At 40.1% G+C, this 58,749-nt stretch overlaps 3 protein-coding genes across 7 annotated transcripts; 1 reads left to right on the top strand and 2 right to left on the bottom strand.

The window, feature by feature from the left end:
• The first annotated feature begins 11,258 nt into the window (after positions 1-11,258).
• On the top strand, positions 11,259-15,641 carry LOC121956794 (zinc finger protein Gfi-1b-like). Of its 4 annotated transcripts, none has more exons than XM_042505183.1 (6): positions 11,259-11,360; positions 11,457-11,611; positions 12,383-12,658; positions 13,676-13,845; positions 14,088-14,234; positions 14,954-15,641. In XM_042505183.1, exons 3-6 carry the CDS (start codon positions 12,391-12,393, stop codon positions 15,473-15,475), a joined length of 1,107 nt encoding a protein of 368 aa, XP_042361117.1. In that variant the 5' UTR covers positions 11,259-11,360; positions 11,457-11,611; positions 12,383-12,390; the 3' UTR covers positions 15,476-15,641. The 4 variants fall into 4 exon arrangements, with proteins under 4 accessions (XP_042361117.1, XP_042361120.1, XP_042361118.1 ...); XM_042505186.1 differs by lacking the exons at positions 11,259-11,360; positions 11,457-11,611 and adding an exon at positions 11,621-11,757 and having other exon boundaries at positions 14,954-15,119; positions 15,279-15,636; XM_042505184.1 differs by lacking the exons at positions 11,259-11,360; positions 11,457-11,611 and adding an exon at positions 11,621-11,856.
• A 2,425-nt stretch (positions 15,642-18,066) lies between these two features.
• engl (endoglin, like) lies at positions 18,067-32,334 on the bottom strand. Of its 2 annotated transcripts, none has more exons than XM_042504158.1 (17): positions 32,266-32,334; positions 30,734-30,852; positions 30,121-30,290; positions 28,828-28,965; positions 28,540-28,714; positions 27,712-27,883; positions 27,476-27,620; positions 26,228-26,420; positions 25,798-25,967; positions 24,614-24,769; positions 22,783-22,866; positions 22,058-22,297; positions 20,990-21,487; positions 20,566-20,710; positions 20,385-20,486; positions 20,158-20,270; positions 18,067-18,623 (listed from the first exon to the last, which is right to left on the bottom strand). In XM_042504158.1, exons 2-16 carry the CDS (start codon positions 30,804-30,806, stop codon positions 20,158-20,160), a joined length of 2,574 nt encoding a protein of 857 aa, XP_042360092.1. In that variant the 5' UTR covers positions 30,807-30,852; positions 32,266-32,334; the 3' UTR covers positions 18,067-18,623. The 2 variants fall into 2 exon arrangements, with proteins under 2 accessions (XP_042360092.1, XP_042360093.1); XM_042504159.1 differs by having other exon boundaries at positions 18,067-18,324.
• A 3,840-nt stretch (positions 32,335-36,174) lies between these two features.
• pkn1b (protein kinase N1b) lies at positions 36,175-58,004 on the bottom strand. Its single transcript, XM_042504725.1, is given in 23 exon segments — positions 36,175-37,237; positions 38,227-38,307; positions 38,519-38,626; positions 40,316-40,458; positions 40,671-40,747; positions 41,278-41,340; positions 41,502-41,678; positions 41,823-41,914; positions 42,474-42,546; positions 43,695-43,786; positions 45,442-45,532; positions 46,531-46,591; positions 46,594-46,671; positions 48,132-48,207; positions 48,615-48,758; positions 48,859-48,968; positions 50,040-50,234; positions 50,711-50,924; positions 51,827-51,972; positions 53,163-53,283; positions 53,379-53,524; positions 54,787-55,087; positions 57,689-58,004. Coding segments are annotated over 23 exon segments (2,883 nt in total). The 5' UTR covers positions 57,779-58,004; the 3' UTR covers positions 36,175-37,033.
• Between the last annotated feature and the right edge of the window lie 745 nt (positions 58,005-58,749).

Genomic DNA, 58,749 nt, shown 5'->3' with positions numbered 1-58,749 from the left:
TTTTTTTTTTTTCTTTTTTCTTCTTACTTTTTTTTTACAAATTTCGTACTAATTTTTGGGTCATTACTTCTTTTGTATCTCACTGCCTTCCTTTCATGTTTTGAACGAAATCAAGTCAAAATTGTGCAGGTTTTAAAGCATTAAGGAGGTATTTATTGATGTTTGAAGCAAATCAAACCACATGCAAAGATGAAAGAAGAAACAAGTTTGTATCCTAAACTTTCACTTGGATTTTTGCATATATGAATACTAAATGTTACATAGAAAAATCTGTTTTGAAACCAAGTTTTCAGAGGCTTTAAGCAAGACTTTGAAGTGAACGTGAAATCTGGTTTAATCGAATTTCCACAGACAAAATAAAAAATAAAAAAACATTACAAGATGTAGATCTTTTAGCCTTTACATCAAAATCAGCCAGGTGTTTAAAATCTTTTGCTCAAAGTTTGCACAGAATAGTTCAAACATCTGACAAAATTATAATTCTGGCTAAAAAATACAAATCATAAGTAAACAGTTAATGTTATTTTGGCAGGATTAACTTCCACCCACCTGATTAAAACACTTCTTGCTTCTGTCGCGCTCCTCTGATCAGCCCTCAGCCGCTTTACAGAAACTCTCAGTCCGGCGCTGTCTGGTTCTGCTGTGAAAAACTCCTGAAACTTACAACAAACTCCTCCTCGGCTGGACGACACACAGCTTTTCACCGGTTGCCATGGCAGCGGAGGATGTGTGGCTGAAAAATCTGATTCAGCACTAGAGGCCCGCTCGGGACCCAGCGAGGGATTCCTTCAGCCCTTAAAGGTCCAGTGTGTTGGATTTCGGGGGACATATTGGCGGAAACGGAACATCAGATATTATTATTAACCCTTTGAAACCTGAGCAAAATGGCTTGATTTCTTAAAAAAAAAAAGGCTGACAAATTAGCAAGAAATTAATAAAAAGTTCTTTAAAAAGCCTGAAAATTACATGTATAATTATATATGTACAAAAAAATAATAATAATAATAATAAACATAAAGACAAAAAAGATGATGACCCAAAAAGTGCTAAAAAACAAAACAAAACTCCATTAATATAGTTTTTCTTTATCTTTTTCTTTTTTCTGCCTGGAATATTTTTCCCGAGCATTTTAAAAATATTTTCCCAAACATAATAATTTCTTGCAGTTTGTGAACATTTCTTGTTTCATTTTTTTTTAAAGAAACCAAACCAATTTGAACAGGGTTTTAATTTCAAATACTTGTGAAAGGTATCTGAAAGCAGCACAAGCATGGTGAAGACAATGCGGGTTTCAAAAGCTGAATAACTATGTTTTCATTAGTTCTGTATCTGGTCTATAGGAAAAAGTTTTTTTTGACCCCACTGCATCACAAGATGGACCTGGATGTTATAAGTTCATGTTTGGCAGCTACAAAAATATGCTTCAAAGCCTGACCAATCAAGACTTGGAAAAGTTGCCTTAAAATTATAATAATCGTGTCACATAACTTAAAATATGTAATTACAATAGTAGTTTTTCCTTGGCGTTTTCTTTTTTCCCCTAGACATTTCAAATAATTTTCTAAATATGCCAATTTCTTGCAATTTGTGGAACATTTCTCACTAATGCCTTTTTCATCATGTTTCTGAAAGAAATCGCAGCAATTTGCTCATTGTCCCGAAGCAAATATACACTCGATGATATTTAGCTGAACTTGTCGGATAATTTGTTAATTTATCTTAAAGATAAACTTCTGTCAGTTACTTTAATAAACTGTGATGACATTAATTCAAAAATGAATATAACTATTGCTCTGACTTCTATTTAAGTGAGAGTTGCATCCCATGGAGAGAAGATTTGTGCAGCATTAACCAGCAGGGGCTGCTGCGGTCTCTGTGAGACAAACAGTGTTTGACTCCTCAGCTGTGAACCAGCTGATGTTTCAGCTCTCAGCGTCCCAGCATGCTCACTTGTTTAAGGATGGACGTGTGCTTCTGCAGAGGAACGAGGTTTATTCCCTTAAAGATTAAACGTTACAGAAGTCTGATGTTCAAGGAAAGTTACTGAAGTTCTCATTGTGTGTGTGTATGTGTGTGTGTAAAAACTCATGGGAGGGTCATACATGGAGCTCTGTGTGTGGTTTTCTTTGTATTTGGGCCAAGAAGAATCTGGAGCAAAGACTCAAACTGACAATGAACCACAACGTGATCTACTCCACACAGCTGGTGTGTGCATTTTTGTCGGTGTCTACACTGTGCATCTGTGAAAAAGAGAGTACGTGTGTGTGTGTGTGTGTGTGTGTGTGTGTGTGTGTGTGTGTGTGTGTGTGTGTGTGTGGTAGTACGGGGTCTTGGGGCAAACAAAGAATAGTGTTGCAGTGTTGTGGTAGTTGCAGCAGTGGTGTTAGTCAGTATGTGTGAGTGAGACTGTCATTTTCTGTTTCATATACAAAGCCAAACCAAACCCACTACACCGTATTCTGCTCCAGCTCATCATCCGCACTGAAACTTTGAGGATCTTGACAACTCTAAGTAAACGTGTGGTTAGGCTAAGGTGCAAAAATCACTTGGTTATGGTTAGAAAAAGATCGTTTTGTTTTTAAGTGTCACAAAAGTTGATGTAAAACCGGGGACAAGTCAGCAGAAAACATCCAGGTTCGGTGGGTCAAACACTGCAAGGAAACGCCGCAGTGAAAAACAGCCAGATTCGGTGTCTTGAGGCTGATACACACCAGAAGATTTTCAGACATAATGACAGATTTAAACAATTTCTAATGTTTCGATCGTCAGAACGCACTCACTAGATGATGCGGCCGGATCATGAGACCACACATGTGCCGTTTGTAGTTAACATCTCAAAGTGTCGATCCCACAGACTTGGGATCTCACCGAATCTCGCGTGACTTCACAGGAAAAACAAATACGGAGGAGGATTGCCATCGTCAGCTGGCTGCACTTGTGTGTGCCTTGTTTTGCAGCAAAAAAAAAAAACATTAAAAAAAGTTATGGATCAAGTCATGGCTGAGAAGACAGAGTGAACGGAGGTGGAGTTGTTTTTGAGCTGCACATGTACGCAGTATCCGTTGGTGATGCTTCACGGTCTCCTCGCTCTATCGGCTATTGTGGATTTCGGCTCAGTAGTCTGTCGGAGCCGACAATCGTAAATATCAAAAATGCTCGATATTTACGATTCAAGATCGCAGAGGCTCCGACACAGTCGCTTGCATTAAGATTACTTAGTTAACCCCTCACACTTAATGATTATTTGGGCAGATAATCAGTTCTGACCGGCCCTGAATTGGGAACGCCCCTCAAGATAAGATGCCAAATGCCTGATTCGCTCTGTACTGCCCCCTTCAGGGCTGACGTTTGTTTCCCCCATTAATGCACATGAGCGCACATGCTCAAAACGTTTTATGCTCAACTAAGCAAATCGCCTCCTGGCTCTATTATCAGAGACAGATCGGTTTACTTTCGTCAGAATTTTGCAAGAATATGAATAAATATAGGCCTAAAAATGTGTAAACATAGCTAACAAGGTAATATTTACCTAAAGTTATTTTAATCTGTTGTTGTGCACTGATGTTCGACCTTCTCACGAAAAAGTAACTGGAGTTGTTTTGTATCTCTTTCAGGGAAATATGGCCTTAAATTAGACAGCAGGGCTGCAGTGGGGCAGGCTCAGCATTACCAGAGGACGATATCCTATCAACACCCTCGCTGTCAGATATGCGCTGCAGAAAAGGCCTGCGGCTTCACACCTCTTCATTTGCAACACACACAAACCCACTGAGGGCCGTGCCCGTATGCAGGGATGTGCTGGGTGGGGTTGTGCTATGTGAAAGGACTCACACGTCCATGATGTAAAAAAAAAACAGAAAACATCAGAAGCCACAAACCTCACTGCACATCAAATGGCTACTATCAGCGCACACTTTGTGTCACTAAAACTGGTTTATGCAACACAATCTGTAAGATTTAGTGGAAATGTTAACTAAAACCTTAACTGAAAAGATGAAAATTGGTCAGGAACTGGTTAAGAAATTGATCTGAAGATGATTTTTTAAAAAAAAAAAAAAATTAAAATCAACAGCAAACATAAAACATAATGATATGATGATGATAACATGATGACGATCAGACATAAAATGTCAGAACATGTTACAGGATGAGGTCAGTAATCCTCCACTACATTTGGTCCTATTGTTTACCATTAAGCTGCATATTAACCCTTTAACACCCGGATCGATATCAGTTTTCTTGTGCTGCATTCACACACCTTTCACTAGCATTTAAATCTCCAAAACTCCAAAAAGAAAAAATGGTTTGATTTCTTTCAAAAAAAACAGGAAAAAACATAATGCAACTAGACTATACGTGTTCTGCAAACTGCCTAAAAAGTAGGTAAAAGGTGATCAGGAAATGATCTGAAAATTCACCGCAGGGAATTGTTAGATATTATCAAAACACAAGGGAAAATGTAAAAATGTGTGTGTGTGTGTGTGTGTGTGTTTTTTTTTTACTAATTTCTTGCATTTTTTTCCCCCCATATATTTTCAGATCATTTTCTTCTGGCTTTTTACTTATTTATTGCTAATGTTTTTTGCTTATTTTTCAAATAAATTTCTTGTAACTATTAACTAATTTGTTGCAAGTGTTTTTATTTATTTTCAGAGAATTTTCCCGTAACTTTTTTTTTTTTTTTTTTTTTTAATTCTTGCGATTAGTTTTTGCTTATTTTCAGATAATTTTCTTCTTTTCTTGCTTTTTTTTGCGATTTCTTGTTAAATTGCTTGTTGCCTTCATCCTATGTTTGGTTAGGTTTCAAAGGGTTAAACAAATGAACATGACATGTTAATTTGTAAGCTTTAGAGGTGGATTTTCTTACCTTTGGACAGAATCAGATAAGCTGTTCCCCTGTTTTCCAGTTTTCAGTCTTCTCTAAGCTAAGGTAAGCTAAGATAGGCTAAACTACGATAAGATAAGATAAAATAAGATAAGCTAGGCTAAGCTAAAATAAGATAAGATAAGCTAGGCTAAGCTAGATAAGATAAGCTAAGCTAAGGTAAGCTAAAACTAGGTTAGCTAAGCTAAGCTAAGATAAGATAAGATAAGCTAGATAAGATAAGAAGCTAAGGTTAGATAAGATAAGATAAGATAAGATAAGATAAGATTGATTTACATTGATAGAAACGTTAGTTTATAACATGAATTGCTGATTTGACATCATAAATGCATAAACATTGCAGGCAAAAGTCAATGTTTGGTTAACTCTCGTATTAAATATACATTTTTGATATTATATTAATGTTAACTGCTGGCTGTGTAGAGGGACCTAGATTAAATATATAATATTTTAAAATATAATGTATAATGTCAAATGTCAAATCAACCTTTTGTTTAAACGCTTCTAGTTTTAAAAAGCAGCCCATCTTCTTTGTAGCTTCCATGTTGTTCCCACTTTACGACCTCAAAGCTGAACACAACAAAGTCGCAAGAACGACTTCCCAACTCGGAAACTGCGGTCCTTCAGACATCACATGGATGCAGGTTCATTTATGCTAAAATAACTTTAAAACTACCTACAAAGCATCAGTTTTTTTGTCATTGCTGGGGCAGATTCTGACACATACAGTCGGTGATGATAAGTGCAAAAAAAAACAAAAAAAAAAAAAAAAACTGAACAAATCGAAAACAAAAAAAAAAAAAAAATAAAAATAAATAAATAAATACAATTTTATATATATATATATATATATATATATATATGTGTGTGTGTGGGTTGAGACGGTAGTGTGTGTGTGTATTTATATTTATATATAAAACACAATAAATAAAGGACAAATAATAAAAATATTAATAAAAAAACAAACTTAAACATCTGTTGCCTGTATTCACCAAGGTGAATATGACAGTACAGTATGCAAATCATGTAATGTATAGTCATATTAACTGTTTAGGCTTGTGGTTACACATTTGTCTTTCAGCGCTGCAGATGTGGGCAGCGGCTGCCTTGGGTACCGTGTCACCTTGGCGTTCTCACACCCCCTTACCTCTCTCTAACCCTGCGTTATGATACCAGTCTCAGAGAGGTGGCTGTGTGTGTCAGAGCGGGGATGCCCATCGTTTGACTGAATTTAACAAGATGACATCACTATCATTACCACCATCAATATCACTGTCATTCTCGGTGTTGTGGCTGTCACTGGAACATATTTATGCAACGCCACTGGGAAACTTTTCCTTATTTTGATGGAAAACACACCAGTGGGTTTTTAATCTGAATCTGTGAATCTGGCAGCTATTGATTGAAAAGAGTAGGAGGGTGCGATAAGACGTAACATTGAAAGAAAAAATACTTCAGAAAAACATGTATTTCCTGTTCAGTGGGAGGAACAGTGTCACTTTTGTGGCTTCACTCTTGAGCGTGACCCTGTGATATAGTGTGATATTGAGAGTGGGTGCAGTCCACAGTTCCCATGGCTCTAATAAATATAGATTTGTAGTTTATGCATCATGTACTGCAAACCAATTCCTCTTTTTTCTGTTACCACAGCCTCTCCCTTTTATATCATATAATCTACTTCTTTAAATTCTTACTCAATACATTAAGCACGATTACGAACATCAAACTCAAGACTTTTTAGATTTTCCAACAAGGAAACAAAAAAGTCCTGCACTGTCCGTAACCTTTGCTCCATCGCCAACCAAAGTGAGAGAAAGTTAAAAAGTCTGTGAGGAAATGAGTGTAAAACGGGTGGGTGGGGGCAAACTGGAGACAGCAAGATAGAGAAGCTGCTGGCCGTGAGAAAGTGGCACCAAGTGGCATCAAGTCCTCTGACTGAAACCACCGTGAGAGATAAACACCAAAGAGCCGGGACGGCGGCATGACCCCGAGGCTGCCTCGCAATCTGATGCTCCTCTTTCTCTGATCTTCTGGCGGCATTGATGATGTCATATAATGTACTACAAAACACCTACACTCTTCTCACAAGTGGTATTTTCAGAAAGTACATGAATGGGTACACAAATGGGTCTACCAATAATATCTGACACAAATACATTTCTGTTCTAATTACACAGTTGCATGCTTGTGTGTGTCGTCACTGCAATATTACTGTTACGTGTTTTATATCTAATACTTTTTAATGTTTGGACTATCAGTTATCTGCAAATCAGACTGAAAGTCAATATGCGATACAACTATTTGTCATTTTACAATGATGCAATGCTCTCTAAGAAGCATGTATGTTTGCATGCAGATGTGCATCCTCATCTGTTTTGGTTCCTTGACGTCTGAATGTAGAGATAAGTATGTATGGAGAGATATTTTAGATAATATTACACAAAAATAAATCAAATCATGCTTTATTCTGCTATTATGGATTTCAGTAGTTTAACTTCTTGCATCTTAGAGGCGCACTCCATGAATTCTTTATTTCACTTGATTTAGGGAGCTCTCTCCAGAGCCACAGAAGCATATCTGGATTTCTAAATGGGCCTATAGGGTGTCAGGGGGCCCCTGGGCCTTCCCTTAAAAAATCTCCAATGTCAAATTAACATTTAACGACCAGAAAGGGACACAAAATTATCACAAAGAGACATAATAAAACACAAGGAGACACAAAATGACCACAAAGAGACACATAACCACTTAAAGATGCATATCGATCATCTTCCGTGACTATCTTGTGCCTGTGCAGGAGAGATGCCGGGCCCTTTGGGGGCCTAAAGCCTCATAATCCAGCCATACACACAAGACATAATACATTTGTTTTCACGTACTTGGTAGAAATACTCATGATCATGACTCTCCATAGCTGCCCCCTCACTCCCCGCACATATTCACGCCTGCACCGACACATCCATATTTCAATCCCTCCTAAAAACGTTTTAAACAGGCTTTTAATGCGTGATTGTTCTTTTTTTTCTCTTTGTTGTCGGTTTGTTGCTGTTTATTCTGTGTGCGTATGTAATTCTGTTTATATTGCTTTTTACTTTTGTACAGCGTCTTTGAGTTCTTTTTAAAAGCGCTTTATAAATAAAATGTAATATTATTATGATTATTATGATGATGTGTAAACTCATTTTAAAGATAGATTATGTAATGGGCCAACAGGAACTATGGGAATTTTTCCTTTTTTTTAACATCTTTTGAAAACCGGATGTAATCACACGTTTATCCTTCTGCTACCTTTACCATAAGTTTCAGTATATAGGGGCACCACAGCACCACCACGTAGGCTTTGTTACATAAAAGAGTGTATCATCTGCATATTGATTGTTTTTATATATTTTTTTGCTTTTTGTTAAACGAGATATATCTAACTGTAGATTAAAGGCTCTGCAAGTGGTACACTGTAAGGAATACAGTGGAGCTTGTGAAGATTATATTAATCCATAACTCGTCAATCAGAATAGGAGGATAGGTTTAGCCTGCAAACAGAAATTTAAAATAAAATACAATTCTGCAGGGAGCACCACAGCTGTAGTAGATTTAAGCACGTAGATGATAGTAACAGTTGCTTTGACTGCAGTTTTTTTTAGAATATACCCTGCAGGCGACTCGTTTGTTACTTGTGGACGACAAGGTGCTCGGGGGTCTCCGGGTTTTTACTCACGTCTGGAGACATCCTCTAGTGGCCCATAGAGGAACTGCAGTTTGTGACTTCATTTTTTTTCTTTTCTTTTCTTTTCTTTTCTTTTCTTTTCATGTTGGAAACTCTTGTGAAGGGAGATGTTTGATGGAAGATTGACAGCTGACAGCTTTAATGCTTCTTGGCTGCAATGTTAAACATTTGTTGCGGTTTGGTCTTTCTTTCACATGACAACGGCGTTTACGGGGCCTGAAAATGCAAACTTTTAAAACCCAGTTTCCTTCTGTCGCTGTGTAAACTGGCGTGATCCTGTGAGAGCAGTGACGTCACGCCTGTACAGTGTTATCTCTTGTTTTTGTGGATCTGTGTACAAGAGGATCATTCTCACAATGTTATCATATAAATGCAGATTTTTTTTAAACACAAAAGAAAGACTTTTGCATCTTTAGCAGGGCCATTCTCATCTAAACATGGCCTTACTCTATGCTTAAAAAAGGACTTTTTAAATGTTACATTTTAAAACAAAAAGGAAATAAAGTAAATCATAAGAAGCATTTATTCTTAAATATTCAAAACATGAGGTTTGTCTTATCACACATATCCCACATTCCTCCCACATAATTACCATACAAAGTCAGGTGTAAAAACTCAGCACAGTAAGTGAACATCAGCAACAAAGCGATACGAAAATGAACTTTTGACAAAATTCGCAGTCCCTTCTTCCCCTCCTCCTACCAGAGTTTCAGGTTCCTAGAAAGGCAGCCATCAGGGGAACAAGAAGCCCCCGAACCCCCAAACACAAATGAGCCAGAAACCCACCGAACCCACCAGCCCGTCTCAGCTCTCTGCTCGACTCTCGCCTGCTCTCCCATCAGCCCCTGGGAGAAGGTTACGAGCCCCCCGCCACATCGACCACAGAGCTCTGACATGCCTCTCTTCATGCACATCAAAGCGAACTCAGCTCCATCTGACGCTGCCGACACCAGGAGTCAAATGAGGCGTTTGCAGAAATACATCCACATTGAGAAAGGCTTGGTTTCAGCTCATAAGCAGCCCGCGATGATTTGATTTCAATCTGAGGTCAGATTCGGCCTCTTTACTTACGATACGCATTTACAACACAAATTTTTATGAAAAAAAAGAAAGAAAACAGCTGTCTTTTAGTGGCTGCTGAAGCAAGGGCGTTTGTTTTTGTCTCGTAGGGAAATGGTGGCATTATTAGTCAGAACTCTTTTTTAGTAATTTGTATATTTGATGATTGTATTGAAATTCCCTCAAAGAAGTGTATTTTTCAGTGTTTATTAGATTTATTCACTCATGCACTCAAACGCTGACATGACCAGTTTCATATTATTAAAGCCGATCTATTTTCATGGCTGCCATTTGTCCAATCAGAAAACGTTTTGCGTTGTCCTGTATGACTTTCAGCGAGAGAAACGAGAAATGTGGAATCAGTGGGACTTTCTCTGTGTGACTTTGAAAGATGTATTTTTCCTAACAGGGTCCATATGATAATAAACTTCTTTTTCAGATTTTGAACGACTGAGGAAACAAAAAGAAACAGCTACAGCTGCATACTGTGCCATAACATGGTTATGTTACATTAAAGAGTGTGTCATCTGCATATTGACTGATTTTATGTTTTTTTGCTTTTTGTAAAACGAGATGTATTTAATTGTTGATGAAAGGCTCTGCAAGTGGTACAATGTATGGAATAAAGTGAAGATTGTGAAAATTGTATTAATCCATAATTTGAGGATCGGTTTAGCCTGCAAACACACATTTAAAATAAAATAAAATTCTGCAGTCAGTCGATCTGGCCTCACATCTGCTCGTTTTATACGAAGAGTAGAGATTTTCATTTCCATTGTGATTTTTGCATCATTTTCAGGTAACTCAGAGCAAGGTAAGATGTTTGTTAGTTTCTGATCTGCCTTAAACTATATCTCTGCCTGTGTCTTCAGTATGACGAGTTATTGTTTTTACAGCTCTATTTTCAACAATCATCCATTTTTCTCTTCCAATGAAGCTCCACTCAGATTGGTGCAGATTGTGGTGGGAGTAATCAATTTAAATAAAGTAACTTTTTATGGCTGGTTGATTTCCAGCGGTTTCTGAGGTTATGGTGCAGCGAAACTCAATTTCTGCCTACATTATTTCTACTTTTTTTCTGTTTGGGAGGATAAAGGTTCATAATTCTTCCACTCAATATCATCTTCCATTCTGATTTTGGTATTGAGACTGTTTTCAAAACCATGATTAAATACTGAAACTGTTTATTTGGGTGTGTAAAAAGTATTATTATTAATTAATACAATTACTAAATAATTCATTTGTACTTTTCTTGACAATGGATCCTCCTCACAAGCTCAGTTTTTGGACTTCTGTCTCACTAAAACCTGTGAAAAGCCCTGAACACAGCTTGTTGTCTGTTGTGGTAAACGTGTTCAGAGGTGATGCTTCATATCTTGTTAAGATGAAGGAGGAACTTTGCAAATGTTATTGACAAGCCACACGCAGCACGATGAAGGTCCACGTGTTCACACGAGAACGATGAGATATTCAAACTTTCCAAAGGATGCAGCTCTGTGTGTTTGTGAGTCCACCTACACAATCAGACATTATAGTGTAAAATCCAGCAGTGACACAGGGGAATGGTAAATAAAGTTTCATCTTGACTTTGGTGTCACGACACTTTTATTCACTCTGCGTCCTTAATGTAAAGCCAACAGTCGACCAGAACGTTAGACAAGCCAGATGTCTTTTTTTTTCAGAATAAAAGAGGTAAAAATGCAAAAGTAACTAAATAAAAAGGATATTTTGAAAAATTTTAAATTTGATTTCAATTTTCAACTTTTGGTGCATTTTTTCCTCCTCCAGTGCCTTCAGTCCCACAATCCTCAGCTGCCCTTTGAAATCAAATCAAATATCACAGTGTCATGTCATCAGTTGATGGGTGTGAGAAAAGAAAAGGGGACGTTGCCTCCAACGAAGACACAAGAAACACTCTCAACATTCAGCTGCGCAACACAGAGGTAAGATCTGCAATTCAGCTGGAATCTCACTGCGATAGCGTCAATGTTTTTTCCATTCATTCATTCTTTAGGAATTTTCTTATGCACATTTCACAGAGAAAAATCAATCGACTGTCACTTTGCAACTTCTTCTGTGCAACTTCAAGGTTGTTACTTTACAGAATTACACGATTAGGTTACTAAACAAATCCATTTTTAGTACAGAGGCTCAGACAAAAATCTCCATTAAGTTTTTCGGTAAAAAGGTTTGTAAAAATGACTTTACTCGTGTCTTTGGTTGTCTGTTTTATTTTTTCTTTCAGGCGTTCCTCTTTACCGTGTGATCTGACATCTTGTTGAAATCTATGAATACTTAAAAGCAGTTTTAAGAAGAAGTTTGCCACATGTCTTTTCATAAATTACCACATTTATTACTTGGCGAATGCACTTTGTTGACTTGTTTAATTATTTTGCAAATGTGATGAGAAAATTCCCAAATTCAAAATTATTCTGCTGTTGTTCCAAATATATAAATAGGCTACATTCAGCTTAAATATAAATACAAAAAGTGCACGACAGTGTCAGTTAGGTGACAACACCACAGCCGGGTTATCCTCAGCGAAAACCTTTGTGCAGGTGTCGGGCTGTTTTTGCTGAGGAAACCTCAAACTTTGGCATTGTAACTGAACAGCAGCAGGTGTGCGACATCTAAGTTTGTGTGAGGCGCTAAAAGTGGCATCGAGGAGCTGATTTTTCTGCAGGATTTTCATTTTACCTCGTTGTCTCCCTCAGACACAAATATGCCGCGCTCGTTCCTCGTCAGGAGTAAAAGGACTCATCTGCTGGGCCCATCTAAGGATTCATATCGGCAACATTTCCTGGACCAGTCAGACACCCAGCAGCCTGTGCAGCATGTGACGGGACAGAACAGGAGGGGTCCTAAAGACACTGTGAAGCCTTTGTCCCCCGTGTTCGGGGTCAAAGACCTGCTGACTGAAGTCTGCTCACCGTGGGGTGGGGTGGCAGTCCGGACTCACAGGGGCCCTACTGATGATCCTTGGCCCTCAGGTACCTAACACTTTCTATTTTTTGCAAAAATTTGTTTTTTTGCTCAAATTACAGTGCAACTGCAGCTCCAAAAAATGTGTCAGTTTTACATTTGTGCGTTTGAAAATATTATTTTCAATAGAAAAGGTACAAAGATACTTATCCAAAATCAAGAGAAGAAGCAAAAAAAAAAAAAAAAAAAAAAAAACCCCACCAACTATAAGGATACTATTCCTTAAATATATATACAGAAAGATGTAATAATACTAAACCTAAGTTACATTTGGAGGTACTAACATATGTGTATAAACTCAAAAATGGATCAGAAATGATCAGAGAGATTAGAAAGACAAGAAGAAGTTGTAAATCCTAAAAATAAAATAAGCCCTGTTCAAGGCACAAATATCATGCCATTATGCCGCTTTACCGATGTCAAATGTACGTTTGCAGATAACAAGATAACAATGTGATGTTTTGAAGGCGTGTTATGTGTGTGACACACTGTGGGGAAACTAAAATCAGTCAGCAGCAGTTAGCAGCTAACTCAAAGAAGAACAACAGCCGTAAAAGTCCGCAAATTGAGAAAATAGTGAGATCCAGAGAAAAATACAAGATCAGCCGGCATATTTTAGGGACGATAACTGAGTATTACTGACATGTTAGGCCTTTGTTATTGTTTAGAAAGTGCTTCCGACTTGCATGTAACGTGTCACATAAGAGGCTGTTATGTTAAATGTCGCACAAGCCACGCCTTTTTACTTCCACGATGCCGGCATGCTGTCTGAAATCACACACCGGAGCAGCTTTAAAGCACGGTTGTTTGGTTCTGTGTAAAAATGCAAAGGAGGCGCAAAGAAGAGATTATAACGTGATCTCTGTGTAAAAAGGGCTACAGATAGAAAATATGACCATTTAAAGTTCAATATCCCTCCCTTAGGCCAAATTTAAAAACATAACACCCTCCACAGTGATTAAAAAATTATTCTCCTGTAAAATAAACACTTTCCCATCATCATCTTTTTATTTTCTAAAAAAAAGCTCCTGTGGAGACCAGAAACGCTCCGATGCTGGTTTCACCTTGGACGGCAGACAGACACCAAATATCTGAGAGAGAGAGACAACTGGAGGGACTGGTCTTCTTGTTACTCAACCACACATCACACACTGACCTCAAATCCCCCGTCAGCGAGTGTCCGCTCTGTGACAAGGTAGGAGGCCTCTTATCTTCGTCCTCATCAGCTGTTATAACGAAGAGAGGAACCCAGAGTGAATAACATCAAAGTAACCATCATGACACAGAAGCTGGCTGCGTATCAGAGGGTGACAATGTATATTTTGACTTCATGTCAAAACATAGCTGGAGGACGTCAGACTTATTGATAAGATAACCGGCGACAGACCTGACAGTGGTGTCATTTTTCTCTTTTTTTTCACTTTTTTTCTCCCTCAGTCTCTTTCAGAAGTCTTAATGTCGGGAGGCGGCCTGCAGGCTCATCCATACAACTCTCTCTACGTCCCTTTGACACGATCACCCACCGCCACAGACATGTCCCACCTGCCCTTTGGCTTCAGAGCGATAAGCAGCTACAGAGGAAAGGTACAGCAAACACTAGCCGGCTTTCCATTAACCCTCAAACTGCGCAAACTAAAATTGTGAATATGACACATTAAATTTGAAAAAAACTCCCATTTAGCACAAAAAAAGTTTTTATGCTCACATGAGGTGGTATTTCAGGCGATTTGAAAAAGCCATATTTCGCAAAACTGTGATGTAAACACTTCTTTTGGCTTTTCTTGGTCACATGATGCTGTGTCTATGTGTTTGTCATTAGGAACTGGCTCCCTCATGATGCAGCAGGAGCTACAGGAGCTGTTATTGCATCACATTACTCTGAGAAAGTTGAGCAGATAATCAGGAAGTTTTGAATCACAATTCCTCTGTGAAATCGTGGACTATCAGCTTCCAGAAATCCCTCATACATGGTCACTCCCATGTATAAGGGGCTCTTCTTTCTATTATCGCGCACATAACACGCCTACAAGGCCTTTAGATTGGAAATAATGACGGCTCCGACTGCAATATATATAAACCTGCTAATGCCATCACCATGGTTACTGGGACGTTATTACCAGAGAAAAAGTCAAACATCATCACTCAGTGGAAACACAGTCATCTCACAATTGTGTTTTGTTGACATCTCGAAAACATATGTTCTGCACAAATCTGTAATGGAAACCGCCCAAAGAGACTTCTAAGTAAGTTCTATAGGAAACACTGATGCGTCTTCATGTCGTCATGAACATTTGTGTTTCCAGGAGCGTAGCTTTGGCTGCAAGGTGTGTGGGAAGGTGTTCAAGCGCTCATCCACTCTGTCCACACACCTCCTGATCCACTCGGACACGCGGCCGTACCCGTGCCAGTACTGCGGCAAAAGGTTCCACCAGAAGTCAGACATGAAGAAACACACCTTCATACACACAGGTGAGTGGACACAACCACGTGCCTCAACCGGGGGAAGAGTCTTTAAAAAACCTGGAGACTGCTTATGCACAGGGCCAAAATTTGATGTAACACCCCGGCTGCACACAACCAAAAATAAACTGCTCTGTGAGATGCTCTGCTGTGCACTTCCCCCCTCAGGTGAGAAACCACACGTGTGCAAAGTGTGCGGTAAAGGATTCAGCCAAAGCTCCAACCTCATCACGCACAGCCGAAAGCACAGCAGCTACCGGCCGTTCAGCTGCCCGCACTGTCAGCTCAGCTTCCAGCGCAGGGTGGACCTGCAGCGCCACCGACAGACGCAGTGCGGCTATGGAGACATGTTCACTCAAAACTGACACCACGAGGTGACGAAGGCACGGTGAACCTTGGTGACATTTGTGAATAATGCTTTTCTTAACTGTAAAAAAATGCATCAAGTAAATGCTTAAAAAATACAAAGTGAAAATTAATAAAACTTGATTGATTTTGTAAGAATGTTTTTTCATCCCGTCTTTGTGTTTTGGAATTTAACCCTTTGAAACGTGAGTAAATTGGCTTGATTTTGTTTAAAAACATGGTGACAAGGAACTTAACAAGAAATGGCCCCAAAATTAGCAAAGATTAGAAGAAAATTACCTGAAATTACCCCCCCCCCCCAAAAAAAAAGAGAAAATTAACAAGAAATGACTAATGAGTACCAGGAAAATTACCTAAAATAAGTTTAAAAGAAATTATTAATAAAAGTAATTTAAAAAATGATCTAATACCTCATTATATGATTGATAGTTTTTTGGACATTTTTTGATTATTTTTTTGATAGTATCCGATTATATTTTTAGGTCATTCTTTGTTACCTTTAACAGATTTTTTTTTAATTTTATGGTATATTTTGTGCAAAGTTGCTGATGATGTTTTACCTCTTGTTTGCAAAAATGATCAAACCAAATTTTTCCAGGTTTCAGAGGTTTTAAATGCTCATGAAAGGCGTCTAAATGCAGCACAAGAAAACTGATTTATTCAGGTGTTAAAGGTATAAAAAGTCCATTGTTTGTTTGTGTGATGAGCAGGAATCTAAGAAGCATCTTGACAAAAACAGTGTCGTTCACAAAATATAATTTGGTCTATTTTCCCAGGAGTTGCCAGGCAGCAGCATACTTAGAGGACCATCATCCAATCACTGTTTTCAGGAACTACTTTCCTCAGACAGTCCTGTGAATGTGACTGCGGTTTAAGTGTGTGATTTTCCCATTAGGCATCCTTAATACGCTGCAGCTGAGCTCACGACAGAGACGATGATGATGCTGCATTCACAGGATGTACTCCAACATGGACAAGAGGTCCGATCGGAAATTACTTTCTAAAAGTGAAAGTTAGAAAAAAAACATCCAAGTGATTTCTCAGCACCAACTCTGCAGCACATCCAGAGCTTGTTATGTCAAATACTCACATCTAAAGATGCATTTATTTACATTTTCATGTTAAAAATCGATTGAAAGTCTACAGAAAGGGTTATTCATGGTGATGAACCAAAAAGAACGAGCTCCCAATTCAACTGCAGCTCTGCAGAACATTTCGCCGTCTTTCAGGTGTAATAGTTGTGATTATTGTGGATGCAGCGTAACTCTCACAGCTCTCATTAGCTTTTTTTTCCTGTAAAAACAGCCAAACATTGTTTTGCATGAAAGCTCAAAACAAAAGAAGCAGGTTCACAACCTGCTCAGCACCAAACAGCAAACAGATACAAGGCGGGTTTCCATTACATTTTTGCACAAAAATGAAGCAATATTTTTTAAAAATGTCAATAAAACACAATTGCCAGATGACTGCATTTGAGCGATGTCATACATCTTTGTTCATTTGTTGCCTAAACTTAAGGAAACAAACCTAAAAACAGTTATTTTTGTTTTGCTTTTTAAAGCCTGTATGCACGTAACGCACAGAAACTGCACACTTCCTGTGACAACAGACGTTTATTTTCAAAAGACACAATGCATGCAACAGACTTAAATTGAGTCGCGATCACCGAACATCCAAAACTGATGCAGGAAGGCACCTAGAGCGTCACGTTTTGACATGTAGGGCCACTGACCGAGCTTCGGTATCGATGTTTTGGGAGTGAGAATGTGTTCACACTTTATATAACTTACTATACATTGTACGTTTAATTTGAAAATCACTGTATGCACCCAATGTGCAGAAACTGTGCATTTTCTATGAAAACTTAACACTTTGAAAAGGCACGATGCACGAAACAGCCATAAACTGAGATGACGTCTCTGAACGTCCAAAACTGACGCAGGAGGGAGGGGAGCCTACACTGTGACAAAGTTTCTTGCAAAATGAAGGCAAACTTCTGGCAGCTGTAGTTGTCAGCATCCTACCATTATTTTATTGTACCGTAACTTATTTGAACAGTATTGAATTAATTACAGCAGAATATGAGGTTTACAGTTAATAAGATTTACAGTGTTTTACTGTATTTTGAAAAAACAAAACTAAAAAACAGTACTTTTAGAATTTGGCTGTATTATTTTTACAGCGGTAATATTGTTTTCAAAAAGCAAAAAAAAAAAAAAACCTAACTTTTAAAAAAAAAAATTACATTGTTTTACTGTATTTTTTAAGTACATCACTGTTAGCATTTGGTCATATTTTTACAGCAGTAATTTTGCCTCTCAAAGGCATCGAGATTTACAGCGCTTTATTGTTTTTTGGAAAAAAAAGGTACATTGCTGTTCGAATTTGGCTGTATTTTTACAGCAGTTTTTCAGTGTGTCATGTTTTCATGTTTTCATGTGCAGGGCCACTGACAGTGCGTCAGTTTTGACACGTTGAGGGTGATAATATGTTGCTGTACATTTATATGTTTCACAGCACTGTACGCTGATTCACAACACAGTCCCTTTATTTGTTACATGTGATTTAAGAGGAAAACAGCAAGTCACCATGGATCTGAGCTTGTTTATTACATCTTATTTGACACATAAACACAAAAGAATTCACATCTGGATAAAGTTTCCAGCTGATTCACAGTTACAACACAAAGAGTGAAAATGACTGAAAAACAGACTCTTCAGTCAGGCGCAAAGTCACCTCTGAATCCATCTTTGACCTCGTGTTTTGTCTTTGAAGGTGCTGCTGCTGCTGCTGATGATGATGATGATGATGAGGTTTCTGTCTGAGTCACTCCGATCAGCTCTGGGTCCTGTTGAATCCAGATAAACATCTCTCCATGTGGCCGCACTCGCTGCCACTCGAGATGACTCGGTGCAGAACGGTTCGCGGCATCAGACAAACAAACGGTTCGCTTTGAATCAAACTTCTGACAACGCGGCGATGAGTAAGTGCTACTGAATTCACACGGTTTCAGCGCTCTGCTGCGCGGAGATGAACGCCGGAGGAGAAGTGCACGCGGCAGCTGTGCTCGCTCACACACACACACACACACGCGAGCTGTTAGAAACCTCTGTCCCAGTTCTTTCTTTCTCAGATTTGCAGGAAATCCTGAGAAACAGATAAAAGAATAAAACTGACAGACCCAGCTGGTATATCAGAGTTTGAATCTGCAGGTGCTCGACTAATGCTGATATATTTTCTAGAACTGGCGGTTCTTCAAACCACCGGGGTTTATTTTAAATACTCTGCTTTGACATTAGGAACACTGTGTGCCGCCCAGCTGGAGAAACGTACAGTTTTCACTCTGTGAGCTTGAAAATGTGTTTAATTGGAGCAACAGGGATTGTGGTGGATGAACTTCTGACTGGCTGATACGTTGATAAAAGGATGCATTTGTTTATGTAATGTGACTCAATGTGTGCTGTCATTTCAGTTTAACCATTAAGACTTTGAAGCAGCTGGACACAAACGCAGGAGACTTTTCGGCTGCAGAAAATTGAATAAATAACTTCTGATTCAAAGTTTGTGCAAAGCAAAGCTGATCACAGCAGAGCAATAAGCAAAGATTCAACAAAGAGCAAAACGAAAACCAGGACTCAATACAAACTCATCTGACGAGGAGATGAGGTGCAGGTGGAGAGCTGAGCAGAGACGCTCGGGTGCAGGTAATGAGGCGGGAGGACCGGCAGAGAGCTGATTGGCTGAGGAAAAACTCTGATACAGAGCAGGTGTGCGGGTGGGCAAAGGATTGAGGCAACACAGAAACCAAGGATTTTTAAAAATATAGCAAATAGAAACAAAATATAGAAATAAGAAACAAAAAATATATGCTCCCTAAAAATATTTATGATCAATTTGTTTTTTCATTCCTTCTAAAGGAATTAAAAACAATGTGATTTCCCCTGAGGGCCGTGTTCGTGCATATGGCATTCATGTTGGCAGGATTCTGGTATTTTTGTTTAATCTTGGAGTTTTCAGCTGAGCTCCTACATTAAGTCCAAAATAAATTGTTGAAATGAAATTACATTCATAATGTTAAGTGCAAAAAATGCTCCGCTGAATGCCATTCAAACTGCACTTTTTGATCCCACAGCCATCAAAGCATAAAACCACGCATAGTGTTATTTCTGGGTCTCATTCTGGGCTTTTGACCTGGAATTTGTCGTTTATTTTAATCAGTGTTGCTGCAAGTCATTGACGTATTCTTGGCTGTCATTAAAATAAATGTTCTTTGCATGTAGTACATTGAAATTATTCTTTTTTGTTTTCCATATAAAAACATTGAGGCATCATTACAAAAACCTGGCATTTAAAGGATTAAAATTCTGAAAATGTATATTTATGATTAGGACTGATTGATGTCCGTTTAAAACATTAAATCAGTGGAAGCAGAAAATAATATAAATGTATAATATTTGTTAAAGCTTGATTTTGAAAAGCGCGTTTTTTGTGTGCAGAGCGGTACAAGCGTGTGTAATATTAAAGTGAGCGATAACGGTGAAAACCTGAATATCATCTGCATATTATACGTCTTAATCTGCAAGTGCTCCATGAAGAAAAAGGCCAAATATCCGTAATATATAATGTAATATATTATCATTATAATATATCGTGTTAAATGCGTGTTGTCGTCAGATCTTACCTACACGGAGCTGGAGGACTGATCCGACAGCAGCGGTGGATTCCAGATGACGCCGCCTTCATGAGTTTGGTCCGTTAAACGACTTTCTCCTCTGAGTGACGCTGCACGAACCCCTTCAAAACACACAATCACAAAGTCCCTTTATAATGTCTCCACACGACCACGTTTTTAAAAACATACTTCAGCACCACAACGTTTCAGTGGTTGCAGGAAGCTGACGTCATTACCGGTGTGATAATAGATGCACCACAGCCCGCCCATCAGACTGACGCCCATCACGAACGCAGCGAAGACGATCCCCATCACGGGTCCCATCTGCACCACAGAGCCTACAGACGCAGCGTTCGTAAAGGAGTGTGATCGTACGTTAAAAACTCGCTCAGTGACATACAGATGAAGGATACTCACTGCTGGACTCTGGGTCTGGACCTGCCACTGGGGGGACACTCAGTCTCTTGGTTCTCTGGCCGGCGGGGGGCCTCGGCAGTTTGGATGCCAGCGAGCTGATCGGCTGGGTGACGACCATCGGCCTGGAGAGGTTTCTGATCTCACACTGACACGAAGACAAACGGCTGTATTAGTGATGAGCAAAGGAGTTTTTGAAGTACTCTATTATGTACTGCACGTGTATTTTCACAACACCTGATTTTCCAATAAAATATTGAATACTTAGAAATTTATTATGACATTAGCTACTTCAATTAACTCTATTGTAACTGCAGTTTATTCAATAAATAAAATAAAGGACGTTTGAAATATCGAGATCTATATCATGTATCGCGATATAACCTTAAATAATATACTAGTTCCAGTGTGTGAGTCTTTTGCGTACCTGATGTCTGGCTGATTTGGATACAAGTGGAGGGATACGTAGCCCGTCCTCACAGTCAGTCTTTACTTTTCCATTCGTGGGTTTCGCTCTTTCCGTGTCAGAGACACACAGGCGAAGGCTGCAGTGCAGAAACTGCATGGAGTCATTATAAACTGGTCGCAGGATGAAATGAAATCTCAGGGGTCGTATCTCCTTTTCCATCCTTTCTGCTGCTTCTCTCCCTCCTCTGCCGACTTTGTGTCGCAGTGGGACATATTCACCTCTTTCTTTTTCTGGTCCATCGGTGTCTTCCTTTTCCTCTTCCAGTTCACCATCACCTCCAGCCTCTTCTTCTTCTTCATCTTCATCTTTTGTGTTTGCGCTGAGGGTCAGTGAGGGGTCCGAGGAACAGCCGTCGCTGATGACGGTCCAGAAACGAGACTTTTTTGGGTCTGACAGAGGAGAGACCACACATGACGTCACCTCAGCGACATCTATGAAGGAGCCTTTAGCTGAAATCTGCAGCAGGAGGGACGACAACAAAAAAACAAAACGGCATATTTTAGTTGAATGTTTGGACGAGATGTTTGATATAAACAGGGTCAAGTGAATGTTAAGGATGCACCTTAAAGTTTATCAGTTTTTACTGTTTCACTGGTTACAGGGAGTGTTTGAAGTATTTAACAAGGCCAGTTTCACAAAGAACGGACTATTATTATTATCATTATAGATTATTATTATTATTATTATATAGAGATGTTTTTAATTATAGATTATTATTATTATTAATATTATATTATTATATATTATTTTTTAAATTATAGATTATTATTATTATATAGATTGTTTTTAAATATAGATTATTATTATTATTATTATTATATTTTTGTCTTTTTTGTGTGCTTTTTTTACTTTCTATTTATCTATTTATTTTATTGTACTTTTTTCCAATTTACAGTAATTTTATTGTACTTTTGGGGTAATTTCTGTTTTGGTTGCTCCTTGCTTTCCTTACCATATATTACACACACACACACACACACACACACACACACACACACACACACACACACACACACACACACAGACCTCGACATAGACACGGTGGTCTGCAGTGATGACACAGGGGCCAATCCTCCTCTCCTCGTAGCTCTCAGTGACAAAGAGCTTCAGAGTAAGAACAGGACCCGGTCTGTGTCTGGGTGTCGGCAGGTGGCTCAGTCCTGGATCAGGACCCTCGGGTACCCAGTGGACCGGCCCCGTCTGAGTGTTTACATCATCATCGTCAGCAGCTCTGGGGACGGTTGGGGCTGCAGCCAGACAGCTGAACTGAGAGGAAAAACAGGAGATCAAAGCCTTAAAATATTTAAAAAGGATCTTTTATGCTATTTTTTTAGGCTCATACTTGTATTTTGGGTTTCTACTAGAACTAGAACGCACAAATATGATCCGAAATTGGGGATAACTTAACAACATCTGCAACCATGATAACATGTTTCCCTGATGTTAGCATGTAGCTAAATGTAGCAGTGTATTTAACACATGCAGTATGTGCCTGGACCAGATGAGCATAGAAAGAAACCTGTTGGGAGCCAAAGTCTCAAAAGTAGAAAAATGTAAACAAAATATTCAGAAAAGGTTTTTGCTTACAGAGATTACTTTTACATACATTTATGTCATTACATGAAACATTTAATATGAACTTTCCTCATTTATATGTATGATTATAATATTATAAAAGGTCCTTTTTAATTAAAAATGGAGATTTACTGTACGAAAAAATAAAGGTATGTAGGTGTACATAGATAACTCACATGTATGCCAAGAGGATTTTTGGACTTAATTTCTGTCTCATTGAGTGCCAGAATGGTCCGAGGCTCGTCTCTCCACAGTAACACCTGGTCAGAGCGGAGGGACAAGAGGAGACAGAGTGATATATTTTACAGAATAACTCATTGCAGCTACGTAAACCCAGTATTCTCTGCTCGCTAAACAGCACAAGGTATACTCGTAAAGACAACAAGAGATTAGAGGCTAAAAAATTTCGGTCTGCAGCTGTTTACTGATCACAAATAATATTAATGTTCATTTCTATGCAGATGACACCCAGCTGTTTGTATCAGAACCATCTAAAGATGATACCAATCTTGACTTGCAGCGACTATCTTGACCTACTTATTAGCCGCTCAGTTGGCTGCAGAGGAGACGTGTTTGTGACGCACTTCAATGAGATGCTCAGGCAGCATTCACACACGGGTGAGGTTTCCCTTAAATCAACGATGCACATTCACAGAAGAGATACAGAGACATTTTGGGGGCGCAATTAGAACTCTAGTGTGGTGTCTTCAGTTCCCCGTAGGAGAGGGTATGTAATACACTGACTATGAGTAAGGGACGATTCACACATACCACGCGTGGTGTTCACACAGACAGCATCGTGGCTGTGACGCTTCTGCAGAGCTGCCTGCTGCTATGAGTTTTGTATTTCCACATTCATAAGCACAAATTCCACTCATTCATGAAGTCTTGCAGCTCCTGCATTGTAACAACACGGTCCTGCAAATATTTCAAAATAAAATGCCTTGTGTCAGCAACTGATGGGATTTTGTCCACGGAGACATTGTCAGAGGGCTTTTAGTTTGAAAGGGAAGCAGGGAAGTTTGAGTAAAACAGACTTCTTTGTATTTCCTCATCTCTGCGGCAGAAAGAGAGTTTTAAACTGAAGTAAAAGGTGGTATAAAGTTAAAATAATTATCAAAAATGCCATTTTCACTGTCTATTTATGCTGAAAACCGCGTTAACCCGAACCTGTACAGAAAAATCGAGATGTGCCGCGGCTGACACGCAACTGAGACGCACCAGACCAGCTGAGGTGGGCAGTGTGGATGCTCTAACTTGTTAACACAGCCCAAAAAAAAAAGAAAAAACAGGATCGACGATGCTCATGCACTGCTTTAGCATGCTATGTGAATTGGGCCTTAGTACCTCATACAACCTCACTTTAGGCCTGGAAAAACTTATCTTTGCTTTTATTTTCTCCCATTTGGACAACTGCAACGCCAGTTATTCATGTTTGAGCCAGAGTTAGTTTGTGTAAAACGCAAAAAAAATATTTAAATATTGCATAAATTATTATTATTACAGCCAACAAGACATATTACAGACACATTTATCCAGAATGTTACATTACAGACACCATCCTCCTCTGCTGTTTACCGTTTTTACTTTTCTCTAAATCACTCTGTATCTTCCCTCCTTCCTGTTTCCTTCGACCTGAGATTTTCTGTCACTCAGTGTCCCTCTGTGCAGCATCCTGTAGTCAGGCTTTGACCCAGCGCTGCTCTGGTCATGGTGACCCGGGTCAACGAGGGACAACTTCCACTTACCACAGTGTGAAGTGTGTGTTATGCACCTCGTGTTTATGTTTTAAACACTGTCGGATTAACTTTGACCTTATTTTGAATTAAGGTGTTTTTCCATCTGTGCTCTAAAAGCTTCACTCATCCTGTTTCTGCTTTTTCCTTCACAGAGAGAAAAAAGATAATGTGGACTATTTTAAGGAATACAAAAAAAAAAAAAAACAATTGGTAAAATATACCTAAATCATTTTCTACAAATCGTTTTTGTCCAAATGTCTTGTCTCACCATGTTTTTGTACTGCAGCCCTCGAGGCTGTCCCAGGAGAAGACCCTCAGTCCCACAGGAAATGACTGGGAACACCAACAGGAAATGACTCCCATTGGACTGAGCCTGGCATGTCGAGTCTCGCAGAGTCACGGCAGCCAGCGGGACAGACAAGCTCTGAAGGAGAGACAACTGATGTGAGACGACACATCTTTTAAATCTAACAATGTGTCTGTACACACAGCTGATCCAACAGTCGTCACTTCATCGTGATAATACGTAAACTGTATGTGTGGCATTTTGAGGATTTCAGGACAGTTCTAGGATTTCAGGACATTTAGGATTTTAGGACGGTTTTAGGATTTCATGAGGTTTTTAGGATTTTAAGACACTTCTACGATTTTAGGGAAGTATCTAGGATTTTGGGACATTTCTAATAAATTAGGACATTTCTAGGATTTTAGGATGTTCTGAGAATTCTTGGAAGTTTCTAGGATTACAGGACATGTCTGGGATTTTAGGACATTTCTAGGATTAAAGGCTGTTTTGTGGATTTTAGGAAGTTTTGAGGATTTCAGGACATTTTAGGATTTTAGGATGTTCGAAGATTTCAGGACATTTCTAGGATTTTCAGTCATTTCTTGGATCTCAGGACATTTCCTGAATTTTAGGACATTTCCAGGATTTTAGGACATTAGGGTCTTAGCTAGGACCTATGTCGGGGCTGTGGGGGATCCTCCACTGGTACTGTCTTTGAAAAACAAGCTCTGTTTTAATGCCGTTTTATGAACTTTGGCACCTTATGTATACTAAAAGTAAAAAAATTAGTGAATTAAAAAATGCTTTGGGGGCCACCCAGCACCCTCTCGGGGGTCAGATTTGGCCTGACCTCACTGGTCTGGTGTTTAGGATTGCCTTATACTGCGTGAGTTGTGTGAGAGTCTGTAAATCGATGTTATAATCCAGTTTTGCTGTTGTTAAAGACGGTATCGTTTACTTTAACACGTGCTGAATGTTTGGACTTTTTTTGGATTCTTTGTTCATCGTGGAGGCATGTGAGAAAAACAAAGATGTCTTCATGAATTCATCGTAACAGACGGTGAGTAACTGATACACAAACGGTAAATTTGAAATTTCCCTTGAAGTTGTGCCAGCTAGCTTCTGTCTTTATGATTTGTTTACATGTAATACTGAGGTACGAAGACCTGCAGGATGTGTCGGTCTACGGTCACGCTGAGGCGTCCGTCCTCACACTGCACCGTGAAACTCTCCTGTCTTCCTCCTGCTCTGCCTCCACCGCTCAGCCACTGCCTCAGCCGCCGCTCCTCGGCCCAGGGAGGCCTCACAACCAGAGGATTCATCACTGCGACCGCGTCTGTGGCACAGACAGAGAGGAGACGCAGAGACAGCCACGCGGAGACATTGAATACTCGCACGTACACTTCAACAGCCTTCATTCAATGTATATGATGGAAATATTCTGCTTTCATTTCTCATCCTCTGAGCACACACAACACCGAGCAAATATTTACATCAAGGAAGCTACAAAATAACTGGGATGGATTTCAAAGTAAAACCGAGACGTTCAGGTCACTCACACAGTGATGGAAACAAGAGACACACAGGGGTCCTGACCTGTCCCGCCCCCGGCCAGCTGGATCACAAAGCGATTGGCCAGGTCAGCCTCGGTGTATGAGGTCACCGTGGTGTAGCCGCTCTCACTGGCCCACAGGAGGAGGTCAGGTATGGTGGACAGGTCAGGGTTCAGAGTGCTGGACAGGGTCAGGCCGGGCTCGGGGGGGTAGGGTGGGGACACACTGTTGGACGACTTCAGAGAGAAAGAGGACAGATACACCAGGCGGGTTTCCATTACAGATTTGCTCAAAACTTAAGCAATATTTTTGAAACGTTGATAAAACTCATTTGTGGGATGACTGCATTTCCACTGAGTGAGTTTATGAGACTTCTCCTCTGATAACATCCCAGTAACCATGGCGATGGATGGTCAAAACATTAGCAGGTTTACTTATATTGCAGCCACCGCACTAGCTATTTCTAATCGAAGGTGACGTAGGCGTGTTATGTGACCGATAATGGAAAGAAGAGACCCTAATACGTGGGAGCGGCCACATATGAGGGATTTCTGCGAACCGTGATTTCACCGAGGAATTGTGAATTCAAAACTTCCGGATGATCCGCTCAACTTTTGAAGAGTTATGTGATGCGATAACAGCTCTTGTAGCTCCTGCTGCATCATGAGAGCCAGTTCCTACTGACAAGCTCATAGACACAGCATCATGTGACCTAGAAAAGCCAAAAAAGTGTTTCCATTGCAGTTTTGCGAAATATGGCTTTTTCGAATTGCCTGAAATACCACCTAAGGTGAGCGTAAAAACTTTTTTGCTATAAATGTGTTTTTTCAAAATTGGTGTTTGCATTAGGCGTATTTTATGTTCACAATTTCAATTTGCGTGGTTTGAGTTAACGGAAACCCACCGGAGGATTAAATAATTTTACGCTAAAATAATTAAATGCTAAAATAATTAAATGCTAAAATAATTAAATGCTAAAATGGAAGTCAGCTGCTCGGTCGCGCTCAGCGGTGTTCAATGACCGTAAGTCTCTAATGTGCTTACTCTATCGAACCAATGATGCCAAAACAGCACTGATCATCTGAACAGGACCCTGCATTCATGGCTGTATCCATGTCTCTTCATACATCCATGGTGCAAACCCAGAGTCCTGTTGCTGTGAAGCAGCAGTGCTGATCACAGCACCACCAAACACATCAGTTTACTGCATCTTTAAAAACAACTCTCCAACAGTTGTTAAACATATAAACTAGATGAGAAATTCATATAAAAAAAGAGATGGGGCCCTTACATGAATTGAGACATGTCCCCGGACACCACGAGCAACAATGGCCCAGTTTACCGGCACAGAGCTGCTGAGAATCAACACCACCACCTGAGTCTTTGAGTTCGCTTTCAGCGGCACCAGAGAGACGATCACCTCCACCTGGAGAGAGCTGGAGGACACAGAGACACGAGGTTTAACTCTGCACGGCCAAAAAGCCTCATATCTTCTTCCCAAGATTCTCTGAGGCAGCTTGTTCTCACCCGCAGAGCCCCGAGCCCGCTGAATGGAGTTTGATCACGTGAACTTCAGGGCTGATCCCACCTGCTGGAGCGTCAGCGCAGCCCTGCACCTCCTGTGGCTGCAGGTCAGAGGTCATGTAGTTGTGAGAGAGGAACATGGACTGCAGCTGGCACACAGCGGGCAGGCTGGGATCTGCAGTACGGAGACAAAACAAGACGTTTCCCCTTCTGCTCCTGAGATATGATGCTGAGCAACGTCCAGAAAAGGGTTTTTGTATTACATGATGATGTCACATTTGACCTTTGACCTCTTGGATATTAAATGTCAGAACTTCATCATTAAATCCTATGAGACATTTGTGTGAAGTTTTGTCATAATTAGTGGATGAATTCTTGAGTTATGGCCAAAAATGTGTTGTGTGACGACACCGTGACCTTGATCATCACCAAAGTCCAGTCGGTTTGTTCTTGAGTCCAAGTGGACGTTTGTGCCAAATTCGAAAAATTTCCCTTAAGGTGTTCATAAGATATCACATTCATGAGAATGAGACGGATGGAGGGACTGAAACAGCATGATGCCACTGGTGCAGAGGCATAAAAAGTGTGTTAAAATATGTCAGCTTTTCTATGAACAAACAAATATATGATCTTTATTTTCAGTTTTATTAACATTGTTATTTTTCTACAAATATGCTGTAAACTAAAGACGCAGTAGCTCTTAAACTGTCCCTTGAAATGATTCACATCATCTCTTTAATATTGTGAATAAACAAATAAAACCAACATGGACAACACGATGGTTAATTATAAATGATCATATTTATGGTATTTGGTTTTTCGGTGGCTCACCTTCTCCCAGCAGGACGTAGACTCGGTTGCCGTGCGTCGTGTGTGTCAGAGAGGACAGGTTGCCGTGGTGTTTCAGAGCCCAGCGGTGCAGCGCGTGTGGACGAAAAGGCAGCGAATGCACCGTTTGGACGTTCAGACGCAGATTGTGGGACTGCACGCTGGAGTTTGAGGACACCTAGGAGATAACAGCAAAGAAGGACATTCAGGGAAGAGACACTGATGGACACATTATGCAGCATAAAATTTAAACGTGCACTCAGGATGTGATATGACACAAATGTGACTGACCTGCACCAGCACCGGGAGGTCGGGGGGAAGTCTCTCGGCCTGCAGCCACCAGGTGACGGGGAGTTTGGAGCTGAGCAGCAGGTGGAGGGCTCTGAGAGGCGAGGAGGACGGAGACAAAGGCCTCAGCAGCACCGTCACCTAGAGACAGACGAGGAAACGGCTGTGATGTGTATAAATTATAAAGCCAGTTATTATGGAGTTTCGACTCCATGCATGTTCAGTGTGAAAGTGGCGCTCTAAAACTGATAAAATAGTAGTAGTAACTGTAAATTTTGATTTTATTTTTTCTTCACTTACAATAAAATGTTGTATTTATCTTTTTCAGCTCATTATTTATGTATGAAAGAAGTCAAAGTTGCTGACGGGATCTCATTCACTGCTTTATGAACTCCCATTGTGAAGCCTGGAAATTGACATTTTTATTGTTGCCATCTTTTCTTTCTTTTTTTTGGAGGAGGAATGACCATATTTAGACAGGGGTTGAAGCTGGGCAAGATCGAGAGGTGGATCTGAAGAACCTGAGGACAACATGCGCTCCCACCTTAGCCAACAATACAATGTCTATAGAGAACCCCAGCAATGAATCCTAAAACCTCAAAATCGGGTTTCAGGACCTCTGGTTCCCTTGTCTCAAATTCAATGTTTTTTTTTAATGGATTTTTGTTTAGAAGCCTGAAATAAGGTTTGTGGTTAACACAAGACTTTTACTCTACAACATAAAATACATCAGTTAATACTCCATTGTGAACCTCAAAGCTTTTTGTGCCTTAAAAAAAGTGGCTGCTAACAAGCGACTTAACGAGCGTCATCATGCCGAACACGGCTTTGCTGATTTGTAGTGGCGACATGAAGTCATGTGACCACGGTGTAGTTTATTTATAGCCTTAACATTAGCTTTTTACTGCTGGTTATTACATTTAGACTTCAAAATCCTGAAAGTGGAGTTTATTTTTGAAGATTTTCTGGCATTTGTTTATCATAGAGCTTATTTTCTGCAATAATGCAAAATCCAATGAAAAAATCCCATAGGTTTTATTTTTTTTTTTTTTTTACAAACGGTGGAGTCGCCCCCTGCTGGCAATTAGAACGAATGCATGTTGAAAAAGACAGTTTTTCAGATTGGCTTCATTTTTCAGACACGGAGGCTACGTTCACTTCATACCATGGCTTTAACTTCATTTTACTCTCCACTGTGATTAAATAACAATAATGTTCATTGATTTTTTACTTCTAATGTCATAAAATAACATTTTACTGCGTTTTGGGATTCCACGCTCAGTTTAAGCTCATTACCTTGTTTTCGGGGCTGTGTGTCACTCTGCCCACTGCGATGACGTGAGTTTCTTTGACCCCGCGCTCTCTGGCAGCGCAGCCGGGACCGGCCTCAAACCGCTCCAGCAGACCCTGAACCGGGTGTAGCGCCCCCACTGGTGCCACCGAGCAGCGCAGCTCCACACTGTGAGCTGAGGACGAACAGCAGAAACATGAAGTGTGATAAACATTAACCTGCAGCGGGGTGCACACTAATATTCCTCTTTGAAAAACAAATAACATGATTTAGGAGTGACGTCAGTGCTCTGCTTCCTCTACATGCAGGAACACTGGACCAAAACCTGCAGAACAGCACTTTTCTGAGCCAGCTCTCGTAACGTGTCTTCTCCCCATGTGAGCATGCTGAGTTTAAATCCCTGCCGGCGGGGACGGGAGCATTTCCCAGAAGTCACTCCACAACAATTTTCACTTTCATTCTGACCCTTAAAATAAAGACCTTTGTGGCTGCAATGAGCCAAAAATGTCACATTTGATACTTTTAATGTCTTAAGACAAATTGGACACTTTTGACAGTCAAGGACAAAGAATAAAGATAAATGGGTGCACCAATGAAAAGTCCAGCTGATGTTCTCACCTGTCGTTCTCTTCCAAAGCAGGAGGCCGAAAACAATCCATCGGACTCCTGACAGTGACGGCATCGTGAACATTTCACATCCGACACTGACTTAATGTGATGACTCCTCTTGCGACATCCTGGTGAACAAAAACATGCAAAAAGTCATACAGTGCAGAACATATTATGCAACACAGACAAACAGCAACAATTTTGTAACTGATTGATAAGTTTAGTAACTTCAGGCTCGATTTTTTCTAAAATCTGGGATTTTAATGCCCTCTTTCTCACACACGATTAAAAACTGAATATATTCAAGTTTTAGAGTGACAATGTAATGAGCATTTTCAATACTTTCACTATTTTAATAGACAAACTAATTAGTCAATAATTGCGAAAATAACTTGAAAGTAACTGATACTTAATTTAATTGTTAGTTGGAGCTTCATGCATCATGTTTTCTTTAGTGAACCACTGGGATTTTTTGGAAGTCTATTTACACCAAGAAGAAGAAAAAAAATGTAGCTACTGATGATAGAAAGTTGCAATTGTGACATAGCAAGTCAAAATGATTAGACAAAAAGTCTATTTTTTTATTTTCAAAATGATGACATAAATAAATATTTTAACTTAACTTAGTCAAGATTATGAGGCAGTGAGTAAAATTTGAACAATTAAATTCTGAAATTTAATTGTGAAGGGGAATTATTACATTAAAAAGTAAAAAATAATAAGATGGTAAATTAGGAGAAAATGCAACCTTCAATTTACTCTCATCATTTCTATGTGGTAATAATCTTTTTTTTTTTTTTTTAATTTAACACTTTTTTATCCTTTTTTAAAAAGTATTTTACCAGTTTTTCCAAAAACAAGGTCAGAATCTTACAATTGTGAAAAAAAAGGTTGAGAGATTTTTTTTTCCTTTATTGGCAAGTATCATTTCAGATTTGAGAAATGTCATAAATAAATAAATAGTCATAAATAAATACTTTTTTTTTTCTAAATTGAGAATTCTGCACCAAATAATCTTTTAGACTTTTTTTTCCCCTTAACTGACACAATGGACTTCCATAGTTGGCAAGAAATGTGCATGCAATGTTTTGTTTTTACCTAATCTTCAAAAAATACATTAATATGCGCAATATTAAGAGTTTTCTGAGAATCCAGGAGAGCAACATATAAAATTAGAGATCAGCAAAGATTTAATGTTATTTTATGACTGAATTCCTAAATAATTAATATATATATAAATTAAACTTGCACAAAAATCAAGTAATGCATTCCACTAAAACAAATTTTACAACTTTTAAAATAAGATCCATAAGGTGAGAAAATATAATTTTGCAACAAATAAAAAAATCAACAAATATCGTTTCTAAGCTCTTTCAGATTCTGTGCTGATTTTATTATTGTGATCACATGTGTGCATTATTCCCAAAACAATGTAAAGTGTTAGCTTTTATTTAAAACACTAAAAAGTTCATCTCAGTTCATCAAACTTTTTTTTTCCATGAGCGAGCACGTGCAGCAGTAAACAAGAGGAGAAAACTCACCTGCGGCGCTGCGGAGGGACGGACGGACAGACAGACGGATCCAGCTGTTGCTCCAGACTTCACTGTGAGGGCTGGACTCCCAAAAAAACTCAACACACGCCCCCCTCATTTCCTCAGCACACACCCACGCACTCACACACTCCCTCCACATCATGCAGAAATACTCGACTGTCAGCTGCGCGTCGCGTCGGGCAGCTTCCTGCAGCTGAGGTGAAACATTTCTCAGTGGAAATTCATTTCAGTCACCGAGTGGGAGCCAGCGGGGGGAGTTTAAAAGACACAATTAAAGGGGCGATGGGAGGGACCGAGGGATGGTGTGACAGAGTGGAGAGAGAGATGGCGAGACGGAGAGGAATAAAAGGCTTTGGAAGCGTCTCCAAACGTACAAGGCAACAGGAAGGAGGCCTGGAGGGAGAGGAGGAGGAGAGAGGAGGAAGGAGGGAGGGATGGAGGAGGAGCAGGGTGGAGCTCAGGAGTTTGACTGGCAGGTGAAATGTTTTGGAGGGAAGTAAACACACATGGGAAAAAAAATGTTATGTCTCCTTCGGCCCCCTGAGACTTTAACCATTAGGGGACCGTTTGGCGCATTTTACGCGCTATTTTGTCTTCATTTTTTAGAATTTTGTCTGTTTTCATGCATATGGCATACATTTGTTTACGTATTGTGTGTTTTTGTTTAATCTGTGAATTTCCAGCTTAGCTCCTACAATAAGTCTAAAATACACCGTTGAAACTAAATAGTTACATTCAGACTGTTGATGCAAAAATACCATTGAAACCCATTCAAACTGACATTTTTGATCCCACAGCCATCACAGCATAAAAACATGCATTGTATTATTTCTGGGTGTCATTCTGGGCTTTTGCCTTGGAATTTGTGATATTTACTATTTTTCCACCGTGTCATTTTACCGTCTCTGGCATATGGAGAAAAATTAAATGTTATTTCCACTCAGAGCACTGTCACAATCATTGTCGCTGCAAACCCCAGGCAGTGTTTAAAATAAAATTAAAAAAAAAAAATCTATATAAAAAAATTAAATTTTGTTTTTTTTTCATCTAAAAACATAGTGGCATCATAACAAAAGCCTGGCATTTAAAGGGTTAAAATTTCAAAAATAATGAATATTTGATTAGGACTGATGCTGGTAAAAAAAATAACTCAATGAAAGTAGAAAATAATATTAATGTACACTCTTCTTTAAAGTTTGATTCTGGAAGCACATTTTGTGTGTAATATTAAAGTGGACCCTAAAGGGTTAATGACAGGGATAATAATTTTTTTTTCATGTTTCACACATTGTCACGGACAAAATTTCAAAATTCCATGACTTTGTAAGGACCCCAAATAAAAAAATCTTATTTTATTTTTAAAAGTTACCTTTAAAAAATCTCACAAAAATCAAAACTGCTAAAAAAGAAAGAAAATATTGTCTTTTTTTCATGCCTTCCTAACTTGCAGGCCTACAGTTTGGACACACATACAATCTTAAGCAGTTTCCAATAGTGGATTTTGACTTTTTAGGGAACACGTCGTTGTGGTTCACACGTGAAACACAAGTGCAGTTATTGTGAATAAGGGCTCTGCTGAGATGATGTTTGGTTTGTGTTTTTAAGAGGCATTTCCGGCGGTCTAAAAAAAAAAAACCCAAAACAACCACTTGTTCCATTAAAAAATGACCACTAAGGTAATTTGTGTCCAATTCAGCTTCCTTAACTGCTTTTTGAGACTTGTTTTAGTGTATTTGTGTTGCACTGTTTATCTACATGTCTACATCTCGTTTCATTCCCGTCTCGTCTCGTTTCATTCTCGTTTCAATTTAATTCCAAAAATGTTTTTAATAATGACGGTTTTAGGACCCCCATTAATGCTAACAGCTGGGACCGGCCCCACTTTGGATCAGTCTCTATTCAAAACCAGTTGCTGCTCGAACATCCTCAGCGCTCTCAGAGATGGAAAATATTTTGCCAAACTGCTGCGGAGCTGCCCAGATATTGTCAGCACTCAGATTACATTTTACCCATTTGTCTGACCTGAAACATCCATCCGAGCATTTCGGAGAACTGATGTGGACATCAGCTGCGGCGGTTTAAAGCTGCGTTCAGCTGCTGGGGTCAGCGTGACCCTCTGATCAGGCAGCTGCACATGTAACTCTGTCTCTTCAGTTCTTAAATTTGAAGAAACCTGAAACATTTTTCAGTCTGTCATCAGCCCAAACATGTTTTTCTATGTTGGTGTCTACAGTCTGTAATATGTCTAGATTACTGTATCTGAACTAAATGTCAGTAAACAGAAAAAAAAAAACAACTGTTATCTGAAACCCATAATGCAACCTGTCAGAAAGTTTTTGGGCCGCCTAAACAAAACAAAGCCCAAATGTTGGCAATAAACGTGTCTGCAAACCACAGATATGTTACATTTGTACGTCATTTGGAAGCAGATATACTGAATATTCACATTTCTAAATGCTGTGGTTGACGTGTGGGTTCACACACAAAAACCACTTGATTATAGCTGGGAAAAGGTCATGTTTGGCTTAATAAACCCATGTTTGGTGGCACAAAAGCTCCTGGAACAGCAGGAGCAGGTTGGAGAAATACACCCAGGTTCGGTGCCACAAACGCTGCTGGAAGACGCTGGGATGTGTTGGTAAAAACGCCTGAGCTCTGTAGCTGAAGTGGCGCTGAAAAACACGATTATATGCTGCTAAAAACAGTCGGGTTTGGTGCCACAAACACGGATGGAAACACTGTGAAGGTTGGCCAAAAAACAACCGGTGTTACACGTGTTATTCCTTTTGTCAGTAAGTTTTTTCTGAACTTTCAGTCTATTTTATTTTATAGTTTATTTACTTATTTTTTAATTTATCTGTTCCACAGGTTTAATCTTTTTAAATTATTCATACAGAATTTGATTGTTTTTAACATATTTACTTATTTTACTTTGTGCTGTTATCTTGTCATTTGCCTCTTATCTACAGCTTTTAGTAGTATTTTAGTTCTTTATCTTTTATTATTACTATTATCATTTTATCTGTATCTTTACTTGTTTATTCTTTATTTACCTGTTTATTTTATATTATTTTATTTTTTTTCGTCATAGGTTTATTCTGCCTCTGGTGTTTCCTCAGGTTTAGGGTGAACAAATGGACGTTGCTTTCACTGTGTGAAGCACTTTGTGTTACAGTCTGTTTGTATGAAAAGTGCTTCAGTAATAAAGTCTGATTGATTGATTGAGACGTTACGCCCATTTATTAAAGCTGAAATTTGTCCTGACTCTAAAATTAGTCGTGCGGCTCAAAAATTGTGTCAAAAACGGTTTAAAAACGTACAGTGTATACTTCGCTTTTTAAGATAATACAAATGTTGAAAAACTTTTCATTTGGGGACACAAAAAGGTAATAAAGTGCAATATATCGCAATATGTGTTGTACTGTCCTTGACTGTAGGACAGTACTGTAATACTGTGTCGTGACCAAAGTATTGTGATAATATCATATTGTGCGGCCTTACTCGTGGTGATGCAAGAAGAAATGTCAGGTGACTAAATGTTGTCCTCTGAGGACGGGGCGCACCGTGTTCAAAGACTTTGTCCTCGCCGCCTCAGCTGCTGGTTCGACTCTACCCTGCTGCATGTCATCCCCTCTCTCTCCCTGTCTCCCCTCGCTTTCATGCTTCAGCTATCCTGTAGAAATAAAGGCATAAAAGCCAAAAATAACCTTTATCTTCTGAAAATCATGAAACATGTGGGCACAAGATTTCCTTACAATCCACCGTGTGGTTACTGAGGATTTAGAGTTAAAGTGAGCTCAAAATGAAAAGCATTATGACTTTCCCTTTTCCTCAAAAAGTACCGATCGACTGAAATCAAACACTGCCGGCGAAAACAAACCGATCGATGCTTCTGTGTTGGGTTCACATCTTTACTGAGTCACAGTTCCAACACGTTTCACCAGCAAATGACAGAGGAGGAAACACAGATGGGAAAAACAACAAATCACAAAAAGAAAAATTGTAAAACTTTTTGTCATTGAAAAATGATTGTAGTTAAAAATCCGTGATGTGCTGAGAGACGGCGTGGAGAGAAGCTCGAGCACAGACACAAAACCACCACGTGACTCCTGTTCCCCTGTGTGAGACACCAACCTCGCTCTGCTTCTTTGTGACCCGATCAGCCGGCGGCAGCTCGGTGCTTTCTCCCTCCTCTGGCTCCCCCGTGTGTTCACGTCCAGGTGGCGCAGCTGATGTGGATACATTCACGACTGAGGCAGGGACGCCAAAACACAACGAAACACACATTTAGCAGCGACAAACAGCAGAGATAAAGGGACAAGAGAGCGAGTGCAGCGGGGGAGAGTCAAACTGCGTCCTGTCAGAATCACGATCACGTTTGACTCGTGATTTAAAGGCTCTCTGAGCGTTTCGGTCCTGACGACAGACAGCAGAGTCCATCATCTCATTTTCCGTTTGTTACATAATCTGGATTATCTTCACCACCACTTCCTCCTCCTCTAAAAGCCACGCAGTGTCACGGATCAGCAGACCTGCGCAGGTCAGGAGATGCGTGACACTGTGTCCGACACGCGATCAAACACGCTCGGCCCCACCAGTTCTGCATCCCATCACAGACAGAGAGAAAGAGCTCCTCGCTTCTCATCGCCATCGAGTTCCTCTCTGCCTGTGCAGCGCAGAGTCCGCCTTCACCTCTCAGCCTCCTGCAAGAGTCCGTGGCTGGCAGTGGGCAGCTAATAACCCGTGACCTCTGACCCTAGCAGAGGTCGGAGACGTAGTCAAAATCTTTGAAGTGGTCCTGTTCCTTGCGGGAGAGGGTGCGGCGCTCGCGGGGCGGCGTCAGGGTGGGAGCCTCGGCTGTGAACTCCACGTCGAAGTTGCTGACGTCTTCTTTTCCTACGATGGTCGGGACGAACGGCGGCGGGACTTTCCTCTGAAGGAGAGCCTCCCAGTCGACACCCTAAAAACAAAAATGTACATTTAAGATGCAGTTTCTGAAAGGTTAAAGGGAAAGTTTGGATCTTTTTAAGTGCGGCTGTAAGAGGAACATGCATCGTGATTCTGTCTTGTCTTGATGCAGAAAAGTCTAAAATTGGAACATTTAAAACCAAATTCTCGACATTAATATCGCCTGTACGCATCGACAGTAAACAGGGGGCGTGTTTATGTCACGTAACCTCTTTCGTTTTGTTACTATTATTGTATTAATAAAAGATAGCGGCCATGTTATTCGGGGTTCATACACATTTTTATCAATAAATTTACAAGGTAAATCGATTCTCCTTTACGGTTCTTTTTCATTAATATATAATAGCTTTCTTAAATATATATTATTAAAAAAAATGAATTCAGGATATTTAAATCTAACTTTGGGGCTGTTTGTTATTTATGAGAGGGGGGGGGGGGTGCAGAAGGGGGGAGGTATGCCAAAAAAAAAAATGAAGGCACTGAAGAGAGACTTTTGTTTTTTATTTTGGTTTTAGGGGAGGGGCGTACAACTTTGAAAGGTTTTAAAAAAGGTGAAAAAAATCCAAAACAAATAAAGTATTAAAAAAACAAATAAGAAATCCCCCCAAATATATAAATATATAGACTAAATACTTAAGAATTATTACAATAATAACAATAATATACTTACATATATAGTTTTCTGAAAGCTTTTCCAGATTTTTTTTTAAAGAAATTATCATGATTAACCACTAATAATTCCTCAATCTCTCTCTCTCTTTTATAGCTAATCTTAAAGTCAATTCCTAGTCACCTTTTCCTAAATTCTTGCAGTAAAAGTGACATCTCTCCAAGTTGTTCATTGTCTTTTGGGCCATGTTTTAAAAACAAATCAAACACATATGCTCAGGTTTCAAAGGTTTAAAATGTATACGTTGTCTGAAGGCAACACTGATGTCAGTCCAGGTTTTGAAGGGTTAAGATAAAGAAGTAGACACTCACCCTGAAGAACGGTTGTTTTTTGACATCTTCAGCGTCCTTTTCTCCAGAGCCCAGACGTCTTTCAGGATTCCTCCTCAACAACTACAAACCGAGAAACAACAAGAAGTAACAGATGTTCATTTACTTTGTCCAGTATTCTCTGTTGTCTGTTTCATAAGTTTATCGTCGCACGCAGAGCTCAACAACACACGTTTTCAGCTTTACAAGCAAAAAAGGAAAAAGGTAAACTAAAACAGAGTTTAAACCAGTCAAGAACAGGAAGTGACAGAAGAATTAGTGAACGGCGTCTGACCCGTCTCATGATGCCGATGGCTTCGGTGGAGAGGAACCGAGGGTAGCGCACTTCATCGTTCACTATGCTGTCAAAAACCTCCTCCTCATCGTCACCTGGGAACGGAGACTGAAAGAAAACCACGCACATATGTTTGCAGTGCAACAATTTTATGGAGTCAAATTTGTTTGAAGATTATTTATGTGAAAATGCAAATCCAAAAGTGTAGAATTGAAATCAATAAATGTCTTTTCGATTCACAAACTGGATTCACAAATGCCCGAAAGTCAACATCAGAAAGATATTCACAAATGCTTTTCATATGTTTATTAATTAATTTATTGTATTTTAATTTTTTTTTTTCATTTTTAGAATTTGTTTATGTACTTAAGAAATATGTTTGTGGGTTTACTTTCTTATTTTATTTATTTTTTAATATTTGTGGATGGCGTTGGTCATGTTTTGATGCTGGTAGAATTACTGTACACTGATGTGTGTTTCTGTAATAAAGACGATATTTCCCATAAAGCCCATTGCATCCAAGTGCAAAGAGGATGCTGTCCAACTTCTTTATAAAATAATTAAACGTGTTCAGAAGATTTTCCATTTATCAGCAGTTAACTCCACTTTTCACTTTGAAGACTTTCAGCCAAATGTTCCCGAATCTCTGACTGAAGATCAATAGTTCAGTTCCTGTTTGGAGCCAGAAAGCAACTTCATTTTCTGCCTTGAAGGAACAGTGTGACATTTTGGGAAGTGTACACTTATTTACTTTCTTGCAGTAAGTCTGAAGCGTAGATCAATACCACTCTAATCTCTGTCCAGTAAATATAAAGCTGTCAACCCTTAAGCAAGAAAAAAAAAAGTTGGCTTTGTTCTTTGTTCTACAAACTACAGATTCGTTACATTTGTCGGTTTTTATGTCGGGGATAATTTAAAACTTAACATTATGTTACTTTACAACACTGTGGTTAACGTGGTTAGATTGAAGCACAAAAATCACTAAGTTATGGTTTGGAAAGATCATGCTTTCATGCTACTGTCCCCCGAGGAAATGCAGAGATGTCTCCGTAAAAAAACAACTGCTTTTTGTGCCTAAAAGGCCTCCGGAAATGCATTTATGGATTGCGACATAACACCCTCATTTTGTGCTGAAAAAGCTGTTGGAAACACAGCAATGATTCGCTAAATCACAACCAGCTTTGTTGTTTTTTTACCCTTTGAAACTTTGGACCTTTGAAAGATTTGCAAAGAAATTATAAAAAAAAAGTTACCAGAAAATTACCTGAAAATAAGCTAAAAGAAAAGTAAAAACAAAAACAAACAAGTAAATGACCTAAAAGTGCTGAATATATGTTTGCATTTATTGTATATAATTTTTTTATTACATAACTAAAATAAAATAAATAAAAATATCACAATTATAAATATAGTATTCTGGATGTTTCCTAGTTTTTTGGATAATTTTCTAATAATCCTGCCTTTTTAAAAACAATTTTTGAGTAATTTTCTTGCCTCCTGTTACTAATTTCTTGCAATTGCTGGTACATTTCTTGCCAAGTTAGTCATTGCCTTTTTTCCCATATTTTCCAAAGTAATCGAATTTAAATCTGCTCAGTTTTCAAAGAAGAAAGTGAATAAGCATATTCCCCAAAATGGCAAACCATTTTTTTCAATGAACACAGGCGATCCGAGCGTGCAGAGATGTCTTGACAGTGATCTTGTTTGTTTACAATAATTACACACAGATTTAGATGCATTTTAGCATGTTTGATACACACAGTAATGGACATTTTAAAAACTGCTCTGTATTCTTACCTCACCGACCAACATCTCATAGACGAGCACCCCGAGCCCCCACCAGTCCACTGCTCTGGTGTACGACGTGTCTGTCAGGACCTCCGGGGCCAGAAACTCAGGAGTCCCACAGAACGTACTGGTCCTGTCCCCGTAGCCCATACCTCAAGAGACACGAGTTCAGAGGAAATAAATTGTGAGGGTAGAGCAGATTTTAGGGATGGAGACAGAGAAACGCTGACTGTGTAAGTTATAAGAGATGCATCACGGCTTAAAATAAATCAGGGAAAGTAACAATTTCAGTTTTCTCCTAATGTATAGAAGTTTTCCTCATCCGGTAGAGGGCCGGTATGATAAACAAAAATTAGACACTCACCTTCTTTGCAGAGCCCAAAGTCTGCTATCTTCACAAAACCCTCTGTGTCGAGCAGCAGGTTGTCCAATTTAAGATCCCTGACAAAGAACAGGAAATGATTTAGAACAGAAATTGAGGAAGAGTTTATCCCTTTTGTCGTGTTAGAAGACGAGAAGTGTGCGTAGGTGTGGTGCGATATTAGTTTTTGACCGTGATATATCGGGTAGGACTGTGTTGTATCGTTTCATGTGAGACAGTGTTAAGACATCAAGTCGGTCGTGGACCAGACGAGATGTGATGATTGAAGGACTTTGCTTGCTGTATTTTTTGACTTCTAAAATAAACATTGTTAAAGTTTTTTCCTGCCTCACACGAGTATTTGGATTTTACAAATTAGCGCTGGAACTTCAGTCTAAACCGGGACACTTTGCAGACCGACCGGCCTGGGAACTAAGGTCAGATGAAACAGCCATCATAAGCACTGTGTGTTGAAAATGAATGAAAAGAAACAGATCCTCGTGCATTTAGGTTTTCTTCCCGCTGTACTGAACCGTGACTCCAAAACCGTGGTATTAACCAAACTGTGACTTTTGTGTATTACTGCATGTACTAGTATCCAAGTACTCACCGATACACAATCTTATGATCATGAAGGAACTGCAGACCCAAGACCACACAAGCTGAGTAGAACCTGTCGGATAAAAAAACGGAAAGAGCTGAGCACATAAACGGCCACACACTGATATTCATACATTAATGGTTGCATAGACGCAGACGCACAGAGCATGAAGACTTCCAAGAAGACACACTCTTCCCGTTTCTTTTCTTTAACACACACACAGCAGAACTCACACAGCACGTGGCTCAGAAAAGACGTCGGCATGTATGTGCATCATGAGGTCTCCTCCTGCCGTGTACTCCATGACAAAACACACATGTTCTGGCGTCTGGAAACATGCAAACAGGTTGACCAGGAAGGGGTGGTGGGAGCCGTTGACGGTCTCAAAGATCCGCTTCTCACACATCAGACTGGAGACAGACAGAGCGGGGGCGAGGGGGGGTGTATGAGACAGTAATTACTGTACCAGGTGTAATTATGAGGCGAATGAGCTCCTCGGTGTAGCTGAGACTTTGATTCAGGTCGCAGAGCACCGTGTTACAAAATATAATTACCTTTCCACTTCATCGCGTGCAACGATGTCTCCCTTCTTCAGGGCTTTGATGGCGTACAGGCTGCCTGTCCGTTTGTACTCTGACAGCAACACCTGGAGAGATTTACATTTTCGTCTTTGTCAACAAATCTCATTAAGGGACCAAAAATGTATCCATCAAAACTGTCTGACTACCTTTCTGTAGCACTCCAGGCCTATGTGCTGCTACTGAAGATATGAATCTTAAAAACACCCACAAATACACAGAGAATGAAGTCACGCTCCCTCTGTGTGTGTGTGTGTGTGTGTGTGTGTGTGTGTGTGTGTGTGTGTGTGTTGTAATCTAAGCTTCTCTGCTGTTTGTTGTGGTAAACCAGTCCGTCTGTGCATTTGTGCTGAGCGACTGCGAATGAGAAATGTGGTGTAAGGCTGTGTGAGACTGAGGTAAAGCAGTGAAAATACTCTCAATATAGTGTCCACGTACACTGATACTGATTTTTTAGGTAGGCCTAAAATACATTTTGATATCAACCCCTGTGGGGAGCTCTCCACCTGCCAGCTACTGCTTGTAATACACTGACTAAACATTAATCCCTACTCTCTAAAAAATCCCTAACTATCCCTTCCTTTAGGTTTTAGGCTCATCACATGAGGAAAAGTAAAGTTTGAGTACCTTCCCAAAGTGGCCCCTGCCGAGCACAGCTATCAGTTTGAAGTCCTGAAGGCAGAGAGGGCCTCTGCTCGGTCTAAGAGAGGGATTATAGGCAGATTATAGGCAGTGACAAATATAACAAAACATGGAAACACTGGAAACACACTGTCAAACATCCATAGCATCGATGCTGTTTGCTATGAAAACGGATAATAGCTTGTTTGCAGTCACGTGATCCAAATGATACACAAAAGTCAGATGGGAGGCAGGAAGTGAAGAACACCGGTTGGAAATTGTTGGGAAAACAGGAAAATAAATACGCTAAAGCCTTAGATGGACCTGCACACAGCAGGTATCATCAGAAAATTTCTACACACGTTGGATACGATCCCTGCACTTTACAGAGAAGTGATTTTTCTCAAAAGCTGATCAATTTTCCTGGCGTGGAGGCGATCAATATTACAACTGACTTAATCCTGCAGACCTCCTACTGTACAGCGAGCCAAATGAAGGTGTATAAGATTCTTGAGGTTAATAATTATTCTGTGTCAAAAACATCGGATCAAAAGCAGCACTGAATGACTGCCGTCTTGTTTTTGCCCAGGTGAGTGTGTTTGTTTTGTCTGTTTGTATTGCTATTCCAACTTTAAAGTAACTTTACACAGATCGTTGTCTGACTCCTCTCCTCCAGACTTCAGATGAAGGTTTTTTAGTCCATGTCTGCTGCCATTTCTCCCTGACTTTTTTTAACTTCTTGCTGTTATGTGTCACTACTTTCAGGACTTGAAACCAGCTTTTGTATTTGTTATTTGTTTTCTTCTGATTTGACTGATTGTCACAGCCGTTAAAAACACAAAACTTTGGCTTTTTTGTAACACTTCTCCATGCAGATATTACTTCCTGCCCCCCATCCGCAGTTCTTCGCGGTGACGTGACGTCATGTGCAAACAACCTATACTGTTTAGCATGTGACTCTTAAAGTGTTAATTTTGTGTTTCGGCATTCAGGGCAGCCAAGTATTTCTCATTTGGGGAGACATATGCTGTAATCCACATTAATGATGACTTGGCTTTACTACCACATGCTAAAAAAAAATTATATCACAGCACCATATTGTGTGTGTGGGTGTTTCTGGTGTCAAGCTGTGTTGGCCATAATGCAAAAAGATATTCTCAGGTGTGGTGTCTATGTGTGTGTGTGTGTGTGTGTGTGTGTGTGTGTGTGTGTCTTTTGTGTTAGCACCTGCGTAAAGAGTTCTGGGACAGCGATCTGGTTGGCTGCTCATGAACAGGGACATCCGGTGTGGACGGGGGCTCGATGACGGGTGTCTGTTCCTGTGAAACACCACAGAGACGGAGGAGGAGAGGGGAGGGGACCAATGAGAGCACCAGTAAATGAGTGTATGTAAATGGAAAACAGCAAAATGGGAGTTCACAGAAAATGAGAGATAAACGAGGACAAAACATTTGCCAACATCTGTAACGACCTTCAGTCTCAGCAGACACACAGACCGTTGTGACCGGTTGCCAGATCCCCTGCTGGCTGACAGCCTCACTCCTCCCCTCTTCCTGTCCACTCCACTCCTTCCTCACTACTAATTAGTTCTCCAAAAAACATCAGAGTAATTAATCCCATAATACTTCAACCCCATTGAACACACCATCTGCCACAGGCCCTCCACTGCGGACTCTGTGCTCCTCTAACGCTGTCTGTGTGCCGCTCCGCTCACTAAAACTCTGATTTGTTTTGGTGTCGTGACCATAACTAAGCACTGAACTGCAGACCATGCTGCACAGGCTGAGAGTCTGGATGCAAGGAAAAAAAAAATCATTAATTAAAAAAAAAAAAATTCAAAATTGATTTAATCTTTCTCTCTGTAAGTTATTATAATATCATTCTAAAAAAAAAATCACACACTAATTTTTTATGTATTTTTTAATGTATTTATTTATTAGTATTATTTTAAATTATTAATGTTATAATAATAATAATAATTATTATTAAGTTATTGTTGTTTGTTGTGATACATTAAGTATCAAGAACCATTTAACAGTCTATTAAAGGATCTAAAATGGTGACGTATGTATCAAAAAATGTGATTTAAATGAGAGAAAATCAACATAATTTGAAAAGGAAAATGCATGTGCAAGAAGCAAAGGGTCAAGAGCCAGGACTAACTGAAGAAATTGATCATTAGAGTGAGGAACTAAACTTTTAAACTTTTGTAAGTCTGAAAAATGTTTTAAAACAATCTAAAAGATAAACAGAAAAAGTATGTTTAGAATTGCATTTTGGCATTAGTGTGGTGCAGTACAGTGTAAAACAGTGTAAAACATGTTAAAATGTTATTACTTTTGATTAAAATAGGTTGTGTTTTTTGTAAAAAGGTTAAGGCGTCTATCCAAAGCATTTTAAGGTTGGTACAGTAAGAAAATATCTCACATAAGTTGCATTGTTTTCCACTGCGCTGCTTTGCTGGAAGTTATTTTTTGTCGTCTTTTTTTCTCTAAATTTAGATTTCAATTGCAACACCAGTCTCAAGATTTCCCTCGATTCTTTCTCCCTCATTTTCTGACATATTTCTTTTTTAATGATTCTCTTCATGCTACCGCTCCTGTCCTCTCCCCCACATTATCGCCCTCTGCAGTTTGTTTCCTTCACACTGGGAAACTAACGCAGATTTGGCCTCAATCAAATTAAAGCTCCCCTCCATCCAATTATGTCTCATTAAAGCTGTCTCCCTGAGTTTTCAGTTCTCCATTTCTCTAATTATTCATCCTCCCCCTGCTGCCCCGGTCTTAGATTTCACTGCAGCGCACAGAGCAGCGGCCTGTGACTACAGCACTGTTTCCGAGCCAAAGTTTGCAGGTAGGAAGTGAGCAAAATAGTAACATGATAGTGTAAAGATGCCCATCTTTTTCCCCGTCTGAAAATCCTCTGTCTGCTTCCCTTCCTCTTTGGCCTCCATCCCTCTCTCCCTCTCACTCACCAAAGGAGCGGGCGAGTCCACCACGTCTCTCCTGATTTCAGCTTTGGGTGGAGAGTCGCTGCCCAGATTCAGCTTCTCCACTGAGATTTCTCTGCACACAAAAAGAAAACAAATCTGATTTTCTGTTGCAGAGGCAAAAATAAAAGCCCTCTGCTGAAACTGTAACTCAACACTGTGGAGGAGGAAGACCGATGTGTGAAAAACGGAAATGAATCCATTTTGAACAATAAGCTCAATTGCATAAATACTTTGCCCAGATGTTGAGGCTTTAAATACTGGTTAAACTGGTTAAATTAAGGCCATGTTTAGGTGAGAATGGCACAACTAAAAAGATTTTCCTTTGCATTAAAAAAAACCCTGCATTCATATGATAACACTGTGAAACGATCCTTGTGCACACGGATCTGCAAAAAAAAAAACGAAAATGCAGTAACACGCATGCCAGGCCTTTAGTTGGCGGTGTAACTTTGTAATGACACACCATAGAAGAAGTTTCAAAAATTTGCATTTTCAGGCCCCAAAAAAACACTGTTGTTGTGTGAACAAAAGACCAACAAGAACTGTTGCTGTGTAAACAGCCCTTAAATTTCAAAAAAAAAAAAAAAAAAAGAAGCATTAAAAGATGACAACTTTTAGCCCCAAACGTGCAGCTGCAGTTCATTTATCTGTAAAATCTTACATGCAAGAAAAAAAAAGATTGCCTTGAAAAAGGTTAGTAAATATAACTATCAGACTTAAGTTATTCTTTACTTAATATCTGTCACGTTTACTTTAAATTAAAATTAAATTGTTGAAACCTCAAAATGAAAAAGTTGATATTAACTTGTTCTTATTATTCTAAGAACAAAGTAAACATAACTTAAAGTATATTTTAGATATATTTCCTTAAAATTCTTAAGGCTAAAGTTTCCTAGAAATTTTTTAGGTGAGATCAACTTGACAGATTTTACCGTACTGTGCCTGTGATGAGACTTACTGACCAAACTAATGCCTCATTTCTCACTAAACAGTTACCCCTAAATGTATCATTTAAAAATCATTTTAAGCAAGTTTGTTTCTGGGGGAGTAGCAGGGCTGATGGTTACGTACCCTGTGCTGTGTGTGAGTGTGTTGCTTGAGAAACTGGGAGTGTAGGCAGGCGTGTTGCTCCCACTGGGATGGCGTTCCTCAGCAGGCGGACCCAGGTAGCGATGTCCACATTCATCTGACGAGCACGCAGGAAGGCTTTACCTGAAACACACAAAGTAAAATAAAACTCAACACAGGAATGGTAAAGCGACATCTCAATACTGTATTTATGAAAAGGAAGTAAAAAGTCTCATGCTAACGTCAGCATCTGATGGAGTATGGTCTCCTGCAGCTTTATGATGTGAAACAGCTGAGCTGTTAAATTCCTTTAAAGGTTTCTAATCCCAGTTCCAGAAAATACCACAAGCCATTAACACTTTATCTGCCGCCTCTAAACAAGACAGGCACCACACGAGTTGAATGGGTAAACCACTCTGTGTCATGCTGGAAATAACTCTCATGCAAAACTTAGAGAAAAAATTGAATTTAGGGTTGTAACAGTTTGCGTATTCGTACCGAACCGTCATGGTACTGAGGTCAGGATCCAGTGAACACAGAATACACTGGATGTAGTCTGATGCACATAATGTGGAACCAAAGTAAACAATGGAAAGGAAAATAGTAGGCGAGCCAAAAAGGACGATGAAAAAAGCGGGGAGTATCTCAGCAGACGGCTCCCATCCTCTCTTCAGCCAGTTTAAGCTCCTGAGGTCTGGACCACAGAGTCCTTCTGGCAACCAAAATGTATTCAAGAAGTGCTTCATCCCAAATAAAATCAATATTCTTCACTCAACAAAGTGACTGATGAGCTTTAAACCACAGACAGGCAGTGATATGAGCTGATTTAATGTGTTAAATGTTCCTAATTACCTTTAAAAAAAATATACATTTTATTTTGTTTAGTTAATAAATTGTGTTTGTTTGATTTTTTGTTAAAATGTACTAATGTAAGCATAGTACATATAAGTAGATTTTTTTTTCTTTATTATTATTATTATCTTTTACTGTTATTATTATTATGTTTTTATTGATCTAGTATCTATTATAATTCAATATTTATAATTATTATTTACTATTATCTGTTATTTATTATTAGCGTTTTTGTTGTGAGGGGTGGGAGGGCTTGTGGGTACCGATCTGTTCATTTTAAATGATTAAAAACCCAATAAACATAATTTGAAAAAACAAAAGTGTTCCTATTGACCTGTTTACATGTCTGTTTTACTATCTGCTTGTCTGCTTTTTATTGTGNTACTATTATCTCTGTTATTATTTTAGCGTTTTTGTTGTGAGGGGTGGGAGGGCTTGTGGGTACCGATCTGTTCATTTTAAATGATTAAAAACCCAATAAACATAATTTGAAAAAACAAAAGTGTTCCTATTGACCTGTTTACATGTCTGTTTTACTATCTGCTTGTCTGCTTTTTATTGTGTTGTCTTCTGCGTTTGGGGGGCTGAAGACAAATTTCCGCCCCGGTGGACAATAAAGTTATATTCTATTCTAACAAGCACAAGTTTCGCCATGTGTATTTCTATTTCTGAACCTTCAACCAGTGTGAAGTCAAAATTTTGTATTTAAAGTTTGCAAAATTGTTAACAGATACTTCAGTTGTTGAACATACCGTGCTGTTTAGAGAAGACTTTCTTCTGCCTCTGGAGTCTTCGGCCTCTCTCTATCACTGGGTTGAAGAAAGTCACCTGAAACAAAAACAATGTTACATGAGAATTACTTCCTCATGGTTTGGTTCTTTCCCACGAGTCAAGTTGCAGTTTACATCCATGTCTGTCAAGAGCCATACTAGGCGGGTTTCCATTAACCCTCAAATTGCACAAATTGAAACTGTGAATATAAAATATGCCTATTGAAAAACATGCCAATTTTTTAAAACACCTCATATTTATCTTTAAAAAATAGTTTCTGCGTGTGATTCAAAAAAGCCATATTTGGCAAAACTGCCATGTAAACACTTTTTTGGCTTTTTAGGTAGTTGTGTTAACGAGCAGCTGGACAGGTGCACCTAATGAAGTGGCGGTTGAGTGTATTTTTTTAATTGATTTGTTGTTGCAGCTTTGGTGTGTTTGCAGTTTCTGTGTGTGTCCTGTACCTCGGCCAGCAGCAGCCCCTGCGGCTCCAGTTCCAGCTGGACTCGGTGTCTCTGGTTGTCCAGGAACTCTTCCAGCTTCAGGTACTTCAGAGCGCACAGGGAGCGGTAATCTCTCCAGTACACGGCAATCTCCATCTCCCTGGACTAATTGCACAGAAAACACCAGCATGAATGCTTGATCACAGATGCAGCATCAAATTTAAATGTTTGAATCACACAGTGAAAGATGTGCAATGTGTCTTACTCTCTCCAGCTCCACAGTGAAGGTCTGGTCCCAGGCCTGCTCCCCAACTGTTCTCCAAACCGTCTGACCCACCACGGTGTTCTCCAGCTTCAGCACTGCACTCACCTCCGCTGGAAACACACACAGGAGGGGTTTAACAGCACGCATATAAAGTCCACATCATGAGATACGTCCTCGCAACTACATGCAGACTTCAGGAGATGTGAGCGCCACGACCTTGTGCAGACCACATACTTATATACTGGTGCAGGCTTTGACAAAAAATGTAACAGGCAAAAAAATTCTGCTTTGTAACCACAGATATTTTTAAAACTTTAAAACCTGAGCAAGACATGGCCCAAAAATTAGCAGAAAAAAAGAAAGAAAATTTACCTGAAAATGAGCAAAAATAAGAATTGCATAAATAAAAAAAAAATGTAAACAAACAAACAAACAAACAAGAAAATTACCTTAAAAAAGCTGAAAATGTTCTTATTTTATATATTTCATAATATTTTTTTTCTGAAGCATTACTTTAAATATACAATTGTTGTAATTATGAATATAGTTTTGTGGACATTCCTTTGTTTTTCTGGATAATTTAATTAATTTAATTTTAGGTAATTTTCTTGTTTCTCGTCACATGTTACTAATTTCTTGCAGTTTGTGGGACAATTTGCTCACTGCCTTTCGTTCCAAAGTTTTCAAAATAAATCACACTAACTCACATTTCAAAGAGTCAAATAACTTGTGAAAGGTTTCTGAACACAGCACAAGAAATCTGAACTTTACAGGTTTCAAAGGGTTAACCGCTGTAAAATAATGAAAAAATAGCGCTTTATTTCTGTAATTCAAGCTGCAGCTCCACCTTTGACCAAAGTGTTGGTTGCAATCGCAGAGTGGCGCTGGCTCATTGACACCACAGGCAGAAGAAGCAGCAAAACAATGTTATTTTGGCGTATTTTTTTTTACAGAAAACAGGCAGGGGCAGTGGGTGATTGAGACAAATGTCTTCAGCAGTCTCTACTGATGACAATTCTCAATGGTCATGTGCATTTTCTGACTGATTGGGCGAACCGTCGAGGAGAAAAATGGATGCAGACAGACAGACGGAGCTTTCTTCATTTTATAGCAGGATATAAGAATATATATACTGTGAATATTTAAAGACATTTGTTCTAAAAAAGAGATAAAACACTTACAGGAGAGCTCCTCGGTCTTGCCGGGGATCTTGAGGCTCATGCTGCTGGTGCTGCGGCTGTAGAGGCCGCTCAGTTTGAATGACGAGCGTCCGTCTGACTGAGAGTAAGAGGGAAGAACCACCGGGGTCCCTCTGCTCCGCCCTGGGACGACCTCCAGCAGTCCAACACAGCCCAGAAGGTGCACCTGAAGAGTTCCTGGAAGGAAAAAAGTCCTTGATTTATAAAGTGCTTGAACACCACTGCCTCATGCATCCATATATACAAATCCTCCAACAAAATTGGGGGGTAAGAAAGAGAAATATCATTAAAACAGATTAAAGAAACACATTAAAAAAACACAAAGCACCCCACATAACTGACTGACCTTGCCATATTGATTCTCTTTTTTCTATATTATTTTATATATTTTTCCCTCATTTCCTTTTATGTTGCTCTTATGTCGTGTACAAACATGTCATGTCACGCAAAGCTTCAGCTCTGTCCTGTCTTGCCTCTTCTCACCTGTTGTGTTTTGTGTCTAAATAAATAAATAAATAAATCGAAAAGTGCTTGAAAAAGAGCCATCCCTGCAGGTAAGAAAATGCATAATGCAACTTCTTCCCCTTGAAGATAAATTAAAAATGAAAGATTAATATGTAATTCAATATTCCCACAGTATAATCTGTGTCTACCTGTGAGCGGTGATGGTTTGCTCAGGGTGCTGTACTGGTTGTGGACATAGGGGGTGCTGTGACGGGTGCTGAAAGCCGAGGAGGAGGCCAGCACTAACTCCTCCTTGATGAGGCAGGCCTTAGGGTGATCCTCAGGGAGCTCCTGCAGCCGCTGCTCCAGAGAGCACCTGAGCAGGTCGAGGCGCTGGGACGACTCGCTCAGACCACACTGGGCCTGCAGACATCATAATAACAAGCATTTATCAGTGATATTACAAATTATGTATTTTTGGTGTTTTTCCAGTAAATTGTTAAGTGTGCAAGGCAGATAAGAAAATTAATATCTACTGTTTACTGCAAGCAAAACACACCATCACCAAATCCCGGAAATCTCATACTAGACATAACCGACAAGCCTGGCTTGCAGATCTGTCACACTTTGTTGCCCTTCAAAAACTTACATTTATAATTAGGAGTAAATATTCTACCCTTGTAAAGATCAGTAATGCATGATAATGATATTTCTACTGATACTGATAATTTCCAGCTTCTCGTGGCCGATAAGACTGCGATAACCGTTCATTTCTTTTTGTTAGTTTGTTTTGTTACCCTCATACCTGAGGGTATGAAAGGCTGAGATATGGTGATTACAGATGAAAGTAATTTGTGCATTTTCATAAAAAAAACGACATTTCAGAGAAAAAGCTGAAAAAAATCGCATTTTTGTAAAAGAAAGTCATTTTCAAGAGCAAAATCAATTTCATTTTTGTCCCCAGAACAGAACCGTCCCTAAGTAACGGCTTTGTTGTGATCTCTGCATATTTACATGTTGTTCTGCTTGTTGTTGGAAGGAATCAAACATCAGATATCAGTTTATTCTTTCAGCAAAACCAAGCTGAAAACTCACTACACCTCAACATCGTCACACACACACATGCACGCACACACACACAGACAGAGAAGAAGGAGGGAGGGGGGACGGAGTGGACATTCAGAGACACCTGCGGGGACACCGGCGGAGAATGAGAGTGGAGCGGACATTTCCAGTACACCTTACTTGATTTCTGTTTTTGTTTTTGCTGTAAAAGATGCTGTATTAAAAAAATCTAATAAAAATACTTGTGTCGGCTCTCTGACCTCAGCCATGGCCTTCTTGTCTTGGACCTTTCCTGCACCCAGCAGTCGCAACATGTTCTTGGCTCCCTCGGCCATGGCGTGCTCCACCCTGTAGTGATGCCACAGCTCCTCCACGCGAAGCTCCACGCCACACATGTCCGGCTTACCTGGGACACAGAGTCAGGTTTAGTAAACAACAAATGAACAACAGCGTACAGCAGAATGCACAGATGATGCATGCTGACCACTGGCATGGAAAGAGACTTACCAGTAACTTTAAATCAGATTTTGAAATTGTTTAGCAACAGGTGTCAACACTGTGTGCACCTTACTGTTATCTAATTTTATATTTTGCACCTACTGTTATGTTCTTTAGGTCTTTTTGTGTATCTGCACCCATCTCACATTACACTGCAACTGGTGCATAGCAGATTTCCTCAGGATAAATTAAGTGCTGTCTTATCTGATGGTGTAAATATTTGTCTAAAATGTCTTTTTACCGGAAGGAGAACTTAGTGGATAGAATAGAAAGAAGGTGGTTACAGATCTGGTCACAGTGATTCATAGTGAGGTGTGTTTTAGAGGGTTTGTATCTTATTTTGTAACCTTTTACATGAATGGGTGTGTCCTGTTTATGGTAATGCTTCATATGCTCAGATATTTACCTTAAAAACTGTAAAAATGTTGGCCACTTGGAGGCAGGAAAAAAACAAGCCCAACACTAACATGTATCTTGTTATTAAACAGCTGCCTATTTACACATCTCTCTCTTATAGATAAACTTTTGGTCTTATTTCTGGCCACCCAATGAATGTATTAATGTATTGTATTGTATGGAGAGAAAACAGGCTCGCTGTTCTTTCCAGAATCACCTTTGCTCTTTCTGCTGCTTTGTTTTTCCCTCCCTGCTTATTCTCTCTTTCATCTCGGACTCGTTCCTTCCCTCCATTTCACTCTGTCGTCATCTCTGACTCAGTCAATTCAGTCTCCCTCCCGTCCTGGCTCCCTGCATCTGTCCTGCCTCGTCTCTAACCTCTGTTAAATGAGGCATGGCTTTTAGTTGTTGGGCAACATCAAGGGGATGCAGGAACATCAATAAGGCTCTAACCTGGGAGAGAGCGAGGGCTGTAATGGACTGTGTGTGTGTGTGTGTGTGTGTGTGTGTGTGTGTGTGTGTGTGTGTGTGTGTGTGTGTGACTGGAAGACTGTGCACGGTGAAGTTCTGAAGCAAAGAATTGATCCATTACCACCCGCATCATAAAATATGCAGTGTTTATAAGTTGAAAGAGTGACAGGTGGGATGAAAGAGGTATTGAAAGATGAGAGCAGGGATAAAAACAAAGAGCATGATAGGTACTTTGGCTGTCCTCAGATTGCTCCGTGGCCTGCATGGCCTTTCGGATCTGCATGCGGATGATGTCGATCTTCGTCTTGCTGTCCTGCAGCATCTGCTGAGCCGTCTGGAGGAGCTTCTTGTCCTGCAGAGGGACAGAAAACACAGATCAGGAAGAGTGAAGGAGCACAGACGGTGGATGATAAAGTAAAAACAGTGACTGTTGAGCCAGATTAATACCTTGGTCCCTCCGTTGGCATAGATTGGAATCATGTTCTCTGCTCCCTGTTTGACCTTCAGCTCGATGTTTAGCTGCCGCTCCAAAGCTGCGATGCGGTGCTGGTTGGCCGCCGTCTGATTGAGCGACCCCGGAGACTTTGGGGTATCTGTGAAAGAAGTGGTAAGAGGTCATGTTGGTGCAGTTGTCAAAAAAACATCTTCTGGTGGCAAATACAGTTGATGAATCAGATTTCAAAGGCTTAAAGGTTGATGACCAGTAGTTTTACATGTTTTAGCCCATAAACTATTACGTGCATCAACTACCAAAGCATACAGGTTTCCGAATAGATTTCCTGTCTTTGAAGGAGCCACTGGTTTCACTTAGTGACATTTTGATGTGAAAACCCTTCACTTAAAAAGGATAACTGTCGTATTAAACATTTTATCTCTTTTTTTTGTTGTGTATTGGTTTATTTTTCAGGTCGATGACGAGGTGGAGGTGTTACTGTAAGAAGCACGAGTTGAAGGTGGTCAAGGTGGTGGAAAAGATATTGGGAGTCGTTAAACAGAAAATATTACCAGGAAGCCACAGCGATAGGAAAGGAGTAACGCTGCCCACACAAGAAGAATAAAAACATATGTAAGGCTAACTACAAAGTTAGACTCCATTTCTGCCCGTCCAGACAAAATCACAACCCCAGAGTTTTAAATCATGAACTGGGTCAGCAGCTTTTTCAAAGGTTGCTATTTGAAGGGTTCAAAAACACCAGAGTAATGTGGATGCATAAATGTAGCAATAGTTAGTGAGTGAACTTTAAAAGAAGGTGTGCTGGTGTTGTTGTAGCTTCAGTTGCAAATAAGTTAGTAGTAGTTATTGGGTACAGTTTTGAAAATCAAAGTTTGTTGGTACATTATGGAGCGTAAAATCAAATATCAAAGACAAACTAGCGTCTCCACTGAGCAGTGTGGGAGGTCTAGCACAGCTTTGCCTACTTCCAAAGTGCAGCAAGAAGGGAAAGAAGCCTCAAGAGGTTGTAACTTGGTAGACAGAATATAGTCCTGATGAAGGCCACAAATCAAAATGTGTTGGTCTTGCGATAAAGTTGTTCTGTATAATGCAAGCGTTGCTGGAGTTTCAACATCTATAAAATTTTACCCAGACATCCGTGGTCCCCAGAGGATGAATGCTTTTAAGTAGAATTTAACTGGGGCACCCAGTAGCTCAGTGGGTAGAGCGAGCGCCCCATGTACAAAGGCAATGTCCTTGCTGCAGCAACTGGGGGTTTGCTTCCAACTCGTGACATCCCCTCTCTCTTCTTCTTTCATACTTACAAATTGTCCCGTTAATTAAAAGTATTTTCTAACTGCGTCACACCCCACAGTGTCACAGAAGCTTATAAAAACCCTTTCTCTGTGGTGGATACTGTACCTTTGTTGTCATCAGGGCCCTTAACCACAATGTGTGCGTCCAGCTCCTGCAGCTGAGCGTGGAGAAACTCCAGCTTGCGTTTGGAGCTGCGGAGCTGCGAGTCCACCTGCTGGGCATTCCTCTTGTCTGTGGTGGCCCTGCGCAGATTCTCCGCACCCTCCTTGATCTTCAGCTCCTTGCGGATCTCCCTGCGGATCCTCTCGCGGTGCTCGTCCAGGCGCTGCTGCACGCTGGAGTCTGAGAAGTCCGAGTTTTGGTCGAGACCGAGCTGCTGGAGCACCGACAGCCCGCCTGGATCACACTGAGGAGGAGGAGGAGGAGGGTAAGATGGTTATGGAGACGGCACAAAAGGAGAAGGAGGAAGTGGCAGAATATACATGTGCAGAAAATACAGCAAATATGAAACAGAAAGTTTAACTATATTTAACCCACTGCGTACGAGGGGGATTATTCAATTTGAGTTGAAAGCGAAACAATTTCAAAAGGTGACACCTCCAGCTGAGTGCTGCTGAGCCGAGACCACAACAGACAAAGCTGGTAACAGTCGCCCCGCACAGTTCTGTCGAAGCGAGGCTCTGTGGGATGAAAGGAGAGGAAAAAAAACTGCAGCTCCCGAGTGAATCCTCAACATGTGAGACCTGCCGAGCTCAGACGGTGAGGCAGCATCAAAGCAGAGGCAGCACTAAAGTGTGTAAAAAGCTGAGTGCTCACATCAGCTCTCCTACTGATCAACACTAACCAGATTACTGCAGATAAGAACAGCATTAATACGGACTAAAATCAATCAGCGTCTTGTCTGCTTCTGGATGGGTCACAAATAAACATACACACAAGATGGATATGTGTAAAAACATGTAACACAGATGTGTGAGGACTATCACACAAACCTGTGTATGCACACCAAAACATCCTGATTTTTCAAAAGGAGAAGTTTGGTTTTCATTTGATTTTCATCCAGATTTCACATCTTAAACATTGATGTGATTTTTATGGCAAGAAGATAATTTATAGTTAGTAAACAACAAATGCAACTAAGAAATTATCACAAAAAAAGTAAAATATGTTCAAAAGCTGCAGTACCATTATTGTTTACAATTTGTTCATAATACATTGCACAAATAGTACGGGGAATTCAAATTTATTTTAGACTTTAAAATAAAAAAAAGGCAGCATCAGGTGGAATATAGTAAAAAAAAATCCAAGGCAAAAGCCCAGAATGACATCCATAAATAATAATATGATGCATGTTTTATGCTTTGATGACTGTGGAATCAAAAATTGCCGTTTGAATGGGTTTCAATGGCACTTTTTTGCCCTTAACATTATGAATGTAACTATTTTTTTAGCTGGAAATTCACAGATTAAACAAAAATACACAATCTTGTCAAAATTTATGCCATATGCATGAACACAGCTAAAATGATCAAAAAATGAAGAAAAGCACGTAAAAAGCCAGTCCCTAAGGTTTAATATTGTGACATTAGATCTCATCTGATCAAACAGACACACACACATGCACACACTCGGACACTGAGGACTGTCCCCTCCCCTCTGCCAGAGTATAATGACGGGCCGCTCGGGGCCTTTCACCGCACCATGCAGCCAGCCATCCAGCTTAGCAGATCTGATTACAACTTCTTAGGTCTCTGTGTCCATCCAGCTACATGCAGGCCGGGGCTACAGCTCTGCTCTCATTAAAGCCATAATCCATCTGCAGCACAATACACTACAACAGTCAGGCACGGCCCGAGCAGCCAACTAAACCACATGGCACAGGCTGAGGGATTGCAGGATTTTAACTGCCGCTTAAATGCAATGTTATGTCATTGCACAACTCTGAGGCGATGTAATTGAGCATGTTCACCAAACATGGCTGTGGGACAAAGTCATGAAGACTCACAACACTGGAAAAATGTGTTATTTTGTAAAAGTCTGAGATTAACACCTGGCAAGAGCCAAATGCAGGCAGATTTTTCATTTGACGAGTAAAAATCAGGAGGCTATCTATCATAGTTATCTCTGAAATAACTATGTTGATAGTCTGCCACATTTTGGTGTCATTTATGGGTACTGCTCTACTGCTCCTCTGCTGTTTGTGTCCCACACACACACACACACACACACATACACACACACACACACACACACACACACACACACACACACACACACACACCTGCACTGGTTTAGGGAAAACTGACCATCTCAAGTGCTACTAGTTCTGTGGCACCGTTTACTGTGCAGGACATCAGCTGATCTGGTGCTGATCTTAAATTATCACTTGCCACCTGTCAATTGCTCACTATTGTTGCACACATACTTATAAAGGTTATGAGATATTAACCCTTTGAACCCTTAGCAAATTGGCTTGATTTCTCTCAGAAATGTGGGAGAAATGCAAAGAGCAGCCTCAGAAGAAATGGCCCAAAAATTAGCGAGGCAGCAGAAAATCACTTTACGTTTTTAAAGATGTAAACAGACACTGACAGCACAGAGAAGCAGACATGAACGTGTACTTAATGTGGCCTGCCTGATTCTCAGTGCGAGCAGCAGCAGGGGCCACAGCTATTCAAGGCAGCAGAGAAAGCAGTGGCAGTAACACACCATGAACGACAGGAAGGGAGAGTTTGTGCCGTGACGCACTCCTGTTCAACACAATACAACTTTATCCCTGGTGTTTTACAACAAAGAACCTCTGGAGCGAGGTGTAAGACAGCTCACACAGCCGGGCAAAATCACCACAGCAGACAGGAATGAAAACTCACAAGTGATTCACTGTCAGATAGAGATGTTTTTACAGGAAGTGAACGAGGAAGCCAACAGAAAAGAGAAGGGCCATAGTAATGGTTGTAAAGAGAAAAAGGCGGCCATGCAGAGGCCTGCTGTGGCCACAGTTGCCTACCGAAGACTCTGTGTCACTCTGCTCATAGTGCACCGGAGAGTCGAGCAGTTGATCCCCTGGCAGGTCCTCCAGTGCGTCCTCACTGGCCATGTTTGGCCTCCTTCTGGCTTGGCTCCCGCGCCCCCTCCCCACCTGCTGTCGCACGCTCTGCACTGACAGCAGCGCCAATCAGGCAACACCGGGTGCTATTCCTGCCTCCTCAAAAATCCAGGATGTCCTTCCCGCCTGGAATCAAAAGCCAGTCTAAAACCGGAGCGAGTGAACGAGGCGGAGGAGAGGAAGAGAGAACAGCACAGACCGAGCCCCACCTCGCTGCTTCCTGTTCTGCTCATTGCCAGATAGAGACCGAGGCGTCATGCACTTTGTGCAGGCACACACACAAAAGCACACACACATTGGGGTGGTTTTGTAAGTGAGAGAGCTCACAGCCACTCTGCTTCCTGCTACTGGGTCTCCAAAGCTGTTGTGATAACTTGTGGTAGTGTTAGATGGACTATCAGACCATGTTTGTGCGTGTGTGTGTGTGTGTGTGCACGTGCACAGTTTGTCTGCATGTGCAGTACTATTTCTATCATTCGCATGCAGGTGAATAGATAAACTGTACTGAGAGAAGAGGTCAAAGGACGAAACATTCCCACTGTACTTTCTACTGAAATGGACCTGACATGTAAACGAGCTGTAAAGAGGTCAGGACTTCATGATATGTTGTGCTATGAGCTACCAAAACTTTCCACACATCAACACTGAAGGCTCGATCTCACACTTGGTGCAAAGCGACACACAGCGCAGCGCAAATGTCACTGCTAGGTCATTTTCACGGCCAGCTCCCCCGTTGGGTTGGTACCAAATGTTCTTGCGTCCATCTGGGCGCCCATGGGAGTGTGGGTCTTGATATGACGTGTGGTCAGGCACATTGCTTGTTGCTGTTCTGAGGCAGCAGAAAGTGACTGGACCATTGACCAACAAAAACCTGGTCTAAAGTCAGATTGGGGCAGTGTTTTCCTGCTATTTGAAGGGTGCATTATTTAGATAGGAAGATGCATCGACAGAGGCGGTTTTAC

Source organism: Plectropomus leopardus, chromosome 17 (assembly GCF_008729295.1).
Source record: "Plectropomus leopardus isolate mb chromosome 17, YSFRI_Pleo_2.0, whole genome shotgun sequence".
NCBI lineage: Eukaryota > Metazoa > Chordata > Actinopteri > Perciformes > Serranidae > Plectropomus > Plectropomus leopardus.
This window is presented reverse-complemented; position numbering and strand designations above follow the sequence as displayed.

What these genes read in the sequence shown, in the direction of transcription:
- engl (XM_042504158.1), bottom strand. Translation starts at nt 30,806, where the DNA reads ATGTTCACGATGCCGTCACTGTCAGGAGTCCGATGGATTGTTTTCGGC. An exon ending in CACACAGCCCCGAAAACAAG is followed by an intron (nt 28,966 to 30,120) that starts GTAATGAGCTTA and finishes GTCTGTCTCTAG; the next exon opens with GTGACGGTGCTGCTGAGGCC. An exon ending in GCGGGCTCGGGGCTCTGCGG is followed by an intron (nt 27,621 to 27,711) that starts GTGAGAACAAGC and finishes TGTGTCCTCCAG; the next exon opens with CTCTCTCCAGGTGGAGGTGA.
- LOC121956794 (XM_042505183.1), top strand. Translation starts at nt 12,391, where the DNA reads ATGCCGCGCTCGTTCCTCGTCAGGAGTAAAAGGACTCATCTGCTGGGC. An exon ending in TGATGATCCTTGGCCCTCAG is followed by an intron (nt 12,659 to 13,675) that starts GTACCTAACACT and finishes TCTAAAAAAAAG; the next exon opens with CTCCTGTGGAGACCAGAAAC. An exon ending in AGTGTCCGCTCTGTGACAAG is followed by an intron (nt 13,846 to 14,087) that starts GTAGGAGGCCTC and finishes TTTCTCCCTCAG; the next exon opens with TCTCTTTCAGAAGTCTTAAT.